General features: G+C 43.6%; 1 long non-coding RNA gene, 2 other non-coding genes and 1 pseudogene across 3 annotated transcripts; all 4 read left to right on the forward strand.

Moving 5' to 3' along the window:
- The first annotated feature begins 5,314 nt into the window (after positions 1 to 5,314).
- Positions 5,315 to 6,370, forward strand: LOC115099083. The gene is made up of 3 exons (XR_003858681.1): positions 5,315 to 5,410; positions 5,824 to 5,876; positions 6,234 to 6,370. It is a non-coding gene; the product is annotated as an uncharacterized LOC115099083 (long non-coding RNA).
- Positions 6,371 to 11,532: 5,162 nt separating this feature from the next.
- LOC115099547 lies at positions 11,533 to 33,745 on the forward strand (annotated as a pseudogene).
- TRNAV-UAC lies at positions 22,614 to 22,686 on the forward strand. Its single transcript has one exon. It is a non-coding gene; the product is annotated as a tRNA-Val (tRNA).
- Positions 23,169 to 23,241, forward strand: TRNAV-CAC. The gene has a single exon. It is a non-coding gene; the product is annotated as a tRNA-Val (tRNA).
- Positions 33,746 to 51,091: the final 17,346 nt, after the last annotated feature.

Below are 51,091 nucleotides of genomic sequence, written 5' to 3' on the forward strand. Positions count from 1 at the left end.
GTGGGGCTGCTTGGCAATAGTGATCATAATATGATCAAATTTAAATTAATGACTGAAAGGGGAACAGTATGTAAATCTATGGCTCTAGCACTAAACTTTCAAAAGGGAAACTTTGAGAAAATGAGAAAGTAGTTAGAAAAAACAGGCGTGGGCCTTGTTTAAAAGTAGCATCCTAGAAGCACAGACCAGGTGTATTCCATGCATTAAGAAAAATGGAAGGAAGGCAAACTGATTACCAGCATGGAAATGTTCCCAAATTTAGCTTAGCCGGTTCAGCACTGAGAAGCCTCCAGAAGATCTAACCTCACTGAAGGGCCTGTCCCTTAATCTAAAAAAATACCCACCTCTACCCTGACTCCCAATCACTCGGTCATTTTTAATGCAGGCTTGTCTTCGTCTGTTAAAGAAAGTTTCAGACTTTTAAAATGTGTAGCTGAATGCACATCACTATTATATACAGGGAGGACAATAATGAAAGCCATTTCTGGGGGTAAAGCGCTCTTTTATCCACAGAAATAGGCTGTTTGATTACTGTCCATCCTCTACACAAGTAAAGGTAGGAGCATATAACAAGGCATATTTCTGGTTGGAGTTCGGACAGGGGGAAAACTATAGCCAGAGAGCAAAGTGTTAGGTCCCTTTAAGGGCTGCAGCTGGAGAGCTAAACCAGCTCGGGATTATGATGTCTGATTATGACATCACCATAGTAGAGGTTTGAAACCAGGCAACTCCTTTCTTTCTTGCTCTTTGCAACAGACGTCCTCGTTGCTCCTAGGCTGTGATCCCTGTGCTTTGGTGTCGTGCCTCCAGGTCTCCTGTGTCATCGTCCCTCCAGCGTTCTCCTGTGTCTTCATGCCTCCAGCGTCTCTTGGGTCTTCGTGCCTCCAGCATCTCCTGTGTCTTCATGCCTCCAGCGTCTCTTGGGTCTTCATGCCTCCAGCGTCTCCTGTGTCTTCATGCCTCCAGCGTCTCTTGGGTCTTCATGCCTCCAGCGTCTCCTGTGTCTTCATGCCTCCAGCGTCTCCTGTGTCATCATCCCTCCAGCGTCTCCTGTGTCTTCATGCCTCCAGCGTCTCTTGGGTCTTCATGCCTCCAGCGTCTCCTGTGTCTTCATGCCTCCAGTGTCTCCTGGGTCATCGTCCCTCCAGCGTCTCCTGTGTCTTCATGCCTCCAGCGTCTCTTGGGTCTTCATGCCTGCAACGTCTCCATGTTCCTGTGACCATCACTTCGTCTCTTCACTATCTGCCACAGACCTTCTGCCTGGACTACGCTGTCTCTTCAAGAGATTGGTTCCTATCTTGCTGGGTGAACGCTCTATATCTTCCTTCTCTTTCCTCTCTGCCCACCTGCCTTTGCTGTTCTTTGCTTTTCATTCCCTTTCTCTGTCTTGTTTATGCTTCCCCTTTTCCTTTTCCTTTCCCTTACTTCTCCTTTTAGCAAAACAGTTTTAGTGGTTAATATTATTTCCCTCCCATGTAAAATTCCCTTTTATTACCATTAGAGGGTCCCTGAGGGAGAGATAGAGCTGTGGGTTAATAGGGACAGACAGGGAGAGTTTGTAAAGCTAAAGAAGCCCAGCCAGTTGTACAGTCTGAGCTGATCCTATCAGCACCCTCAGAGCCGACTGAGACAGGTGCAGCATTCAGCTCTGCAAAAACATTCACTTAAAAACCAGTTGGAGTTACTGTGAAATTCCTTTTCTTCTTCCCCTGCTTGTAATACAGTCTTCATAACAAGCTCTGTTTATTAGCACTGTGGATCCTAGGTAAGTGAGTTTTTCAGTGATTCTGGTATTTTTTGGATGTGCCTTCTTTATTTGTCTGGATACTGTGAAACCCCAGGTTTAGGGAGTCACAATGTCCTCAGAAAGCCCTCATGAAGGAGCAGGTGCTAGGGTACTTGGGAAACCCAGTTGGTGGGTGGGAGGTTGTCAGGAGAGAGGCACAAGTGCAGGAGCAGGCAAGGCCTCTGCAGTGCTTGCTAGGATCTTCAAGGTCCAAGCAAGTGAGCAAGGGTTTAACCTCCGAGTGTCAGGTGAAGCAGCTTTTGCTTTACTTCTGCTAAGAATGTTTTATTCCAGGGAGGTAAAGGAAGAGATGTGATGTGTGCTCTTCATTCCTGCCATGAATATTTCATTCTGTGTGGCAGGGGCAGAGCCAGAAGCAGCACAGCTCTTGCTCTGTTTTCCCTGTGAACATTTAAGTGAAGGCTAAGCAATCTTGTATTGCTTAGCAGATAATAACGGGGGTTAGCGAGCGGTAGGATAGGGTTAAATTATAAGTTAGGAGGGAAAGGGGAGGGGGAGAAAGTAAAGCTAAGGGGCCAATAAAAAGGAAGTATTTTGAATTGAGGAGCTGGGATTGGTTGGGGTAATAGTTAGTTAGGGCAGAGAGCCCTTTCGCGCCTCAGTTGGGTGCGAGAGGGCTGAGGGAGCAGGCTGGAATAATTTCCCTCCTCCCTCCCTTATGGTAGAATCATTGGATGTTATTCAATGTGTGTTGTCTTTATTGATTGTCACAGTGGCGGGTAACCCCAGCCCAATATGGTTGATTTTGTTATGTCTTGTTAAAAGGCATTGGGAGGGGGGGGGGGGGGATCTCGTGTAGCGTGGGGCTGCTACATGAGGTGGCCAATGAACAAGAGGAGGGCCGAAGCTCAGAGGCCGGGGTACTTACCCACGCTGGTGCGAGGCGGGGTAAGGAAATGGACTCTATGGGTGTAGCTCTACCACTGGGTCCAGGTGGGGAGCAAGTTGTTAAGAAGGGGATAAAAGGGGGGGGGGTGTATATGTTGAATAGTGTATTAAGTGTTAGGGGCTCGGGTCATGTTATAATAAACTGCGGCCTTTATTTAACCAAAACAAATATTGTGTGGGATTATAAAGGGGGAGGGGAAGCAATTGAAAGCGAGTCTTGCCTCTCTCAGTTTTTCTTGGGGTGGGAGGCTGCAGGAAGGAGTCAAGGATGAGGCAGGAGCTCTCGTGCCACTCCCCAGTCCTTATGAATATTTCATTCAAGGACAAGGTGGGGAGATGAACCCAAGCTGTGGCAGCAGATCCTGCTCGCTCCTGCCGTGAACATTTGATTATGGGGGGAGGGGGAGGGGGGAGTCAGAGACACGGAGCAAAAGCTCCCTCCATGAACCTCTGGTTTGGGGCTCTGGCAGTGGCTGCCTGGGACTGAGCTGTGGGTCTCATCTGGGTCTGGATGTTTCCCAGCCTTGACCTAAATAATCAAAGTATGCAAGGTCTGGCCAATCCCATCTGAATTTTAACCTGAGGTGATAAGGAATGCAAAAGTACACATCTAGATTTGCTTTGTTTATTGCCCCCTCAAAAATATCCCTGCCTGCTTTTTGTGAGGGCACGGTGTTAAAGGAAAGCTCTGCATATAGTTTTCCCCCTGTCCGAACTCCAAACCAGAAATATGCCTTGTTATATGCTCCTACCTTTACTTGTGTAGAGGATGGACAGTAATCAACAGCCTATTTCTGTGGATAAAAGAGCGCTTTACCCCCAGAAATGGCTTTCATTATTGTCCTCCCTGTATATAATGGTGATGTGCATTCAGCCTTGCACATTTTAAAGTCTGAACCTTTCTTTAACAGACGAAGACAAGCCTGCATCAAAAATGACCGAGCGATTGGGAGTCAGGATAGAGGTGGGTATTTTTTTTAGATTAAGGGACAGGCCCTTCAGCGAGGTTAGATCCTCTGGAACTGCTCAGGCTAAGTTTTCAGGAGGCTCCTCAGTGCTGAACTGGCTAAGCTAAATTCCCTGTACGTACCCGGATCAGTCCAGACTCCTGGGTTTTGCCCCCCCTCTAGCAGTTGGAGACAGAAGTTTATCAAACAAACCTATGCCTTATCTAGGCTGGTGCCACCTACAGTCTGGCAGTCTTCTTCTGTCTCCCAGCAGGTGGAGGAGGTGCAAAACCTACAGTCTGTGCTGAGGCCTAGTTCTTCAGTTCTAGATAGTATTGTTAGCTGGGTAAAGAGAAGGATAAAGTTAGAATAAGGTATAGGAGCGCAGTGGTTTGCCTGCAGGTCCAGTCTCCCGGGGGGTTGTGAGGTCTGGAGGGGACCATCCCCCCTGGTTTCCGAGGCCGCTGAGGTGTGGGGTGCTTTGCCCTCCTGCCAGCGTGAATTCGTGACTGGGGGTGATACCAGGGAGCCCGGCTCACTCCCCCCAGTAGGTCCAGGACCCGGAGACTATTGGGCGAGTATATTTAAAAAAAAAAAAAGTTAAAATTTTTTTTTGTGTGTTCTGTCAGGGCTTCATTCTCCTTCCCTTCCGGTCGCATTTGGGTGCTTGCGCGCCATTTTCGCCACCTTCTGAGCGATTTTCGGGGCTGTTTTTTGCTGCAGCATGCCGCATCGGGCCGCTTGTAGGGCCTGCGGCACCGCCCGGGCGCAACTGTCCTGGGACAATTTGTGTTCCGATTGCCTCTCCGGAGGCAAGGGAGTCTCTGCGGCCACGGGCAGGGACCTGGTGAGGGTCCCAACAGTGACCGGAGCATTTGGGGACTTACATTCTTCAGGTGCCGACCCGTTCCCGTGGGAACGCCCCAAGGCGCCAGCGGCACAGGGGGAGGACGAGCCTCCACCGCGATTGTCACCACAACGCAGAGTCCCTAATGGGGACAGACCTGCAACACCCAGCTGTGCTGCCAATCCAGCGGTCCCTGAGGGCGATCAGACAGATTTGTCTTCAGACTCTTCTTTTTCATCTGATTTCGTGTTGCTTATGCATAAAGCCTTCAAGGCACGCAAAGATTGCCATTTAAATACAGTCTCGAGCGGTATGTAATCCGAACTGTGCGTGCGGCAAACGCAGGTGCGCCCGGCACTAATGCACCTCTTTCTACCGCACCTTACTGTATTGGCCTGTTTGTGATAACCAAGATCAATGCCTGTAGCTCAGATGGAAAGTAGGACATCAGGAAATGCTTACATATCTCCTTTCTTTCTCTTTCCGGTTCTGCTCATCCTGCAAACTTCAGCACCGGTGCAACTATTCCCACCCCCCTTTCCACTGCTCCCTCTGCTCTCCCCTACCCCAAGCCTCTCCCTCTCTATCTTCCCTCCACCCTCTCCCATCAATCTCCCTGCCTTATCTCCTGTTCTCCCCTTCCATCTTTTTCTCCTTTGCTCCTTCCTGTTATTGTATCGACTCCTCCCACCCTCCTTCCAATGCTCTCTCTGCTCTCCCTCCTCTCCCCTAGTCCATGCCTCCCTTCTCTATATCTCCCTCCTCCTTCCTCTCTGCCCACCTGCCTTTGCTGTTCTCTACTTTTCCTCCCCTTTCTCTGTCTTGTTTATGCTTCCCCTTTCCCCTTTTCCTTACTTCTCCTTGACATCCCATGTGTATTTGGTCTGATTGCAGTGCATGCACTTCGAAGAAAAAAAAACGGTAAGGAGACTTTGCAAACATCGCTTTGTGCCCTATAATACTTTTAAAGGTCCTTGGTCAGCGGATTTGGCCGGCTGAGTTCGGAATTTAGCTGGACAAACCGCAAAGTGTTAAAATTGTGGGCCAATGAATGGCTAACTTACCTGGCTAAAACGGGATGACTGGGTGTGGGGCTTATGTTTAGCTGGGCTGCATATAGTTTTCCCCCTGTCCGAACTCCAAACCAGAAATATGCCTTGTTATATGCTCCTACCTTTACTTGTGTAGAGGATGGACAGTAATCAAACAGCCTATTTCTGTGGATAAAAGAGCACTTTATCCCCAGAAATGGCTTTCATTATTGTCCTCCCTGTATATAATGGTGATGTGCATTCAGCCTTACACAATTTAAAGTTTGAACCTTTCTTTAACAGATGAAGACAAGCCTGCGTCAAAAATGACCGAGCGATTGGGAGTCAGGGTAGAGGTGGGTATTTTTTTTAGATTAAGGGACAGGCCCTTCAGTGAGGTTAGATCCTCTGGAGCTGCTCAGGGTAAGTCTTCAGGAGGCTTCTCAGTGCTGAACCGGCTAAGCTAAATTTGGGAATATTTCCAGCCGCCAAGCTGTGATTGAAAATTTATCCAGTAAACGGAATCAACTCTTGTGGTCACTTAGCAGCTCTTCTGAAAACTTACCCCTTACTTTGAATACAGAAATGGGCACAATTAACTTTGTGATAACCAAGATCAATGCCTGTACCTCAGATGGAAAGTAGGACATCAGGAAATGCTCACATATCTCCTTTCTTTCTCTTTCCGGTTCCGCTCGTCCTGCAAACTTCAGCACCGGTGCAGCTACTCCCATCCCTCTTTCCACTGCTCCCTCTGCTCTCTCTCCTCTCTTCTACCCCATGCCTCCCCCTCTGCATCTCCCCTCCTCCCTCTCCCATCAATCTCCCGGCCTTATCTCCTGTTCCCCCCTTCCATCTTTTTCTCCTTTGCTCCTTCCTGTTATTGTATCAACTCCTCCCACCCTCCTTCCAATGCTCTCCCTGCTCTCCCTCCTCTCCCCTAGCCCATGCCTCCCTTCTCTATATCTCCCTCCTCCTTCCTCTCTGCCCACCTGCCTTTGCTGTTCTCTACTTTTCCTCCCCTTTCTCTGTCTTGTTTATGCTTCCCCTTTCCCCTTTTCCTTTCCCTTACTTCTCCTTAACATCCCGTGTGTGTTTGGTCTGATTGCAGTGCATGCGCTTCGAAGAAAAAAAACCGGTAAGGAGACTTTGAAAACATCGCTTCGTGCCCTGTAATACTTTTAAAGGTGCTTGGTCAGTGGATTTGTCCGGCTGAGTTTGGAATTTAGCTGGACAAATCGCAAAGTGTTAAAATTGTGGGCCAATGAATGGCTAGCTTACCTGGATAAAAAGAGATGACCGGGTGTGGGGCTTATGTTTAGCTGGGTAGCAGCCCTGAAGTGAGATAGATAAACTTACTCCACTGTCTTTGGGTCTATACAGCGGGAACCCGTACCTGGGTAAGTCCAGCTAACTTCCTGCTCTCAGCACCGCTGAATGGACCTATTAGTTTATAAATATAAATGAAGAAACATTTTGTTGGTATTCAGGGATTTCACAGTGCTAATCAGTGATTTCTCAGAGACGAGGAGTCCCTCAGATCACAGGGAACTGTCTGCCCTCTATAGTTACCCCAGTGAGCCATAGCAAATGGTTTAGTCCACTCACTACCCTAAACTAGGTCCTCCTCTGGGTGGTGCTTAGACCTTAGAAAAGGGACCCAGAAAAGACAAAACAATAAATATAACAACTGAGGAATCACTATATAGCAGTCAAATGTTTATTTATTAGCACAATCTGTGGTCAGAAGACCTCCTCACTGATTCAGATGCTTGTTGGTTACTCCAGCTCTACCTGACACAAAAACCTGAAAGAAGTGTGAGACTTGGTGCAGGACCCTGCTGATACCCAGCACTAACTTACCTGTCACTAATCATTCACAGAAACAGTGCTAATAAATGAATGTTATAATATATAAGAAAAGGATTTACAGTTAACTCAAAAGGCTTGGAAAACTGCAAACAGCAAAGAGGAAAAAAGGAAAGGAGCAGTAACTGCTGGTACTTAACAGTTTGTCTGCAGAGTGAAATGCTGCATCCTTCCCAGTTAGATATGAGTGTGCTGTGTAACCTTTTCCTGTCAACCCACAGCTGTACTTCCCAGCTGAAACAGGTCTCTCTCTCTCTTTCTGCTAATTCCAACTCTCATTCTCTCAGCCCGTTCTATCCCTCTAACAGATCCTCAGCAGCAGTGCAATGTCTGCTGAAACGAGCATCTCTCTCTCAGTGTTACAGTCTCTCTCTCTCAGAACTTAGTAGCAGGGTGAAGACATCGGTCCTGGGATTCATCCCCTCAGCTCCAGCTCCTGGTGCCAGTGGAACACTGCCCTCTTATACTGCCACCTGCTGACCGGCTGAAGATCATCTGAATAAAAAAACCTCTCAATATACCAGGCAAATAACAAGTAAAACTCCTGCTCATCACCAACAATAATTTTCCAAGTGCGTGGCTCGACTTTTGTGCTGTACCAGAGAGACATTTGAAATTCTGCTGACTCCGCCCCTCCAGCTCTGCCTCAGCTCCATCCCTGAAACACCTCTGCTCGCTGGCTATAAAAGACTAAGGGTTAGAGCAGTGGGAAGCCAGGGTTTAAATACCACTGTCACCACTCCTTGTGGCCTCAGGGTCAGATTGTGAGCCCACTATGAATAGAGAAATAACTACAGTACCTGAATGTCATCCACTTTGAAGTGCTGAAAGTTGGAATATAAATAAAATTAAATTAAAAAAAAAAAACTCAGGCTCCTGATTGATTTACCCCATGTAACCTCTACAGTACCGGGGGGCAGGGTTAGGTCGGCCATAATAAATGTAGATAGTTGGGTGGCTGATGAACGGAAGGACTGCCTGGTAACCTGCCTTCCTGGTGCGACGGTGGCACACCTCACATGTCACCCGGTGCTGCCTTGGATCAGAAAAGTCTCACGGTTGGAGAACATCATCTTGGTGTAGCAGGAAGTGATGATCCTGTAGCAAGGACCTGCTCTCCAGGTGATGCGTTGTCCTCTTGCACTGAGTACAAGACTCCTAGGGCTACTGCCCAGGAGGGAAGGGTTAGGTCGGCCATCATAAATGTAGCTAGCTGGGTGGCTGGTGGACATGAGGACTGCCTGGTAACTTGCCTGCCTGGTGCGAAGGCGGCACACCTCACGCGTCACCCAGATAGGATTATAGACAGTGCTAGGAAGGAGCTGGCTGCCGAGGTACATATGGGCACCAACGACATAGGAAAATGTGGGAGAGAAGTTCTGGAAGCCAAATTTAGGATTTCAGGTAGAAAGCTGAAATCTGGAGCCTCCAGGGTGGCATTCTCTGAAATGTTGCCCATTCCAGGTGCAGGTCCTCAGAGGCAGGCAAAGCTCTCGGGTTTCAATTCATGGATGAGACGATGATGCAGGGAGCAGGGATTCCGTTTTGTAAGAAACTGGGAAACCAGAATGAAATCAGGCTGCTGGCACTAACTTTTAAAAAGCGATAGAGCAGCTTTTAAATGGTTCGGAGGAATGTATCTTTGAAGGATACTAATGAAATAGGAGAGCTATGGCATCCCAACAGAGAGGTTCCAATAAATGCAAACGTAGTCCATGTGCCTGTAAGTAAAGAATCCAAATTATCCCTATCATCTGAAAGCAGGTTAATACAAATAAAAAACACACTTTGAAATGTCTGTATGCCATTGCCAGAAATCTAAGAAGTAAGATGGCAGAGTTAGAGTGTATAGCGGTGAATGATGAGATTGACATAATTGGCATCACAGAGACTTGGTAGAAGGAGGATAACTAACGGGACAGTGCTATATTAGGATACAAATTATATCGCAATGATAGGATCAACTTGGAGGGTGTGGCACTTTATATCCAGGAGGCTATAGAGTCCAACAGTATAAAGATCATACAAGAGACTAAATACTCATTAGAATCTATATGGGTAGAAATCCCATGTGTGTTGGGTATGAGTACGGTGATAGGAGTATACTACCGTCCACCTGACCAAAACGGTCAGATGATGAAATGCTAAGAGAAATCAGGGAAGCTAATAAATTTGGCAGTGCAGTAATAGGAGATTTCAATTACCCCAATATTGACTGGGTAAATGTAACATCAGGACTTGCTAGAGACAAAGTTCCTGGATGGAATAAACTACTGCTTCATGGAGCAATTGGTTCAGGAACCAACGATAGAGGGAGCAATTTTAGATTTAATTCTTGGTAGAACGCAAGATTTGGTGAGAGAGGTAGTGGTGGTAGTGGTGGGGCCACTTGGCAATGGTGATCATAACGTGATAAAATTTGAACTAATGACTGGAAGGGGACAGTATGTAAATCTACAGCTCTAACACTAAATTTTCAAAAGGGAAACTTTGATAAAATGAGCGAAATAGAAAAAAACTGAAAGGTGCAGCTGCAGAGGTTAAAAGTGTACAACAGGTGTAGACATTGTTTAAAAATAGAATCTTATGGTGGCCCCAATTTCTCTGCTTGAAATTCAGGCGGCTATCAAGTTGTTACCGGAGGGTAAATGTCCTGGCCCTGATGGGTTCCCTACTGGTGGTGGGGGGCATTCCCTGGGCACTATGGCTGATGCTACGATCACTCTCATTCATAAAAAAAAGTCACCCCTAGTATGCCTCACTGGCGCTCACAAATACAGGCTATTGCTGATCTGGAACAGCTACGATACAGTCTTAAGGGTAAGCATGCTAAATTTACCAGTACTTGGGGGCCATATCTTGATTATTTGAATGATACTTAAGCTAATTTGTGGTGCCACTTAGGGTTATTTTTTTATTTCCACTTCTATTGTCCCTCAATCGTTTGCTCCCCTATGTACTATCTTTTGCCATGTACCTCACTGCAATATGAGTTATTGCTTCTATGTACTTTTCTCTTTGTTTGGAAAAATATAAATAGTTATAACAATACAATCTTAGATGCGCAGTCCAGATGTCTTCCATGCATTAAAAAAGGTGGAAGGAAGGCAAAACGATTACCAGCAAGGTTAAAAGGTGAGCTGAAAGAGGCTATTTTAGCCAAAAAAAATCCTTCAAAAATTGGAAGAAGGATCCATCTGAAGAAAATAGGAAAAAGCATAAGCATTGTCAAGTTAAGTGTAAAACACTGATAAGGCAGGCTAAGAGAGAATTTGAAATGATGTTGGCCGTAGAGGCAAAAAGTCATAATAAAAAGTTTTTAAAATACATCCGAAGCAAGAAACCTATAAGGGAGTTGGTTGGATGACTGAAAGGTTAAAGGGCCTCTTAGGGAAGTTTAGGCCATTGCAGAAAGACTAAATGAATTCTTTGCTTCTGTGTTTACCAATGATGATGCTGGGGAGACACCAGTTCCAGAGATGGTTTTAAGGGTGATGAGTCAGATGAACTGAACCAAATCACGGTGAACCTAGAAGATGAAGTAGGCCTGATTGACAAACTGAAGAGTAGTAAATCACCTGGACTGGATGGTATACACCCCAGGGTTCTGAAGGAACTAAAAAATGAAATTTCAAATCTATTAGGTAAATTTTGTAACCTATCATTAAAATCATCCATTGTACCTGAAGACTGGAGGGTGGCTAATGTAACCCCAATATTTAAAAAGGGTTCCAGGGGCGATCCAGGAAACTATAGACCAGTGAGCCTGACTTCAGTGCCAGGAAAAATAGTGGAAAGTGTTCTAAAGATCAAAATCACAGAACATATAGAAAGACATGGTTTAATGGAACAAAGTCAGCATGGCTTTGCCTAAGGGAAGTGGATAAACATGTGGATAAAGGTGAACCAGTAGATGTAGTGTATTTGGATTTTCAGAAGGCATTTGACGAAGTCCCTCATGAAAGGCTTCTAAGAAAACTAAAAAGTTATGAGACAGGAGGCGTTGTCCTTTTGTGGATTACAAACTGGTTAAAAGACAGGAAACAAAGCGTAGGATTAAATGGCTAATTTTCTCAGTGGAAAAGGGTAAACAACTGGACAGCCCGGGACGGGTTCCCATCAGTCCTATCCTGGTTTCAGCGAATGGCCTCGTTTCTCCAACTTGAACGTTTAGACTTTGTACTGGGCAAGCGGAAGTCGGATAAACTGTACTGGGCCTGCTGGCAGGCTTGTGTTCTTCTGATGCCGACAGCTGTTCAAGAAGGGCTGCGGGCAAGTGGCTATGAGCTTGAATGGTGCAACCCAGGGTCTCAGTAGAGTGAGGGGGCTTAGGGGGTGGAGGGGGGAAGGGGAGGGAAGGGTAGTGTGTGGTGGTGTGAATGGCGTGTGGTGTGCATGAGGCAAAGTGAGGTGCAAATGTTAGTAGTATGAGGGGAACTGGTATGGGGAGAAAACAGAAAAAACAGATGGGCTGTAGTTATGAGGGAGGTCTCTGTTGTTGTTAGTTTGTTTAAACAACTTGTGTTGTATTGGATGTTTAGTATATTGGTTGTATCTACTGAGTGTGGGATTCACTGCCTATTCATGTATCCTCCCAATAAAAATTAGTTTGAAAAAAAAAAAGGAAAAGGGTAAACAGTGGAGTGCCTCAGGGATCTGTACTTGGACCTGTGCTTTTCAATATATTTATAAATGATCGGGAAATGAATATGATGAGTGAGGTTATCAAATCTGCAGATGATACAAAATTATTCAGAGTAGTTAAATCACAAATGGATTGTGATACATTGCAGGAGAACCTTGCGATTCTGGAAGATTGGGCATCCAAATGGAAGATGAAATTTAATGGGAAATAAACATTCCTGTAGTTACAGATGTTAGGTTCCATATTCGGAGTTACCACGCAGGAAAACGATCTAGGCATCAGAGTGGGTAATATATTGAAATCATCAGCTCAGTGTGCTGCGGCAGTCAAAAAAGCAAACAGAATATTAGGAATTATTAGGAGTGAATAAAACAGAACATGTCAGAATGCATCTATATCACTCCATGGTGAGACCGCACCTTGAGTACTGTGTACAACTCTGGTCGCCGCACCCCAAAAAAAGTATAGTTGCCATGGAGAAGGTACAGAGAAGGGTGATCAAAATGAAAAAGGGGATGGAACAGCTCCCCTATGAGGAAAGGCTGAAGAGGTTAGGGCTATTCAGCTTGGAGTAGAGACAGCTGAGGGGGAGATATGATAGAGGTCTTTAAAATCATGAGAGATCTTGAACGAGTAGATGTGAATCGGTTATTTACACTTTCGTTTAATAGAAGGACTAGGTGGCATACCATGAAGTTAGCAAGTAGCACATTAAGACTAATCAGAGAAAGTTCTTTTTCACTCAGCTTAAGTTCTGGAATTTGTTGCCAGAGGATGTGGTTAGTGCAGTTAGTGTAGCTGGGTTTAAAAAAGGTTTGGATAAGTCTATTAACTGCTATTAATCAAGCTGATTTAGGGAATAGCCTCTCTAATCCTAGCATCAGTAGCATGGGGTCTACTTAGTGTTTGGGTACTGTGGGAAACAGGAAACAGGAATGCTGGGTTTGGTCACTGTTGGAAACAGGATGCTGGGCTTGATTGACCCTTGGTCTGATCTAGTATGACAATTTCTTATGTTCTTAGTGATGACATGGACCCATGGGACAGTGATTCCTAAAGGTACAAACCAGTTACTACTACTAATTATCATTCCCATAGTGCTACTAGATGTACATAGCACTCTACCAAAACATATAAGAGACAGTCCCTACTCAGTAGAGCTTACAATATAATCAAGACAAACATACAGGGCAAAAGAGACATTAGGCATTTCATTTCATCTTTTAAGGAAATAGGTTCCTGTTAGTACCCCAGATCAGTCCAGACGAGAGGGTTTATGCATCCCTACCAGCAGATGGAGGCAGAGAACAAAACTTTGAGGCACTGCTACATAAATGGGAGTGCCACCTGCAGTCCTTCAGTACTGACCTGTATTTCTCTGTCTCCAGCAGATGGTAGAGGTGCAAACCTGCAGTCTGGAATTGTTTAAAAAAAAAAAAAAAAAGATAAGAAGAGAGTTTGGCTCCCCGAGGTGTTAGGTTCCTTCCTGGGCTATCCCTCGGTTGGAGCAGGGCGAGCGGGGACTTGGTAATCGCTGTCCAGACTCAGCCCTTCTTGACAGGGGAAGTGGATAGCCAGGGGTCTTGGGTCTTTGCCGTGGCTGCAGTTTGAGGCAAGCTCGCCTCGATGCGGCTTCGTTTTGCAGCGATGTTTTCTTCCGGGGCCGCGCATTCAGGAAGGAGGAGGAGCACCTGCAGGTTTAAATGCGACTTTTTTCTTCGGGCCGTGGTGACGTGAGCTCCGCCACGGCTCTGCCGATCTGCCTGCTAGGTGTCGCTGCTCAGCCGCTCGTGGGATGAGGTCCACCGGCGGCCGCCCGAGCCTCCCTGCGCCCATGGGTATTGGCTCCCCTCGGGATACCACTGCTCGCGGCGCCCCCTAATACTCGGGGCCTTAGGCCCAGGCCTGGTTCGCCTAGTGCTTCCACCGGCCCTGGGAGAGGCGGGTACAAGGTACAAAGGGAAAAGGGATTGAGGGGTAGAAAGCATATAGGGAAAGGGGGTGAGAACATTTGCAGGGAGTCAGAAGAGGGGGGGGATCTGAAGGGAGGGAGTTGAGAAGAGGGAAAAGCCTTGGAAGAGGGGTGAGAAAGCGTAAAAGCCTTTTATGGAGGGTTAAAAAGGAGGAAAAGCTTTTGAAGAGCGAGAGGGAGCGAGTGAGATGGAAAGACCTAAGGGGACTGGGGAGGAGCTGAAAGGCAGTGGAAGGAGCGTTACTCTCATTTCTCACTTAGACCGCCAGCCTTCCATCTCCCTCTGTCACCCCCCTCTCCAGCCCCTTCATTTCCCCCTTTGATTTCACTTCTCTCTCAAGCTCTTATTCCTCCCATCTTCACCCTCTCTGCTCATCCTCCCCCAGCCCTCTGACCTCTCTCACCGGCCCCAGTTCCTTCCCTGTCATTCACCTCTCCCGGCATGGCCAAGCCCCTTTATTGTCTCTCTGATCTCCCACCTAGATTCCCATTCCCCCTTTTTACCTCCTCACTAGCCCCATTTCCAAATTCACCCCCTTCACAGTCCCCTCTCTTCTGTTTTGGTATTTTGCAGAGTGCAGGAAGGATTGCCTTTCTATTTCTCATCCTCCAGTATTGCACTGCTTATAGAATCTGGCTTCACGTTTTGTCCGCATGTTTCTGTTTCTGATTTGTGGTCCCTTGCTCTGTATTAGGCGCGAGTCTGTCCATGTTCTGAATGTGTGACGGAGGGGAGGAATTCTGCTTGCGTGTCGTTCCTGTGTGGGGATCTGTAGCAATTCAGCTTGTTCTGTTTCCCAATAGGAGGTGCATTGGTATTTTAGGCCTGGTGTAATATTTGTAGAGCTGCCTTTTCGTAGCTAGGGTTTTGCTGTTTGAGTCTTGGAAGTTTATAGATTCTGAGGGTCTTTTTTCACAGTTTTATGTTACTTTACAAAGTGTCAGTGGAAGGGAGTGGGTGTTGCTCTTCCTGAGGTGACATTACAATTTGAATATACATTTTGTTGACTGATAAGTTGTAATGGGGAAATGTTCTACCTGCTTTGCGGAGGGAATTTCTGTGGTTCTGGTGTGTGTTACAGAACTGGAGGTGCAGGGTTTTACTGAGATTCTGTCCCACTCTGTGTAGACTCCAGACCTCACTCCCATCTAGAACCAATGGTTGAACGATTCTATCAAATAAAGACAATGATAGGTTTATTTGAGGGGGGGGGGGACTGAAACTGACTGGGGGGGTTCTTTGTGCAGAGAAAGCAAATGTTGCTTACCTGTAACAGGTGTTCTCACAGGACAGCAGGATGTTAGTCCTCACATATCGGTGACATCATAGGATGGAGCCCAATCACGGAACACTTTTGTCAAAGTTTCTAGAAATTTGACTGGCCCCTACTGGGTATGCCCAGCATGGCACTAACCCTGCAGCCAGCAGGAGTCCCCCTTCAGTCTTGTTTAAAAAGCTACAGGAAGTGCCGAAAAATTAAATAAGAAACATAACGAACCCCAAACCGCGGGGCAGCGGGCGGGTTTTGTGAGGACTAACATCCTGCTGTCCTGTGAGAACACCTGTTACAGGTGAGCAACATTTGCTTTCTCACAGGACAAGCAGGATGGTAGTCCTCGCATATGGGCGAGTACCGAGCTGAGGATGTCAGAGTATGCACCAAATGTACCCAGGTGTGCAAGGCACTGGGACTGGGGTGAATTTTGGCCGAGGGCATCCTGAACCCTACCGGGCAGTTGGAAGGGTATTGGTACGTCAAGTTGTGAATAGGTTGCGTAGGACAGATTGGCCGAAGATGGAATCTTGTCTTCCGGCTTTGTCCAAGCAAAAGTGGGCTGTTAAGGTATGGAGAGAACTCCAGGTGGCAGCCCTGCAAATGTCAGGAAGCGGCACCGATCGTAGGTGTGCTACTGAAGTCAACATGACCCTCTCAGAGTGTGGTTTGACACGGTCTTGAAGTGGAATGCCTGCTTGCTGATAGCAAAAGGATATGTAGTCCGCTAACCCCCCAGGATTATTAGAAACTAATATTTCACCAATTATAGAATATTTAACTCTTAATATCAACCCCGACAAGCCTTCAATTCTTTTAGGAGATTTTAATCTACACATGAATGCATCTCCTCTTTCTTCTTCATGTTGTATATTAGTCGAAGCCCTGCAAGCCTTAGGTTTAGAATTGTTAACCCCATGGGCAACTCATATTCATGGACATGCTCTGGATCGAATCTTTGTTAATCCAACACTAATTAAACATGAAAAAACACACATCGGGCCTGTCCCCTGGTTAGATCATTACTTAATTTGTTCTAAAGTTTCCTATATCAGGCCCACTCTAACTGAAGAAAAAAAGTTATGTACTTTTGAATATAGGAAACCCTATAATTCCGAAATACTTCAGTCAGAATTAACTGAGTACCCATCCAAATCCCAAGCATCTCTAGATCCTACCGAGATGTGGTATAAGACAACTCAAGAAATAGCTGACAGAATAAATCCACTAAGACTCAAAGCAGTGCAACTTACTAAAAAGCAGAATCCTTGGTACAATAATGATCTAAGACAATTAAAACTTATATTACGTAGAAAAGAAAGAATCTGGAAGAAATCAAAAACTATTTTAGCATTAACTAATTATCGTATCTTTCTTGCCCATTATCGTAAAAAAATTATTATAGCTAAGAGGATTTATTATGATAATAAGATTCAAAGGTTTGGGTCCTGAATCTTCTGCTCCAGCGGGGGTGAGTGAACCGGGCTTCCCGGTGTCACCCCCGACGCGGCTGCCTACCTCGGCCGGGTCCTCGACCCTCAGCAGCGGTCTCAACCAGGTGGGGGTGGTCCTTTCAGAACCTTCCCAACCCCCCTGGGAGACTTACACCAAAGGAGACTTTTCTTCTCTTTTCTTCTTCTGAATGTCTTTTACCCTTTTTATGTATTTCTTTCTTCTTTTTTTTTTTTAACTATCCCTGACTAACTACGAAAACATGAACCAGGGATCCTAGAGACTGTGGGTGGACCTGCCCCATCTGCTGGAGACAGAGAAAGACTGAGGGGCTGTGGGTGGCACCTTACTATATGTAGAGAGCCCGACAGGTTTTACTCTGTCTCCATCTGCTGGTGCGGAGTCACAACCCAGGTGTCTGGACTGATCTGGGTACGTACAGGGAACAAGTAATGACTCTTCATCTGAATAAAAAAGCACTAGGAGTCGAGTGGAATCATTTAGACTAACTGTTTTATTAAAGCATGAGCTTTCGAGGACACAGTCCACACCATCAGATGCATGAAATGATGTACAGTTGATGTGTACAATATATACAGAACAGTGAGAAGACATGGGAAAAGGCAGGAAACGGTGTGGAGAGAGTGTGAATAGGATTGTAGTTTAGCCTACTGACAACTGAGGTAAGTGTGAATAGACAGAACGATCAGACAACAGTTCAGTTTATGCATATTTGTAGTGAGTCATGAATCCATTGCTTCTGTTCAGCCCTTGGGTGATGGTATTTAGATTTTTAATGAGTTCCAATTCAGCAGTTTCAGGCTGGAGTGCTCCTTTGAAGTTTTCATGTAGGAGTACGGCAACCTTAAGGTCAGATAGAGAATGTCAAGGAAGGTTGAATGTTGTCATTTCTAACCTCAGGTTTAAATCCTTTTACCTTTTCCTTATAGATTGTCCCGTTTGTCCTATGTAGACAGAAGCGGGACTTTGCTGGCAGGTGTTGGCATATATTAGATTGGAAGAAAAGCAGGAGAATGTGTCCCGCATGTTATAGTAGTCTGTTGCTTTGCCTGCTTAGACTGCACTCTAAGGTAATTCTCACACAAGTGTATCAGAATGTGTTCTACTGTTGCTCTCATAGTCCCCAGTCCAAGAAGTGTATTCCCCCTTAAAGCATAATCAATGAAGGCTGTATTAGTTGAAACGTAGAGGCACTCTTTGGGGAAGCTCCAGTCTTAGAGAGACTCCAAAGAAGGGGAAACGCTGGTTCCCTGCCCTGATGCAGGGAGTGACAATTCAGGGCAGGACTCTACTCAGTAGCTAACAGCAGTGTTTATCTGGCAGCTCACTGACGCAACAGTCTGATGTCAATACTGCAAGGCAGGGACAAAGAAAGAAAACATAACCTGTTGTACTGCTCCTGCTGAACAATTTAGGACTACTTAGCTGCAACTGGTCCTGCAGGTAGGGGGGTGGTAAACTCCTGGCTCCTATAGTGGAAGCTCCTGGACTCTCCTTCTGTCTCCTGGTAGCTGTGGTGGAAGTGGGGAGGGGGGGGATCCTCTCCCACTGCTGATATCTCTCCTCTCTGTTATCTAGTTCCCTTAAGGTCTAGCTCAGCTTGGTAGCTGGGCTCATTACCCCAACACACACAGCACTGATATTCCTCCTGCCTTAGGCTTTGATGTTTTTTTTTTCTCTTTTCTGATTGGTCTGAAGTTCTCATCCTGGGTAATGAGCTGGCTCCCCATTGGCTCCTGATAGTAACTGAACTTCCTGTGCCTCCTGTAATCAGATAATTGTTGCTTTCTGCAACAGCACAAGTCTCAGGCTGGATTTAAACTGAAACAGTTGTCACCAGTCCAGTTTTTTAATTTTTGTTTACACTATACATCCTTGTACAGGGTAAGGTCAGGAGGGCAGGGACCCAAATCAGGCAGTCCGGCCACATATGTAAAGGTCTTTGCCCTGTGCTGGGATAAATTTTCCTTTAAGTGTTGATTCCTTGACCAATTGCTCCATGAAGCAGTCGTTTATTACATCCAGGAACTTTAAGTCTCTAGCATGTCCTGATGTTACATTTACCCAGTCAATATTAGGATAATTGAAATCTCCCATTATTTCTGCACTGCCAAATTGGTTAGCTTCCCTGATTTCTCTTAGCATTTCATCATCTGACCATTTTGGTCAGGTGGACGGTTGTATACTCCTATCACTGTACTCTTACCCGACACACATGTGATTTCTACCCATATAGATTCTATTGAGCATTTAGTTTCTTGTATGATCTTTATACTGTTGGTCTCTGTTCTCTCCCGGACATGAAGTGCCACACCCCCACCAAGCTGATCCTCCCTATCATTGCGATATAATTTGTACCCTGATATAGCACTGTCCCTGAAGCAAACCTTCGGGTCATGGGAACGCCCTGTTGCCTATCTATCCAAAGGAATGGACAATGTTGCCAAGGGATGGCCCGGCTGCCTCTGAAGCATCGCTGCTGCATGCTTACTGATACCTGAAGCTGTCAAACTAACATTCGGACAACCCTTACAGATAACTACGCCTCATACTATCAGGGGATTGCTTGAAACTCATGGCCCGAAGTGGATGACCAACTCACGTCTCGTCAAGTACCAGGCCTTGCTCTGCGAAACACCTGAAATTCAGATACAAGACAGCAGCAACCTGAACCCGGCCACACTCATGCCGGCACCTGAACCAGTCATCCATGACTGTGGAGAAGTCATGGCTACCATTCACTCCAGCAGGCCAGACTTGAGAGACCAGCCCTGACGCTCTTCACCGACAGTAGTAGTCAGATAACCCAAGGAATATGATCCGCCGGATACGCAGTTGTATCTGAAGATGAAATCATCGAGGCCCAAACCTTACCTCCGGGGACCACTGCTCAAAAAGCCGAACTAATCGCCCTCACCCGAGCCCTGCAGTTGGCTGAGGGAAAAACTGTTAATATCTATACAAACTCTAGGTATGCCTTCCTCACAATTCAAGTTCATGGAGCATTGTACAAAGAAGGAGGTGTTTGTGGGAAATTTAATCTGTCTAATTGTTGCCTACAGATTGACGACCATCTGTGGCTTATAAAGCATGCCAGTGTTAGTTAAATGCCCCATTTGTTTGCCAGGACCTGTGTCTTTGCCATGTGCTTGCATTTTGCAAAGTGTGGGCCTTCCCTTATTTAGAAATGTCTCCAGATCTTCCAAGTCCACTCTGATCCCTTCTCTACAGACTTAGCAGAGGATGCTGCCACTGGAGCTGATATAGTGGGTGGACTCTGAGGAACATTGCCAAGGGCATCAGATGTGCTCTCTAACTGTGCTGCCTGCTCTTCAGCCACATCCTAATTTTGTCCTGCCTTCCCCATCAAAGAACTGGATAAGGTGGCTAACACACTACTATAAAGGCCTCCCAAATTTTCCCCATCTGGTACACTATCAATAGCTTCTATTTCAGGGAAAACAAGTAATGACTCTTCATCTGAATAAAAAAGCACTAGGAGTCGAGTGGAATCATTTAGACTAACTGTTTTATTAAAGCATGAGCTTTCGAGGACACAGTCCACACCATCAGATGCATGAAATGATGTACAGTTGATGTGTACAATATATACAGAACAGTGAGAAGACATGGGAAAAGGCAGGAAACGGTGTGGAGAGAGTGTGAATAGGATTGTAGTTTAGCCTACTGACAACTGAGGTAAGTGTGAATAGACAGAATGATCAGACAACAGTTCAGTTTATGCATATTTGTAGTGAGTCATGAATCCATTGCTTCTGTTCAGCCCTTGGGTGATGGTATTTAGATTTTTAATGAGTTCCAATTCAGCAGTTTCAGGCTGGAGTGCTCCTTTGAAGTTTTCATGTAGGAGTACGGCAACCTTAAGGTCAGATAGAGAATGTCAAGGAAGGTTGAATGTTGTCATTTCTAACCTCAGGTTTAAATCCTTTTACCTTGTCCTTATAGATTGTCCCGTTTGTCCTATGTAGACAGAAGCGGGACTTTGCTGGCAGGTGTTGGCATTGGAAGAAAAGCAGGAGAATGTGTCCCGCATGTTGCTGATGATGTGTCCAGAGATGGCATTGTCTGGGATAATATGTGGAAAGTGTTGGCATCTCCTTTTCTGGCAAGGTCTGGGTCCTGGGTTGGTGTCCTTGTACTATTTGCAGCGGCTGATGAGTATCTTTTGAGGTTGAGGGGCTGCTACACCAGACTAGCACAGCTATCCCTCTGAAGATTTTTCATGTAAATCAGTGGAGGAAAATTTGGCTTTCGCTGCAACCTCTGCAGCAACATTTTCTCTCTCGCTGAACACAGAAGACTGGAGAGAAAAACACTCACTGTTATCTGCACTCTGCAGCAGTGACACATCATCAAGCTCGTATGCCAGTTTCTTTAGCGTAAAGCTGGCTCCTGCTGTTGTAGTAGTCCAGAAGAAATCCCTCTTCAGTTTCAGGGCAGGACCTCATTTTTGGTTTTTACCTGCCGGTGCCAGTGCAAAAGTGCACAATTTTGGACACATTTAAATTTACTTCATCTGCTCTGCCTTTCCCTCTCCCTCACATCATTGTATAGATGTCACCGGGGATGTTAAGATTACAACAACGATTTAACATTTTTCCATGGTATTTTAATGCCCACTGCCTAGTGCCCACTGCACACACTTTGCCTTCTGCCAGGCAAACAGTGAGTGTCATCCTGTCTGCTCTGTCTGCACTATTTCTCTGTCACAGACAGGCTTCACAATACAGCCTGTTATGCTGCACTTTCTGGCCTGCCTTCACTGCTCGCTTATCCCCAGTACTACCTAGCTCCCACTGCCCACTCTGTGCCCACTGGCAGTCATACAGAGAATAAATAACTAATCTGAAGTGTAGCTAAGGCTTCAATCACGAAAAAGGATAAACAGAACAGAAAGCGAAGCAACACAAATCTACAATGATGCAGAGATATTGTGATGCCATGCTGCCTCCATGGTTTGTTTTCCTGCCTTGTGTTAATGGGCTGCCACAGCAAAAATCCTTACCAAGAACTCAGAGAGAGCTCAGAGCTATGCTTTCACACAGACAATGTCTAGAGAAACAATGCAGAGCAAGGCTGTGACATGCTCATTCTTCGAGCTCAGCATCACTGTAACCCGCTCTGCGGCATTATAGGAGACTAGGAAAATGCTCCGCTGCGATACATCATAACTCTCATTGCTTGACGGAATTCCAATCCGTCCCTTCTCTGCAGCCTGCCCGCTCCACAGTGTATGAACCTTTCTCCATACATTTGCAACTGTTGCTATGCCTATGATTTCCATGGGTCTTTTGACTATAATCGCTTAGAGAAATCATTCTGTTTGACAGAAATGAAACAAGTAGGATTCCTTTAGTTCACGGGTCCCCTTCAGCTCATTTTGGACCCTAAGAGTTTAGAGTCAGAGTTTAAAGCTTTTAAAAAAGCTCTAAAAGCATGGCAGTTCGAACAGGCTTATATTGACTATCTTGAAAAAAAGGACTCATTGGTTTAAAGAAACATTATTTTTATCTTTGTTTTATGTTCATTTGTTAATAATTGATTAACAGTTTTATTTTTTATCATATTTTACTGTACCTTTTAGATATTTCAGTTTGATTTTATGATTTTGTAACATGTAAACCGTGGTGATGTATATTATGAACGATGGTATACAAGAATTTTTAATAAATAAAATAAATAAATAAAAAAGAAACAAGTTGGCTCCACTGATTTCATTTTTATATTTTGTTTTCAATGAATGCACTTCTCTAGCTGAGATGCTTGTTCAATTAGTCCTCCTTTAGGCGGGCATCAAGGGTTCGACGGTTGCTCACAGATTTACAAGAAAGGATCAGTTGGTTCCATAGTGTAGTGGATATCACATCTGCTTTACATGCAGAAGGGCCTGGGTTCAATCCCCAGTGGAGTCATTTTTAACTTGCTGCAGAAACAAGATACTGAAAAAGCAAGTTGAAGACCAATGGGTTCCATATATGTGCAGTGGAAACCCCACCTGTCAGGTTTTCAGGATACCCACAATCTATATGCATGGGATAGATTTACAGGCCCTTCCTTCTATGTTTGCTACTTGAGCTCATGCGAATTCATAGCAGATATCGTCTTCCCCAGAAGAAGTGTGGGAATGGCTACTGGAGACAAAATAAGGAAGCTTTAAGTAAACTCCTAAGACAACATCTTGTGTGGTAAAAAGAATTCAGCAGTGACTCTAGTAAAACAAATTTTTCATGGTAGATAGGATGGCTCTTGGAAGATCTATTTTTTGCCAAGAGTAAAAAATGTTAGAATGTGAATGGTGGCTGAGGCGATTATCCCATGAATTATTCAAACAGTATTCTAAAATAACTGGATAAGTGTTTGAAAGTGTAATAAGGAAGAGCTCAGTCAAGGAAATGGTTCCATGGTGTAGAGGTTATCACATCTGTTTCACACACAGAAGGTCTTGGGTTCAAGTCCCAATGGAGCCACTTTATGTTTCTAGCAGTGGATGAGCATTTTATAGATGTTCAGCCAACAGCTGTATTGGTGTCAGTGAATGCTTGCATTGTTATGGGACCTTGTTAGGAACAGCTTGGGAGCAATCCTACAAAGATCTTGCAAGCACAGCTATCCAGGAGGGTTGAGTGCAATAGAAGACAGTGACAATAACTGTCTTGCACTAGTCCTGTTGTCCCTGAGGTGGTCATCCCCTGTGATGGACTGCAACAGTATATCCTTGGCAGTATGGACTGGAATGACAGGGCAGAATGAATGCAAAAGTTGGTCATTTCCTTGCAGTTACTTCCTGAGAGAAAATTAGCATTTGTAGAAAGACCTCAGGTGCTAGTGGAGGATCCTCAAAACATCTTGCTTCACTATTATCCTTGTAGTTCTATTTTCAAGCCCTCATTCTTTACTAGCTGCAGGGGCTGGCTATCAAGGGCATTTATTTCAGAACTGCCCCTTTTTCTAACTTTGACTGCTGCTTCTCTCCTGTCCTGGGACATTGCTATTGAAACCTGTTCCATTTCTTCCATCGTAGCTTTTCACTTCTCATGCTTGGCAGGGGGCTGCTTGCCTCTTACCTGAATGATGGAAAGGGTTGAGGGCATGGGATCAGATTGGGAAACACTTTTCCTCTTTTCTGCCACTTCCAAACGCCCCAGATGCTAGTCCTAAGGGCTGCTGCTTCTGTGGCTTATAAAGCATGCCAGTGTTAGTTAAATGCCCCATTTGTTTGCCAGGACCTATGTCTTTGCCATGTGCTTGCATTTTGCAAAGCGTGGGCCTTCCCTTATTTAGAAATGTCTCCAGATCTTCCAAGTCCACTCTGATCCCTTCTCTACATACTTAGCAGAGGATGCTGCCACTGGAGCTGATATAGTGGGTGGACTCTGAGGAACAATGCCAAGGGCATCAGATGTGCTCTCTAACTGTGCTGCCTGCTCTTCAGCCACATCCTAATTTTGTCCTGCCTTCTCCATCAAAGAACTGGATAAGGTGGCTAACACACTACTATAAAGGCCTCCCAAATTTTTCCCATCTGGTACACTATCAATAGCTTCTATTTCAGGGAAAACAAGTAATGACTCTTCATCTGAATAAAAAAGCACTAGGAGTCGAGTGGAATCATTTAGACTAACTGTTTTTATTAAAGCATGAGCTTTCGAGGACACAGTCCACACCATCAGATGCATGAAATGATGTACAGTTGATGTGTACAATATATCTACAGAACAGTGAGAAGACATGGGAAAAGGCAGGAAACGGTGTGGAGAGAGTGTGAATAGGATTGTAGTTTAGCCTACTGACAACTGAGGTAAGTGTGAATAGACAGAACGATCAGACAACAGTTCAGTTTATGCATATTTGTAGTGAGGCATGAATCCATTGCTTCTGTTCAGCCCTTGGGTGATGGTATTTAGATTTTTAATGAGTTCCAATTCAGCAGTTTCAGGCTGGAGTGCTCCTTTGAAGTTTTCATGTAGGAGTATGGCAACCTTAAGGTCAGATAGAGAATGTCAAGGAAGGTTGAATGTTGTCATTTCTAACCTCAGGTTTAAATCCTTTTACCTTGTCCTTATAGATTGTCCCGTTTGTCCTATGTAGACAGAAGCGGGACTTTGCTGGCAGGTGTTGGCATATATTAGATTGGAAGAAAAGCAGGAGAATGTGGCCCGCATGTTGCTGATGATGTTGTGTCCAGTGATGGCATTGTCTGGGATAATATGTGGAAAGTGTTGGCATCTCCTTTTCTGGCAAGGTCTGGGTCCTGGGTTGGTGTCCTTGTACTATTTGCAGCGGCTGATGAGTATCTTTTGAGGTTGAGGGGCTGCTACACCGACTAGCACGGCTATCCCTCTGAAGATTTTTCATGTAAATCAGTGGAGGAAAATTTGGCTTTCACTGCAACCTCTGCAGCAACATTCTCTCTCGCTGAACACGGAAGATTGGAGAGAAAAACACTCACTGTTATCTGCACTCTGCAGCAGTGACACATCATCAAGCTCGTATGCCAGTTTCTTTAGCGTAAAGCTGGCTCCTGCTGTTGTAGAAGTCCAGAAGAAATCCCTCTTCAGTTTCAGGGCAGGACCTCATTTTTAGGGATGTGAATCGTTTTTCAACGATTAAAATTATTGTCCGATAATTTTAATATCGTCTTAAATCATTATAGAACACAATACAATAGAAATTCTAACGATTTATCGTTAAAAATCGTTAAATCGTGTTAGTGCGCACTAACTCCCGTTAGTGCGCACTAATAGAAAATGATACAAATTGACACTTTCCAGGTCAGTAAAGGTCAGTTAGGAATGAATATGTATTCCTATTGGCTGGCTGCCCTCTTATCTATTGATGTTACCAAGGTTGCCACTGAGGTGATGGTTGGGAGGATGGGAAATGGAAACTCAGGAACACTAACAGAAAATGATACAAATTATTGACACTTTCCAGAAGAAGATCACAACACTCCTGGTATCAAGGATAGGGCACTGTGTGCAGGAAGATCACAACACCCCTGGTATTAGGGATAGGGCACTGTGTGCAGGAAGATCACAACACCCCTGGTATCAGGGATAGGGCACTGTGTGCAGGAAGATCACAACACTCCTGGTATTAATAGGGATAGGGCACTGTGTGCAGGAAGATCACAACACCCCTGGTGTCAGGGTTAGGGCACTGTGTGCAGGAAGATCACAACACTCCTGGTATTAATAGGGATAGGGCACTGTGTGCAGGAAGATCACAACACTCCTGGTATTAATAGGGATAGGGCACTGTGTGCAGGAAGATCACAACACCCCTGGTATCAGGGTTAGGGCACTGTGTGCAGGAAGATCACAATACTCCTGGTATTAATAGGGATAGGGCACTGTGTACAGGAAGATCACAACACCCCTGGTGTCAGGGTTAGGGCACAAGTTCTAGTCACATTGACTGATCACATTACTTTTTTTGTCAAGCTACCAACTGTTTCCATTTCCCATCCCCCATATGGATCTCTCTTCAGACATCAGGGATCTAGGAGCATGGCTTGACAACCAACTTAACTTAAAAAAAATTTATAAACACCACCACCAAGGACTGCTTCTATAAACTACAAGTCCTAAAAAAGCTAAAACCACTCCTAAACTTCAATGACTTTCGCCTCGTTCTACAATCCATTATTTTTTCTAAACTCGATTACTGCAACGCAATCCTACTTGGCCTCCCCGCCAACAGCATCAAGCCTCTACAGATGGTACAAAACGCCGCAGCCAGAATCCTAACACTAATAAAAGATACCATATCACCCCCATCTTGAGCAACCTCCACCGGCTACCCATCAAACAGAGAATCCTATTTAAAACCTTAACCATTATTCATAAAGCAATTCACAACATCGCACCTATATCACTACAAACTCAACTTCGTCCACACTTATCCTCCAGACCCATCAGAAGCGCCTACAAAGGCACTTTAGTCGCAGCTCCAGCTAAATCAACACTAAGAAAAAGAGCACTCTCAACTGCGGGACCACACCAATGGAATGCTCTCCCACCAGACCTACGCCTAGAACCCAGTCTACCAGAATTCAAAAAAAAGTTAAAAACCTGGCTCTTCAGGCAAGCTTTCCAACTTCCAGAATGTAACTAGGCACCTTCTCTGACCTCTTTTTAGCTCCTTTCACTGTATCGTGTCACTAACACCATAGATACTTAATTTATACACTTACTTACGCGCAGTTTTATTTAACAATCATTATTCTTATACTATATAACTGTATAGTTATTTATTATTACTCCTTTGTACCCCCTGAGAATAAATTGTTCCTAGTTTGTCCCCTTCTCACTGCAACTATCATGCACATGGTCTTAACCCAGTCAATCCACATAACTTGGATCATCTTTATCCAACTGTTAATTTGCAAAGTTTAATCCGCTAACTATATTCAGAACAAGAAGGCGTTTGGTGGTTCAGTGTCGCTATTCAAAGTTCCTTGTAAAAAGTTGAACCCACATATTGTTTCAAAATACGAAAAATGTTAAATGGTTTATTGTTACTGTTCAATGTTCCTTGTAATAAGCCCAGGTCGGACCGCTCCAACCAGGGTAACTTACTGTTTATTGTAAACCGGATTGATTTGTATTGTATACAGGAATTCCGGTATATAAAAATTAAAAATAAATAAATAAAATAAATATATTGTCAGTGGGAACCTTGGTAACATGAATAAATAAGAAGGCAGCCAATAGGAATACATATTCATTCCTAAACTGACCTTAACTGACCTGAAAAGTGTCAAATTGTATCATTTTCTGTTAGTGCGCACTAATCGGAAAAAACGATTTTTTAACGAAACAATCGTGCCAAACACGATTTTCTTCTCCTGCCAGACGATTTCAATCATTAAGACGATAGGGGACACGATTCACATCCCTATTTACTTAGGTGGCGCACCACAACATCTCTAGTGGAACAATTTGAATCCCAAACTATCCAACAAGAGAAAAGTAGATGCAGAAGGAAGACAATTTCATGAAAGATGGGAAAGTGAATACATGTTTGTGCTTCAAGGAGAAAAACCAGTATGTCTTTTGTGTTATAAGGCAGTGGCGGTGTTCAAGGAATACAATACATGAAACTAAGTATGCTAAATATAGCCTCCAAGAAAAACAACAAATGGTCCAAGAATTAGAAGTCAGACTGCAATCGCAGTAGAAGATGTTCACAAAAGGTGCAGCCAAAAATGATGCAGCAGTGAAAGCTAGCTTTATTGTGGCTGAAGAAATCGCTTGGGCTTCTAAGTGTTTTTCAGAGGGTGAATTTTTGAAGGTGTGCCCCGGTCAGATACAGATTTTTAAAAATGTCAGTTTGTCAAGAAACACCATCGCAAACTGGGTTAAGGAACTAGCAGGAAATCTGACAACACAGCTGGCCGAAGAGGCATGCAGTTAACTGGCTTTTTCATTAGCTGTTGATGAAAGCACAGACAACACAGATACAGTGCATCTATCCAGTTTTATAAGAGGCATGAAGGCAGACTTCTCTATCACTGAGGAGCTCTTGGATGTAGTTGCCATGGGATGACAACAGGGAAGGACATTTTTGATGTGGTGGAGAAGTCCATAAGTCATCATGGGAAAAGTTGATGGGGCTAACTACTGATGGTGCACCTGCCATGTGTAGAGAAAAAACGGGCTTGGTTAGATTAATGAAGGAGAAAATGCAAGGAATTAACTGCCACACACGTTTGATAATGTATCATTGCATTAATCCATCAAGAAGCTTTGGTGGAAAGGTTCTGGAACTTGATAATATAATGACCACGGTCACGAAAACAGTGAACTTCATTCGGGCACGTGGCTTGAATCATCGACAGTGCCAGGTGTTTTTGCAGGAGATTGATTCAGAACATGGAGACATGTCCTACCATACAGAAGAAAGGTGGCTGAGTAGGAGCGCAGTCCTTAAACAATTTTTTGAGCTTAAAGAAGAAATTGCACTTTTCATGCAAAGTAAAGGAAAACCCTTGCCTGAAGTGTTGGAACCAAACTGGTTGTGTGACATAACAGATCATCTCGCCCAACTGAATCAGAAGCTGCAGGGACACAAACAAGCCATAATGCAGATGTCTGACATGATCACAGCTTTCCAGCGTAAACTTCACCTATGGAAGTCCCACGTGGACCAGGACAATCTTGTTCACTTTCCTGTTTGTCAGAGCATCTCAGCCTCATTTCCCAGTGCTTTTTCAACTGTTCGGTTGGCTACCAAACTGGGCAGGTTAATTAATGAGTTTGATCGGCGTTTCTCTGACTTTAGAACACAGCACTCAAGCTTTGCCATCAAAGCCAATCCTTTCAGTACTGAAGTCAACAATGCACCCCATCACCTTCAGATGGAGTTAATTGATATTCAAAGTGATAATGGCCTGAGAGCAAAGTTCGAGGATGTTAAAATTGAGGACTTTTACCGTCTACTATCCCCCTGCTTTGATGCCACAGCTTCGACTTCATGCTGCCCTTATTCTGTCCATGTTTGGGTGCACCTATGTGAACACATGTTTTTGATAATGAATCTAAACAAGACTAAGCATAGATCATGCATAAGAACATAAGAAAATGCCATACTGGGTCAGACCAAGGGTCCATCAAGCCCAGCATCCTGTTTCCAACAGTGGCCAATCCAGGCCATAAGAACCTGGCAAGTACCCAAAAACTAAGTCTATTCCATGTAACCATTGCTAATGGCAGTGGCTATTCTCTAAGTGAACTTAATAGCAGGTAATGGACTTCTCCTCCAAGAACTTATCCAATCCTTTTTTAAACACAGTTATACTAACTGCACGAACCACATTCTCTGGCAACAAATTCCAGAGTTTAATTGTGCGTTGAGTAAAAAAGAACTTTCTCCGATTAGTTTTAAATGTGCCCCATGCTAACTTCATGGAGTGCCCCCTAGTCTTTCTACTATCCGAAAGAGTAAATAACCGATTCACATCTACCCGTTCTAGACCTCTCATGATTTTAAACACCTCTATCATATCTCCCCCTCAGTCGTCTCTTCTCCAAGCTGAAAAGTCCTAACCTCTTTAGTCTTTCCTCATATGGGGAGTTGTTCCATTCCCCTTATTTTGGTAGCCCTTCTCTGTACCTTCTCCATCGCAATTATATCTTTTTTGAGATGCGGCGACCAGAATTGTATACAGTATTCAAGGTGCGGTCTCACCATGGAGCGATACAGAGGCATTATGACATTACCGATGACAACCTCCATGCTGTTTTACAGATTGCCACAGCACAAGACCTACAACCAGACGTAGCCACACTGACCACGGGAAAACGGTGGCAGACATTCAGCCAGAAAACAAAACAGGTAAGCATTTTTACAAACCTGTTTTATGTTATTTAACAATATGTTCAGCCTTATGGTTGCCTTCAATGGGCTATAAATGTGACTATGCCTAACTGGCATAGCTACATTTATATAGTTGCAGAATTACTAATGGCCCTTTGAAGACAACCATAAGGTTGATGTGGCCTTCGGTGAAAATGGGTTTGACACCCCTGCTATAGAAGTACAAGGAGGGGTGGACTCTTATCCAACCAGGCTAATCCATGTTTTTATTTCTGTTTAATTTTCCAAGGAATTCTGGAATATATTTTTGACTTGGCAGTTGTGGGGTAGGATTTATGGAAACATGGAACAAACAGTTTTATTACATTTTATTTACAAGCAACAAAAGGAGATCAAGTAAGTTAAAAAAAAAAAAAAGGTAGGATAGTTAGCAGGGTTTTAGAGGTTGGAGATAGTTGGGTAAAAGAGAGGCAGGTTAGGTAGGGGGTTTAAGAAGGAGGGAACAAGGAATAGGGCCTATTGTGTCGCTGCATGCAGGTTGTAAAATCCCACCACATATGCTTGTGATTCGGCACTCACATGCACATGCGTGCTCTGATATAAACTCATATGGGCGGGTAGCGGATTTTATAACCGCGTGCACATGGATGCCCGCGTGCATGTTTGAAAGTTACCATCCCTTTCTCAGACTGCAGTATGTTCACACACTCATCTATAATACCAATCTCACACTTTTCTACTCTATACATTCAGTATTTATTTATTTATTTAGGTAGTTTATATACCGTCGTTCCAAAATAAGATCACAATGGTTTACAAAATCAGCATTCAAATTCTGGGTCAACATTCATATTTTAGGTCAATGCAACAGCAAATACATATTCTATGTCATATTCATACATAATCTTGTTCAACGTAACAGCAAATACATATTCTAGGACAACACATCAACATCGAGTACAAGTTAACTAGGGTGCAATGGTGGTGGTTTTAATCTATTTTTTCCATTTCATTATTCTTCATGTAATACTCAGTTTGTTGTCTTGTTACATTTTACATTGCTCAATACTTATTGCTCAATCTACTCACCTAATCTATGGTTCTGACAATGACGTAATCGGCATATTGGTATTTTACGTTAGGTCATATACTTTTCTAAAGAGCCATGTTTTCAGTTCATGTTTGAAACTCTTTCTTTCTGTTATTATATGTAGTGGCTCTGGAAGAGAGTTCTACAACATGGGGCCAGCTATGGAAAACATTTGATCTTTTATTTATGTTAGATGAGTTTTATGTGTTGTAGGCACTTTAGAAGTCCTTTATTTTGCAATCTTAGGGCTCTCTGCAATGTGTATTGTTGAAGTGTCACTCCTAATAATTATGTGTTAATGTTGTTGATTATAGTAAACATTAAATTTTACTATAATCATATAAACATTAAAAACATTAAATTGTTTTTATCCAGGTTATTTCTACCCTGTTCATTGTAAAACAAGACTGTGTCTCTGTTATTTTTTTGCTTGTTGTAATGTAAACCGACGTGATAATTAATCTTGTTAATTGAACCTCGGTATATAAAAATTTATAAATAAATAAAGTTAATACTTTATAATGAATTCTGGATTGAACAGTGAGCCAGTGCAGTGCTATCAGTGAGGGAGCGATGTGGTCAAATTTCCTTGTCCCTAGTAAGAGTCTAGCAGAAGCATTTTGTAGTAGCTGTAGTGGTTTTAATAGTCCCGAGTGTAGGCCTAGTAATAGGGAGTTGCGGTAATCAATGTTTGAAAATATTAATGTTTATAAAACTGTGCAGAAGTCCTGTATTGTTAGTAATGGTTTCAGCTGATGTAATATTCTTAGCTTGGAGTATCCTGTTTTAATTAATTTGCTTATATGCTTTTTAATTGTAAAGTTCTCATCGATCTGTATTCCTAGGTCCCATACTTGAACTGAGGGAGTAATGGTAAAATTTCCTAGGTTTAAGGCTGGCGGTTTGATTATCGTGGAATTTCTTCTTAGCCACGCAATTTTAGTTTTTCTTGTGTTTAGTGTTAGTTTCAATTGTGATAGTTTTTGTCAGAGTCGATGCAGTTTTTTCAAATGATTTGTTAAATGTCATCTGCATATAGGAAGAAGTTGATTCCTAGTCATCGTCATTTGATGAGTCACTGTTGTTTATTTAATATTTATTATTCTCATGTTCTGAAACTCCGTTTATTGTAACGCCTCACCGCGATTGTTTTGTTTTATGTAAACCGACCTGATTTGATATTTGTATCGAGAACGTCGGTATATAAAAATGCTAAATAAATAAATAAATAAATAAATAGTTCCGCTAGTAATGTTCATAGAGGCAGCAAATAGATGCTGAATAGTATAGCCAAGAGTGCTGAACCCTGGGGGATACCTGTATTGATTGGGAAGGTGTTAGATATGTGATTGTCCAGTTTTACTTGGAATGAGCTATCTGCTAGGAAGGAAGAGAACCATTTGATAACATTTCTGTCTATTCCAATCTGCTGGCATAGCAGGGTATGGTTTAGTTTTTCAAGGGCTGCTGTTATCAATTAGTACTAGGATATAGGATTCATCGTTGCCAAACCTCTGTAATACAGGGTCAGATAATGAAGGGGGTTATTTTCTAAAGCTTTATCACGTGCATTAGGGCCCTAACGCACGCAATAAGGCCATATCGCATGCAAAAACAGCCTTTTTGCATGCAATATAATGCAAATTAGGGGGAGGGGGGGGGGGCGGAGTTGGAGGTGGCTTTGCCGGCGGCGATAATGTTACTAACATTATCGTCGGCAGAAGCGCACCGAATAGCACCACCTTTCACGGTGGCACTATTCGGTGCAAAAGCTGGCAGCCGGCGCACTGCCGTGGTGCGAAGGCTGTGGGCTTTCGCAGGCCCGCTGCCCCCTTCGCCCCCACCTTTGCAGGATTCATCATTCTGCAAAGAATGAAGAATCCAGGCCAAAATGAGTGCGGTTTCTGATGAGTGATCTTTTCTGAATCCGAATTGGTTTGGGTATAGAATGTTATTGTCTTCTAGGCAGCTTTCTAATTGTGATAACACTGCTTTTTCTAGGACTTTAGCGATGAAAGGTAGGTTGGAAATTGGTTAGTAATTGTCCCAATCATCAATTCTGCCAGTTTTATTTTTTAGGATTGGTTTAATCACAGCTTGTTTTGCTCTATCAAAGACCTATCTTTCTGATAGTGAGTGGTTGATCATGGTTGCAATTGTTGGAGTTATTACGCTATGGACTGTTTTCAGGGAACTTGTGGGGATTGTGTCCAATCGGTGGACAGCAGGCATAATTTTGTAATGATTTGGTTAATTTCAAGTTTAGATACTGTGTCGAATGAGTTCCATTTTGCTTTCCCATGTTTTTCTTCAGGTTCTTTTGTTGGTAAGCAGGTGGAGAATTGTATTTTTAACCTATTGATTTTATCTAACAAAGAAGAAGCATATGCATTGCATGAGTTCTTTGAGAAGTCATAGTTATTCGAGATGGAGGAAGATGGGTTCTTGATTAAGTTTTTAACTGTTTTGAAGAGTAATTTGGAATTAAACATTACCCCATAAATTTGTTTAGTGCAATAGTCTTTTTATGCTTTATTCATTTGTTCTAGGTATTTTGTTAATTGTAATGTATATTTTCCTAGGGATTCCGTAGATTGGCTTTTCCGCCATTGCTTTTCAGATTTTCTCAGGGTTTGTTTAGTGTTTCTTAGCTGTTCACTATACCAAGGTTTCTTATGTTTAGAGGTATTGCGCTCTTTTTGGAACTTTTTTTCTGGACTGGGCATAGGTTATCGGCTATTTCATTGCTGATTTTATCCCAGGAGTCAAAAGCTAAGAAGACATTATCATGCTTAAAATCAGTTATCTTATTTTTAATGGTTTCAAGTATTTTAGGTTCTATCTTTTTTCTGTATGTGAATGATTGATTCATATGTTATTGTTTACTGTGTGTTGAGGAAGGTTATTTCTGCTTTTATTAATTGCTGATCGGACCAAGGTAGTATGTTGTAAGATGAATTGATTATGCAGTTACTGTGATTGGCGAATATTAGGTCCATAATGTGTCCTGCTTTATGAGTTGGGTTGGTTATAAGTTGTGACCAACCCATTGCTTCTATAGTATCTAGAAAGATTTCACATGTTGTAGTTTTAGGTATGCTGTCTACATGTAGGTTAAAGTCCCCTACGATTAGAGGGAATTCAGGTAATGGAAACGCTTTGGTGAAAATTTCGATTAGGAGTAAGCAGTCTTTTTGAAGTGTTCCAGGTGGACAGTAGGCCATACCTATGTTTAATTGTGTTGATTTTAATATTGCCATCTCGTAGGGAGGGTTAATTTGAACTTTGTAGGGTTTAAGTTTAAGTTCTTTTTTACTGATTATTAATATACCCCCTACCTTTACGTTTGTGTCTAGGGAAGTGAAAGATCTCATAGTTGGGGTGATCAATTTGATTTAAGAGAACATTGTCATTGCCTTTCAGCCATGTTTCAGTAATGCAGAAGATAGGATTTAGTTTATCTAGCAGATCATTTATCAATGGGATGTTCTTTGCCAGTGATTGAACATTCAGTAAGAGGAGAGTAAGCATTAGGCAGGAAGAGATTGCAGGAAAATTGTTGGTTATCGTGGGGTAGATCAGCTTTGTGCTCTATCTTTGCTTGTGTTTTGAAGTTCTATGAAGAATTCCATATATTCTTTGTCCTGTGATAGTTTCAATGAGATGGGTTGATTCCATTATAATAGCTGTTTGTTTAGGGCAGTATTTAAATATTTAATGCAGATGTCACTTCAGGCATGCATGAAGGGGGACGCAAAGGGGCATGCCTTTGTGTGTGCGTCTCTTAGTGCAAGCGCCTTCGGCATTGCTGCCGTGGCTCTGAAGGTGTTAGTGGGCAAGTGGTGGGCAAGTTATATGGGAGTGGGGCAGTTACATCAGCGCCGGTGTCGATTTGTTTATTTATTTAATAATTTTTATATACTGACTTTTCATGCGAGCATATCAAATCGGTTTACAGTAGTTAGCAAATATTCATTTAAAAACATTTGTATTTCCAAAAGAAGAAAGGAAGTAGATACATAGTTTCATAATGTAAATAAATAAAATAGTAAACTAAAATAGGTTAAATAATCATAACATTTAAACAATTAGAGAAGCAGTTATAGGTAAGGGTAGAGATATTAAAATAAAAGATATATATGTTACCTTGGTTTAAAATCAGTAGTTTGAAATCATTATGTTAACAGCTCTTGGAAGGCTTGTTTAAAAAGCCAAGTTTTAATCCCCTTTTTAAATAATTTGAAGTCTGCTTCTAATCGTAATTCCTGTGGAATAGAGTTCCATAGTTGGGGTCCAGCAATAGAGATAGTTCTTTCTCTTACATTATTAAGATGCGCAATTTTGGGGGAGGGAATTGGCAACATCCCTGTACTGGTTGATCTAGTAATTCTTGAAAGGATGTGGAAATGAAGAGATGAAGTTAGCCATTCAATTTTTTCATTGTAGAGGGTTTTATGACTTAGGGACAAGATTTTATGCTGGGCCCTGTATTTGACCGGTAGCCAGTGAAGTTCTTTTAATATTGGGGTGATATGTTCAGATTTTTTAGTTCCGGTCAAAGGTCTAGCTGCTGAGCTCTGGAGAAGTTGAAATGGTCTTGTAATATTTGCGGGTAGGCCTAAAAATAGTGAGTTGCAGTAGTCTAATCTCCTGGGGGTGGGGAGGGCGCTCCTTGTGTTGTTCCTGAAGCCAGCCTCCAACTGTGGTAAAAGGGCCAGACAGGCTCCACTTCCTGCTGACCCAGCTGCTCGCCGAGGCAGTCTGCCCTGCCACTCTCCCCAGTGCTGATCTCGGCATTGACGCTGCAGCTCTGAAGGTTTTAGTGGGTGGGTGGTGGGTAGACTATGTGAGGGCGGGGCAGTCACATTGGCGCTGCTGTTGATTGCTCATCTCCTCCTTCCTGGGAGAGGAGGGTGCTCCTTGTGTTGTCCCCAAAGCCGGCCTCCAACGGTGGTATGGAGAATGTCTACCACTCCTCCGATGTAAATTTTGTAGAGCAGAATATATAATCCCAGCTAGCTCCATGGAGCTGTTTCCAAAACTCCAACTACCTCATTCTTTTATCTTGATATAAGTCTTTTCTCTGCATGATAAGCATCTGGACCAGACCTATCCATGCTGTGATCTAAGATAGTCTTAAAATCCCTAGCAATCAGTACCAGTCCCTTGCACTCGGCACTTACCAGTTCAAATATTTCTTGATAGAATGACTTACCATCTTCATTAGGCTATATATGTTTTCCATGGCTATTTCTTACCACTTAAGATATCACTGAACCAGCAAATAAATAGCCCTCCAGTTTTTCTACTTGATCAGAACCAATAACATTGAATTTTTTGTCTAACAAAATGGCTATGCGTCTTTTCTTCTTGTCCTCAAATGGCCCAGCACACTTCAAACCATTCCATCTTTATCTTAGTGTGTTCACTTACCCCATCATTCATCAAAAAGTGTTAGTAACACATTGATAATGCCCAAGATAAGAAAAAGGGGTGTGTTTATGGAAATGTTTGAGTTACCACGTGGTGTAGTAACTTACCGTGCCACGATCCCTATTTTTCATAGAGAGAGAGAGAGAGACTGAGAAAAGACTATCTATAAGGCCCTCATAGTAGTTAAGTATTTATATCTATAGGACAGCCATCTAATAGTTTGAGATAAGGTGTTAATGGTGGTTTAGGATTTAGGGGCCAGTTTCGCATGTAGAGTGAGATGTACGAACAGCACAGTACAGCTTGGTAATTTGACATCATTTGGAGTGAGGAAAGTCTCAAAAATATTAAATTTCTACTATGTTCGCTCACCCTAGCTTGAAGGACTCTAAAACAGGATACCATCAAGCTAGGGTGAGATAACATAGTACAAAATTTCATGTTTTTGAGACTTTCCTCACTCCAAATGACATCAGATCACCAAGGTGTACTGTGCTGTTCGTACGTCTCACTCTACATGTGAAACTGGCCCCTAAAACCTAAACCACTACTAACACCTCACCTTGACTTATTAGGTGGCCCTCCTATAGAGAAATAAATAAGTGCACACACTGAAGCCCTCCGCAGAGGCTCTCTTTCCAGACCCCAACTGAACCTCAATTCAACGACAACCACAGTCAGACATTCTTACAACATTGTAAATAATTGCTCTTTCTGCTAAATTCCTTTAGACTTTCCTTCTTCACCCAGTTTGGAATATCCTTGTTTTATTGTAATTTCAGAGTTTCTCTTCACTTGTTACAGTTTTTTAGTTTATTTTCATTTTATACCCCCTGTTAAATGTAAACCAGCATGATGTGATTTTTATCTTGAATGCCGGTATAGAAAAACGCTAAATAAATAAAATAAATAAATAAAAATACTCTACTCCACTCCACTCTCCCTCTCCCTCCCCAAGCCCAGAAATGGCCAAAATGCATTTCCCAAAATTTATTGTGAATTGCATTATGGCCATTTTGGGCATATCGCACAGCTTAGGAAAAAGTTGTAGTTATTTCCAGCGTTAATACTGTCCAACAGCATGCTATTGCACAGTGCGATATCACCTCTAATTTAACTAATTCCTGTCCAAAACTCCTCTCCGATCCCGCTCCCCCCAAAATTTGCATTCATGCTGTGTGCTAGTGGTTTTCTCATGCATTATGGTGTTAATGCATGCGTTAACGCGTTATTGCATGCATTAACACCATAACGCATTTTAATGAATGATGCGGTTAATGACAAATGAGTTTCTTGTAGGCAACCCTGACTTTCTGTTATAGAGCTAATAGTTTTCTTCTTTTGACCAGATTATTTAGCCATGCATTATAATACTGAGCAATGGTATGATTGCATTTATTTTTTAAAATTTAACAAATAACCAAATAAAATGAAATGACATTTTGAACCTTATTCTTACATTTCCAAGCCTTTAGGAGTACAAAAATTGGTTTACCTCTTTCAGAAGTCCCTCGTGCCCATTTTAATACCCCACCACCATGGAACAAATCAAACCAGGTTTCCCTTTTTCTGGGAAATTTTAGGAGATTCCAGCTGCTAAGAACTCAGGGACCATCATAATATAAGGTGTTCCACAACCTCTTATGAAGTATTTGAACTTTTATGTGCATTACTCAATCACTGTCCAAGTGTTTATATCTGATGTCTCTTAAATTTCCCTCCACCCACCGAACATATTTTACAGTTCTAAACAATTGTTGCACTGCAGAGCTGCTTTTTCCTAATTGGGATAATCCATCCAACATTCTGGATGCAGAACTGGAAACTTTCTTTTAACATGACGACTCTCCATTCTGAATGGGGAAAGGGAGAATGGGAAAAAAGCCAAACCCTTACACTGTGAAATGACAAACAATCCTTGTGCTGTAGAGCTTCTTGCCCAAACCAGGGGGGTCTCTGGGAGTAAGATTAACCATTGGTCTTGTGAGAATAAAAGTTGAAAAAGAGGCGGTAGAGGCCAGCACTTTTTAACAGATTTTGGGCATGCTTTGGATAGATACAGGGATCAAGGGTGGGTATATGTTTAAGAGATCAGGTAAAAGACCAAGTGTAATTGTGGGGTTGGGGAGAGTTAGTGTTATATTGCATATGGGAATTTACAGTGCCTTGTAAAAAGCTTCATACCTTTGTATGTTTTTCATGTTCTGCCATCTATAAAATACAAATCAAAATGCATTACAGTAGGAGTTTGTTTGATTGATATACATAACCTACTCTACACTTTCATTATGAAAGAATAATTATAGAAATAATCCCTAAGTAATTCCAAATAAAAAAAAGTCTTGCAAACCCAAATTAGCTGCAGTTAAACAAAATGCCTTAACAATGCCCAAAATAAGTTAATTAGATCTCAATGTATCCAATTACAGTAGTTGAGCTGATTTAAATACGCCTGAATGAAGAATCAGCTGTTTTAGTTTTATGAAGTGAATTGGAAGAAAATTCCAAAAGATGCTGAACAAGATGCTGCCAAAAGAACTCTGGGATAACATTATTCAAAAGTACAGATTGTGGGAAGGGATAATAAAATTTCATTCCCATATGCATTTACATATTCCTTGGGGCACGGTCAAGTCCCTCATTGTAAAGTGAAAACAGTTTGGCACCATCAAAACATTACGGTGATCAGGCCACCAGTGGCCGTGGGTTAAGAAAACTACTGTGCAAGGTCACTGTGAGGCCTAACGTAAAAAGAGGTCTCTGGCTGATCTGGGGAAAATTTATTTATTTATTTAAATCTTTTTCTATACCGTCGTTAAGGTGGGTACCGTCACAACGGTTTACAATAAGGCACAAAAAAGTAATGCTATTAACCTCTATCAGTTTACACAGGTGCCATAATGTTCGGTAACATAGTTTTAATCAAAATTAGTTAAATGAGTGTGAACACTATCATGTCCTGGTCGATTCTATAGCAGTTTGAGTTGAGGACTCATTCTATAAGTAGCTTATCCTTTACTGATGAATTCTATTAAAACAAAAAACATACACCCTTAGTGATTTATTTTTATATTTATTGCTACGTTAAATAGTTATACTTCTTATATATAAAATATTATATTTCTTTATTTATTTCCAGTTAAACTATTATCACTTTATTTAGTATTTTGTTAAATTGTCAACCAGTTATACTGTTCCATATGTTCTACGGTTCCATGTAAAGCTCCGCTCTCTGTTGAGCAGTTCTTCGTTTTATGTAAACCGGAGTGATTTGTAGTCCCTACAAGAACTTCGGTATATAAAAATTAAAAATAAATAAAATAAATAAATAAATTTCTGTTTGCGTGGGTGTTTTGTCCCTTGCACTTACCTGGTTGAACCTTGCATTTCCCTGGATTCTATTCTATTCTCCCTTCTCTTTTTGAAAGGCTTGGTTGTTGACTTCAACAATTTCAAGATTATTCCACAAACATGGACTATATGACAGACTGGCAAGAAGGAAGCCATTGCTGAAGAAAAGCCATACATGCCATATAGCATTTTCAAAGAAACACTCGGGGGAATACTTCACACGTGGCAGAAAGTTTTGTGGTCTGATGAGACCAAAGTGGAACTTTTTCATCACAATGCTAAGTGATGTGTGGGGTGTAAAACAAGCACAGCAGATTACCTTGCTACCACCATCCCTACACTAAAGTATAGTGGTGGCAGCATCATGCTGTGGTGAGGCTTTGTGGCAGCAGGGGTAGGGAAGTTGATGAAGATCAAGGGAAAGATGGATGAGGCAAAGCATAGGCAGATTCTAGAGGAAAACCTGTTGCAGTCTGCCAAAGACCTAGGACTGGGAAGAATATTCAGCAGTACAACAATTTTACATAAAGTAGAAGAGTAGCCTAGAAGTTAGAGCAGCAGTCTGCAAACGAGGGTGGACATCCCACTGTTGCTCTTTGTGAGCTTAGGCAGGTCACTTCACCCTATATTGCCTCAGGTACAAAGTTAGGAGGTTATTTAGTATGCTGCAATATTTTACCATGGAAAGGGAAAAATGCTTCAGAAAAACATTGCGGAGGACATTTCCACCCTGTCGTAAAATATTGCAGCAGCTTCCCAGCAATATTTTTTCCTGTGAAAAAGTTCTGCAAGAAAAAATACTGTAAAAAAAATCACACAATGGCAGCCTCCTTTGCTCAGGGCTGCCATCTTCTTAAAAGGGCTACACTGGCCCTAAAGTACCGTCCCAATGTGTCAAAGATCTCTCCCCCCACCCCAGGGGTTTGGCTAGGTCCCTCTCACTACCATCCCCCCCCCCAACTGCCTGTAGAGGTGGCCCAGCAGGGTAAAAAACAGTGCTAGAGGCAAAGGCCGGCTGGCACTATTTTGGAAAACTGGTGGCCAATCTGGAGCCTAGAGGGTGCTCTGGCCTCACTAGACTACCAGGGATCCCTCCCAAAAGCATGACCGAGGGGGGTGAATTACAATGAGTAGGATGTCTGGATGGGGGATGGCTGGTATTGCCGGGGGGGGGGGGGGGGGAAATGGCAGGCTGTGGAAAGGCACAGGGTATCACTGTGTGACAATTTAGTCAATTTTTTTCACTTTTTTCTTCTGCTAGGTCACCTCTAGCCAGACCCCTGGGGGAGGGGGGGGGGGGGAGTAGTCTAACACATTAGGAGAGTTTTATTTTGGGCCAGCATAGCCCTTTAAATTTCAGCAGCGAGGCATCAGGATATGCATTAGCAGCTCAATACCTCCGAGAAAAGTTAGTTACCGCTACTGAGTTGTAGCTCTCTTTTTGGAAAATAATACAGGTTATGCACATCAGCTCATATAAATACACTTGGCATTTTAGGGAAACCATCTCAGTTTTATCATACACTAAACACTGTTTTCTGCATGTTAAATGTTTATTGTGGCTTATTAAATATACCCCTTAGATTACAAGCCCTCTTTGGATAGGGAAATACTAGGTTACCTGAATGCAATCTTCTTTGAATTGCCTGAAAAGAGGAATATAAATCAAATACATAAATAAATGAAAACATAAATGAAGCAAAAGCAGCAATGGAGTGGCTCAGCAAGAAGAAAGTAAATGCACTTGAATGGCCCCGTCAAAGCCCAGGCCTGAATCCAAGTGAAAATCTCTGGTAAGACTTGAAGACTGCAGTCTGCCAAGAAGAATGAGCAAAAGCTGCACCATCTTGCCATGCAAACTGGGTAGATATTTATCCTAAGTGACTCATGTCTGTTATTGTTGCAAATGAGCTTCTACCAGAATTGAGTTAAGGGGAGTAAAGACTTGTGCAATCAAGACTTTTTGTTTTTGTATTCTTAATTACTTTTGGAATATTTCTATAATTGTTCTTTCACAATGAAAGAATAAGAGTAACGTGTAGATCAGAGAAATAAACTCCTACTTAATGCATTTTGATTTGTATTTTTAGACAGCAGAATGTGAAAAATAAACAAGGATGTGAAGACTTTTAGAAGGCACCGTGTATGCTCATCTACCCAAAGCCGGATAACTCAGAAGTTATCCGGCTAAATGAAGAGCTGAGCACTTATCCAGCTAAATTCTAGCCAGCTATTAAGTTAACTGGCTATAATTTAGCTGGCTAACCCCTAGATTTATCATTTTGCTATAAAATAGCGAAAAATAGCACCTGCAATTAAAAAAAAAAGGGGCGTAGTTAGGGTAATTTTCCAGGTACTGCATCGCAGAGCTATTTTAACGCAACACACGTTAAATTTATTGCAACTCGCGATATTCAGATCACACACTGAGAAGTGCCCAGGCAGGCTTTTATCGCATTTTGGGCTGCTGGCGAGAGAGAGAGAGACTCTTTATATGGCTCTCATACAAGTAAACTATTTATACCACTGTAAGAGGGGCAATTAGTAACTGGGGATGAGGTTTTGGTGGTGGGCTAGGTTTTGCAGGGGCACTTTTACATGCAGTCAGAGATACAAACAGCACAGTAGACATAAGTGAAGATTTTATGTGATTTAGAGTGATGAAAGGTACAAAAAGATGAGATATGTACATTGTACTCTCGACCTAGCTTGATAGCAGTTACGTAGAGAGTGCATCAAGCTAGGTCGAGATACATTATACAAATCTCATTTTTTATACCTTTCATCACTCCAAATCACAAAATCTTCACTGATGTCTACTGTGCTGTTCGTACCTCTGACTGTGCATGTAAAACTATCCCCCAAAACCTAGCACACCCCCAAAACCTCACCCCAAGTTCAGAATGGCCCTTCTTACAGTCGTATAAAAAGCAGCCTAATATGTGTATCTCCCTAGAGGCTCTCTCTCCGCTCCCCCCTTCCTCTTCCTGCCTGAAACGGGATTTGTGATATTTATCGCAAATCCCGTTTTGGGCATAACATCCAGAAAAAAGGTGTAGTTATTTCTGGCATTAAATCCTGCTATAGCATGCAATGTTAAGCACCCCTCATTTTCATAAACTCCACTCAAACTCCTCCCATTTGAACTTTTTAAAATGTGCATATGTATCTCGCGATGTGTTATTTATCAAATGTTATGGTGTTATCGCGGGTATTAGGACCTAATGCCCAGATAATGCTCTAATGTGATTTGAAAAATGACCCTCTAAGTTGGGGCATTCTGGAGGTGAAACTGGGAGGAGCTGAGTTAGCCGGTCAAGTTATAATGGCTGCACTACTGAAAATACCTCCAAAGTCAGCCGGACACATTTATTTGACTAACTTTGTTATCTGGACAGTTACTGCATATGGACCTCACGGTCTTCATCTGCCATCATCTACTATGCTGCCATATATGTCAGAATGACAGCAATATGATCCTTATTTAGCTTTTGTTTAGATGGTTACATGTTTAACTATTGTTTAGCCTGTTACACAAAAATATCACACTATTTATTGATTATGGCTTATGGTGATACCAGTCTCCCAGTTTTAGTTGTTCCAAGTTAAATATTCCTTGTTCTATGTAATAGCATTCTTACATGCATGTTAATGTTAAAGTGTAAACCGGATTGATTTGTAACTCTGCTACATGAATTTCGGTATATAAAAATGCTAAATAAATAAATATACTACCCAAAGCAAAACTCCAGCTTGATAGCATTTGGATTTCAACTCAGTGTGGTGAGTATCATTTCCTTGTCATCACCCCTTAACACTACAGATGTAGCAGACAGCTTGGCTAATAGATGACACTTCTCACTTAAGACTGCACCCTGTTATCCCCAATAGAGAATTCAAAGCAATTCACAGACTCTTCTTTTCTTTAGTATTGAAGGGAAAGAGTTTGATCTTTACAAACAAACAATCCCTGAGTAAATAAGAAGTGTCCAGGTTACAGCTCTGTGCAGAGAAGCCCTAATTCCCTAGGTATATGTTTTGAGTAATTCTTCTGAACCACTTTAACAGAATTACCTAATAATCTCATCTGTGCCCCCTGGATATTGAGATGATCAGAATGGGGACAGCATAGCCTGGGATTTTTTGGTCTTATTGATAACCTGGCTGACGCACGTTTGATGTAAAAAATTAAGGATTTGTCTCCTATAGATAAAATGAAATAGTAACATCTTACATACATCAGGCTAATCCTTTTGCTATTAAATAAAGCATACACTTCAGTAGTTTTGAATTCCAGTGGAATCATAACATTTAGTTTCCAGTATTCAAATGCACTTCATTGCAGCTCTGGCGCTGGAACCCACAAGCACCTGTACCATCCATACTTTTCAAAGAGTTCACTACTTTAACTCTAGGTCTGAACTGGATTCTAGGAAAGCTTATTCAGTTTTGAGTCCACAACATACTGCATATTGAAATTTGTCTGTTTCACACTAAGGGGGTCATTTACTAAGCATTTTTCCCATAGACACAAAATGGGAGAAAACCTTTCGTAAATGACCTCTTAAATTTGTGGCTATAATAAGCTGTTTTTCACAGGTGCAGGCTAAGAGTCAGGTTACTTTTTACACAAATTCTGTGGGCTGCACTGTTACAAATTTCAGATTCTCTTGGTGCTCCAGTCTCCAGGACTGGCCATAATACTCCAGATGAGGCCTCACCAATGACTTATACAAAGGTATTATCACATTTTTTTTCTACTGGCAATGCTTCTCCCTATGCACTCTTACATTCTTCTGACTCTTGTCATGGGCCTTGTAACGCTGTTTTCAATCTTGAGATAGCAAATGTTGCTTACCTGTAACAGGTGTTCTCACAGGACAGCAGGATGTTAGTCCTCACATATGGGTGACATCATCGGGATGGAGCCCAATCATGGAAAACTTCTGTCAAAGTTTCTAGAACTTTGACTGGCCCCTACTGGGCATGCCCAGCATGGCACTAACCCTGCAGCCAGCAGGGGTCCCCCTTCAGTCTTATTTGAAAGCTAAAGGCAGTGCCGAAAATAAAATAACAAAACGTTACGAACCCAACACCGTGGGGCGGCGGGCGGGTTTCGTGAGGACTACCATCCTGCTGTCCTGTGAGAACATCTGTTACAGGTAAGCAACATTTGCTTTCTCACAGGACAAGCAGGATGGTAGTCCTCACATATGGGTGAGTACTGAGCTGAGGATGTCTGAACATGCACCAAATGTACCCAACGGCGTGCAACAGGCACAAATGGGGTAGAATTTTGTAGAAGGCATCCTGAACCCCACCGGGCAGGCGGAAGGGTGTAGGTACGTCACATTGGAAATAAGTTACGCAGGACAGACTGGCCGAAGATGGAATCTTGTCTTCCGGCTTTGTCCAAGCAATAGTGGGCTGCGAAAGTGTGGAGAGAACTCCAGTTGGCAGCCCTGCAAATGTCAGGAAGCGGCACCGATCGTAGGTGTGCTACTGAAGTCGCCATGACCCTCACAGAGGGTGCTTTAACACGGTCTTGAAAAGGAATGCCTGCTTGCTGGTAGCAAAAAGATATGCAGTCTGCCAACCAGGAGGAGAGAGTCTGTTTACCCACAGGTTGCCCTAATTTGTTGGGATGGAAAGAGACAAATAACTGAGTGCTCTTCCTGTGGGCAACTGTACGGTCTAGATAGAATGCTAGAGCCCGTTTACAGTCAAGGGTATGCAGAGCCTGTTCCCCTGGATTGGAATGGGGCCTGGGAAAGAAGGTAGGTAGTATGATGGATTGATTAATGTGAAACTCCGAAATTAACTTGGGTAAAAACTTAGGATGAGTGCGGAGTACCGCCCGGTCCTGCAGGAGTTTAGTGTAAGGCGGATAGGTAACTAGGGTCTGTAACTCACTAACCCTGCGAGCTGAAGTGATAGCCAAAAGGAAAATCACTTTCCATGTGAGATATTTTAGGTCACAGGAGTGAAGAGGCTCGAATGGTGGTTTCATGAGCTGACCAAGAACCAGATTAAGGTCCCAAGAAGGGGCCGGAGGACATAAAGGTGGCTTGATATGGAGCAAGCCCTTTAAAAAGCGTGTTACAAGGGGTTGTACTGATATAGGAACATCCCCGACACCTTTATGGAAGGCGGCTACCGCACTGACATGCATTCTGATTGAAGAGGTCTTTAAACCTGACTCCAACAAATGACAGAGATAGTCAAAAAATCTTGGGATTGGACAGGAAAAGGGATCAAGGGACTGCGAGGTGCACCATGATGTGTACCTTTCCCATTTATAGGAATAAGATTTTCTTGTGGAAGGCTTCCGTGAAGAAATCAGGACACGAGAAACCGAATCTGAAAGGTTAAGTGGTTGAAGGATTAACCTTTCAACATCCATGCCATCAGAGACAAGGCCTGAAGATTGGGATGGCGTAGGCATCCATTGTTTTGCGTGATCAGATGCAGGTCCGTTCCCAAGGGAATGTGCCTGCGGATGGAGAGATCCTGAAGTACTGGAAACCACACTTGGCGTGGCCAGTGAGGTGCTATCAGGATCATGGTTCCCTTGTCCTGACGTAACTTCACGAGAGTCTTTGAGAGAAGAGGAAGTGGGGGGAATGCATAGAACAGACCGGTTGCCCACGAGAGAGAGAATGCATCTCTGGGCTGAGAGCGCTCGCTCCGAATGAAGGAGCAGAAATTGTGAATTTTGTGGTTCTGAGGGGACCCAAAGAGGTCTGTGTGGGGATAACCCCATTGTTGGAAGATGAAGTCCGCTACCGAGGGGTTGAGGGACCACTCGTGCGGCTGGAAGACACGACTCAGTTTGTCTGCCAAGACATTGTCCACTCCTGGCAAGTAGGTGGCCCTGAGGTACATCGAGTGGGAGAGCGCCTCTGCCCAAATCTGCGCAGCTTCCTGACACAGAAGGAAGGAGCCTGTACCTCCCTGCTTGTTGATGTAACACATGACCACCTGGATGTCCGCCTGAATCAGGATGACGTGATTTGACAGGCGTTCCTGAAAAGCCCTGAGAGCATATCGCATTGCTCGAAGTTCTAGGAAGTTTATTTGATGTTTGGCTTCCCCTGGAGACCAAGACTCTTGTGTCTGTAGATTGTCCAAGTGGACTCCCCACCCGAGGTTGGAAGCGTCAGTGGAGAGGATGAGTTGAGGATCTGGCACTTGAAAGGGCAGTCCCTGGAGGAGATTGTTGTGATTTTTCCACCAGGTGAGAGACAGACGGAGTGAGTCGGTGATGTGGACAATGGTCAACAGATGCTGAACAGCTTGAATCCATTGTGACCTCAGAGTCCAATGTATGAGCCTCATGGCCAGGCGGGCCATTGGTGTGACATGGACTGAGGATACCATGTGTCCTAAAAGGACGAGGAATTGGCGAGCTGTTGCTGTATGCTGTGACTGCAACTGGTGAGCGAGACACATGAGAGTTAGCGCTTGTTGTTGAGGTAGAAAGGCTTTTGCCTGCAAGGTGTCCAAGTCTGCCCCAATGAATGACAAGGTTTGAGATGAGACTAAATAGGAATTTTCGTAATTTGATGAGAAATCCTAGAGAAATTAGAGTGTGTAGGGTCAAATTGAGGGACGACTGAGCGGCTTGCTGGGTTGGAACCTTGATTAACCAGTCGTCGAGACAGGGGTAGACGACGTGAACACCTTCTTTCCTGAGAAAAGCTGCGACAACCACGAGACATTTGGTAAAGACTCGTGGCGCCGATGCTAGGCCGAACGGAAGCATGTGGTATTGATAGTGCTTTGGGCTTTCTAAAAAATCGAGGTACTTGCGAATGAGCTGGAGTTATCGCAATGTGTGTGTATGCATCCTGAAGGTCCAGAGAGCAGAGCCAGTCTCCTCTTTGCAGAAGAGGTAGAAGCGAGCCCGAGGTTACCATCTTGAACCTTTCTCGCTGTAGGTACTTGTTGAGAGCACATAGGTCCAGAATTGGTCGAACTCCCCCGGATTTTTTGGGATCAAAAAGTACCGGGAATAGAACCCTAGGCCTTGCTGCGAGAGAGGGACAGGTTCTATTGCTTTTAACTGGAGAAGAAGGGAAACCTCCTGCTCCAGAAGGACAGAATGGTCGGATACTCTCCATGCTTGCAGAGGTGGTGAGTCCGGTGGAAGAGCAAGAAAGTTTAGGTGGTAACCCTGAGCAATGATTGCTAGCACCCATTGGTCAGTTGTGATTGATTGCCACATGCTGTGAAAGTGGGCACAATCGACCTCCCACTGGTATGCTTGGCAGAGGAATCAGGCTGCTGCTTTCCAAGTGAAAGTCAAAAACCTGAAGCAGGCCCTGGGCTGGGGAGCTGCTTGCGGCTTTTGCTTTCGGGCCTGGCGAGGCTGAGGTTTTGAGAAGACCTCGTAGTTCGGGACCTTGCTGGTGGAGGATAGTACTTCCTTGGACGGAAGAATGACTTCTTAGAGTCCTTCCTAAAGGTCTGTCTTGAGGGGAAGTTGGAAGGTATCATGAGAGCTGTTTAAGGGTCTCATGATGGTCCTTTAATTCAGCCACTATTTGCTAGATCTGTTCACCGAACAGATTGTCTCCTACACATGGCAGGAGCCTGTCTTGTACTTCTGGGTGAAAGTCAGAAGATTTGAGCCAGGCCAATCGTCTTGCCGAAATGGCAGCTGCAGACACTCTAGTAGAGGTGTCGAAGATATCGTAAGCTGTTCGTATCTCATGCTTTCCTGCCTCAAACCCCTTGTTGACAAGGATTTGAACCTGTTGTTGGAATTGGTCAGGCAGGGTTTCAGAGAAGTCCTGTATCTGCTTGAAAATGACCCTACTGTAGTGGGTCATATACAGCTGGTAAGCAGCAATTCTGGAGATGAGCATGGCCCCTTGGAACACTCGTTGACCAATATTGTCTAGGAACTTGTGTTCCTTAACAGGAGGGGTAGATGAGTGAGGCCTCATCCTTTTTGCTTTCTTTTGAGCCGATTCCACCACCACTGAGTGGTGGTCGAGCTGAGATTTTTGAAAGCCGAGGGCTGATTGTACTAAATAGGTAATGTCAGCTTTTCTATGGACTGGGGCAACGGATCCAGGGTTTTCCCCAGTTCTTTTTGAGGAGGTCAAGAAGAACTTGATGAATGGGAATAGAAGTGATCACTTTAGGGGCATCCAGGAATTGGAGGAGCTCCATCATCTGGTGCCTATCATCCTGCTCCGTCTGAAGCTGAAAAGGGACCAACTCTGACATTTCCTTCACAAAATTAATGAAAGAAAGGTCCTCTGGAGGAGAACGCTTTCTACTTTCAGTAGGAGAGGGAGGTGAAGGTAAGTCATCGGTGTCTGTGGAAGTATCATCACCCCAGGTGTCATAAGGATCAGCAAACTGACCTGTAGGATGAGAAGGGGGTTGGATACCCAAAGGCCCTGGCTGAGGCTCCAAGAAAATCGAATGAATCGCCGGGGGCACCGTGGACGGCCTGGAAGGCATCGGTGCCGGTATCGAAGGCATCGATGGCGCCGATGTGCGTATCGCCCCAGATGAATGAATCGGTGGCGAGGGACGAATTGGCGGCGAGGGACGAATTGGCATCAATGGCTGAGGCAATACTCCCGAAGGAGGAATGCGGAATGGTGTTTCTCCTCCCGATGAAGCTGTCAACGGGGAGCGCACCTGAGCCATCGGAGACCCGGGAATCACTGGTGGAAGGGTGGTCATGAGCGCTTCCATCCAGGATAGCAGCGGTGCCAGCGCTGCAGTCATCGGGTCAGTGACCGGTTCCACTCTCGGTGCCAGTGTCGGTGCCGGAGGAACCTGGAGCCGTTGCAGCGCCTTGTTGATGGCCTCCTGGACCAGCCGGTCCAGTTCTTCCCAGAGACCTGAAGCAAGCAGCCCCGGCAGCGTGACAGAAGAGGGAGGTGGAGGCACAGTCAGAGGGACCACCTTTACAGGCAGAATCGCGACTCCCAAACCCTGATCGGGTGAGGGTGGCCTCGATGTCCCGGTCACAGGAATGGTCGGTGCCATTCCTGGATGGGGCTTCTTCGATGGTGGCGAGGTCGATGATTTCGCTCCCTCGATGGTCCGAGACTTACGATGCTGATGGCGATGTTTCTCCCTACGATCCCCTCGATCTTGAGGGGGAGTAACGGGAGTCGATGGCCGTGAAGATGTCGATGGCGGACGGTCACCGGACAGTGGTCGATGCTGGTGCGACTTCGACAGTACCGGTTCCGATGACGTTGATGCGATGGACGGCGTCGGGGTGTGAGCACGGAAAAGGAGTCCCATCTTCTCCATTCTGGCTTTGCGACCTTTTGGTGTCATGAGGGCACATTTGGTGCAAGTCAGGACATCATGCTCACGGCCCAAGCACATTACACAGACTCCATGAGGGTCTGTGATAGACATGGTACGAGTACAGTCTGGGTACCGACGAAACCCCGAACCCATGGCCATCGAAAAAAATCGAACCCCGGTACGAACAACGGCCAGTAGGCCGCGAGGGCCAAACTCTAGGGTAATCAACGAAAGACGGTCAAAAAACTTACCGGCATATCACGGCCTGAGAAAAGTTAGAGGAGGGACCCCTGTGGGGCAATTTAAGTTTAATTAACTCCGTGAGGAAAATTCCTGTTAGGAATCTCTTCAGAGCTCCTAAACCGCGAGGCTACTGCTGTGCGGAAAAAAGAAGACTGAAGGGGGACCCCTGCTGGCTGCAGGGTTAGTGCCATACTGGGCATGCCCAGTAGGGGCCAGTCAAAGTTCTGGAAACTTTGACAGACGTTTTCCGTGATTGTGCTCCATCCTGATGATGTCACCCATATGTGAGGACTACCATCCTGCTTGTCCTGTGAGAACATCAGCTATGTTCACCCTAAGATCTCTCACCTATTTATTGCACATCAGAGCCTCACCCTATCACCCCTTGGAGTACTGCACCCCAAACGCATAACTATATACTATTTTTTGCTTTTAAACACTCTCACACGTCATTTAGTCGGTTATGTTTATCCTGTTGCACTCTGTGCCTGCCCTTTGCTTTGCATTGCCCCTGTCCAGGACATCTATTAAGCAGTTAACTGGAATTTGGAAGATATTTTTCAAACACGGATGTACTTGGGAAAAAAAGGCAA

The sequence above is a fragment of the Rhinatrema bivittatum genome, chromosome 9 (assembly GCF_901001135.1).
Source record: "Rhinatrema bivittatum chromosome 9, aRhiBiv1.1, whole genome shotgun sequence".
Lineage (NCBI taxonomy): Eukaryota > Metazoa > Chordata > Amphibia > Gymnophiona > Rhinatrematidae > Rhinatrema > Rhinatrema bivittatum.